We start from the raw sequence: 71,884 nt of genomic DNA, 5'->3' as shown, positions 1-71,884 counted from the left end.
TGGGAACTACGGTCTGGAGGCACTCAGTTTAACAGTGATATTAGTCATGTGTGATTTCATCCTGTATTTTAGAGCCCTGGTCAGAAATGTGCTTCAACACCTGCATTGCTTGCTGTTTGGGGGTTTTAGGCTGGGTTTCTGTACAGCACTTTGAGATATCAGCTGATGTACGAAGGGCTTTATAAATACATTTGATTGGATTGAAATGAAGATGACGCTGGAGAGTTTAATGAAACCGATTTAAAGCTTCACCATGCAGACATGGCTCAGTCTTCTCCTGGTTGTTAAAATTCTAATAGTTTACCTCATTTCAGTTTATGACAAAAAAACAAGCAAGTATAGTGTAGAGAATCATTGTACCATCTAAACCGTTGAGAAATACATTTTCCAGAACCAAAAAAATATTGCATTTTCAGCTGTTAGAAGCTGGTGTAAAAAAAAAAAAGATGATAAGACTCGAAAATTAAACTTAAGAACGGGAAGCATAGAATTAGAACACATAGAACAGATCTACCGCTTCTTAGACTGGCTTTCAATGAGAATGACAGATCTATAACACACATTTCTACGTGAATTTGGTCAGGGTCGCCCAAATATGGGCATATTGCAGATTTAAATAAAATAAAATAAAAAGTAAGAATGCAGGCATGTCACATTGTGTAAACACAGGGCCTCAACGTGATGCTGTTACCTCTGGGGCGGAGCTCCTCCTCCTCCTCCTCCTCCTCCGTCTCCATGCCCAGGTCTTCACAGCCACCAGTAGGGGGCAGTCTCAGAGAGGTGGAGCGGCCCAACACCCTGCTACCCTCCTGGGGGACAGAAGAACCCAATTAGAACCATAAGCGTCGAAACTCAGCAGCGTGAGGCGACAACAGTGGAACCACCTCATTTCACGTAAAGAAAGAAAACAACGTTAAAACAACTGAATGATTATGGACTTTAAACATGGTCTCAAAGGATATGAAATCATTAACAACCATGACTGAATCTGTACAGTGTTCATGTTATAGGTTGATTTGGTCGGGGACGTGGCTTTAGCTAGACAACGATCAACCAATCAAGGTATCAGTCAATCTATCAATCAATTCAGGTATCAATCAATCAGTTATCAGTCTAGGTATCGATCAATCTAGGTATCAATCAATCTAGGTATCAATCAATCTAGGAATCAATCAATCTAGGAATCAATCAATCTAGGTATCAATCAAGGAATCAATCAATCTAGGAATCAATCAATCTAGGAATCAATCTAGGAATCAATCAATCTAGGAATCAATCAATCTAGGTATCAATCAATCTAGGTATCAATCAATCACAATTAATTCAGGGATCGATCTATCAATTACTCAATGACTGCATCAATGAATGTATCAATCAATCAACCGACCGACCAATCAAACGACCAATAAATAAACCAACCAACCAACCAATCAACGTTGGTTTCAGAGCATAACATTACCTGTGTGTTGTTGGTGAGAGGTGATGTGAGGGTCTTGGTGCTGGGGGCAGGGCTGTGAGGGCCCAGTTTACGCTCCAGGAACACCTCTTTCCCACAGGCATAACACCACACCCTCAGAGTGGTCAGGTTCACTGTCAGGTTGTGCCCAGTCTCCTGTATTAGAGGGGTTATAAACATGGTTAATGTTTCTAGATATTTATAAGGTGTAATAGAATGTATAAAGATGGTATAAGCAAATAAACAAATACAGTATATTGTTGTTGTTGTTGTTGAGAGACAGACAGACAGACAGTCAGACAGCCAGGTCAGACACACAGGTCAGACAGCCAGGTCAGACAGCCAGGTCAGACACACAAGACAACCAGGTCAGACACACAAGACTGCCAGGTCAGACAACCAAGACAGCCAGGTCAGACAACCAGGTCAGACAGCCAGGTCAGAGAGCCAGGTCAGAGAGCCAGGTCAGAGAGCCAGGTCAGAGAGCCAGGTCAGAGAGCCAGGTCAGACAGACAGGTCAGACAGACAGGTCAGACAGACAGGCCAGACAGACAGGCCAGACAGACAGGCAGACAGACCAAACACATTATTCATGTGTCTGCATTACTGTTGGTAGAGAGGGGCAAGGATGACAACACCCACCCCTAAGGAGCAGAGCTTCAGTGTGTAGACAGAATCTGTCAGGACTGAACGGGATGAGTGAGTTAACTGCCTTGTTCTGGGGCAGAACGACAGATTTTTACCTTGTCAGCTCAGAGGATTCGATCTAGCAACCTTTCAGTTACTGGCCCAACGCTCTAACCACTAGGACACCTGCCATCCCTGGAGGTTTTGGGGGTTCTCTCACTGGCTATTTAGACCTATCAGGATTGTGAGAAGGCGGTGCTTAAACTTCTTCGCCAGGAGTGCCTAACGTGTGTGTGAACACATGGACCGGGGAGGGGCTTTGGCTTCTGCGGGGGTAGAGACTAGACCTGAAAATCCTTCTGTGAGGGTAAAGACTAGACAGAAATATCCTTCAGTGAGGGTAGAGACTAGACCTGAAAATCCTTCAGTGAGGGTAGAGACTAGACCTGAAAATCCTTCTGTGAGGGTAGAGACTAGACCTGAAAATCCTTCTGCGAGGGTAGAGACTAGACCCGAAAATCCTTCTGCGGGGGTAGAGACTAGACCTGAAAATCCTTCTGCGAGGGTAGAGGCTAGACCTGAAAGTCCTTCTGTGAGGGTAGAGACTAGACCTGAAAGTCCTTCTGCGAGGGTAGAGACTAGACCTGAGACTAAACAGGAAATCCTCATTTCTAATACTGTTGAGCGTAAAAACCCAGCAGAGTTGCAGTTCTTGACACAAACCGGTGCAACTGCCACGTACTACCATACCCCCTTCAAAAGGTTGAACATATTTGGTCTTGCCCATTCACCCTCTGAATGAAACAAATACACAATCCATGTCTCAAGGATTAAAAATCCTAATGTTTATAATGTTTTGTACACTCATGTGCTGCAATAGGAACTGGGACTCTCGTCTCCTCCAACCTCCCTAACACCTCTCTAGGAACTGGGACTCTCGGGCAGAAATGGAGGAAAACTCGTCTCCCTGCGGACCTGGCATCCTTTCACTCCCTCCTCTCTACATTTTCCTCTTCTGTCTCTGCTGCTAAAGCCACTTTCTACCACTCTAAATTCCAAGCATCTGCCTCTAACCCTAGGAAGCTCTTTGCCACCTTCTCCTCCCTCCTGAATCCTCCTCCCCCCCCCCCTCCTCCCTCTCTGCAGATGACTTCGTCAACCATTTTGAAAAGAAGGTCGACGACATCCGATCCTCGTTTGCTAAGTCAAACGACACCGCTGGTTCTGCTCACACTGCCCTACCCTGTGCTCTGACCTCTTTCTCCCCTCTCTCTCCAGAGAGAGGCCGCCCAACAACCTGCCCGCTTGACCCTATCCCCTCCTCTCTTCTCCAGACCATTTCCGGAGACCTTCTCCCTTACCTCACCTCGCTCATCAACTCATTCCTGACCGCTGGCTACGTCCCTTCCGTCTTCAAGAGAGCGAGAGTTGCACCCCTTCTGAAAAAACCTACACTCGATCCCTCCGATGTCAACAACTACAGACCAGTATCCCTTCTTTCTTTTCTCTCCAAAACTCTTGAACGTGCCGTCCTTGGCCAGCTCTCCCGCTATCTCTCTCAGAATGACCTTCTTGATCCAAATCAGTCAGGTTTCAAGACTAGTCATTCAACTGAGACTGCTCTTCTCTGTATCACGGAGGCGCTCCGCACTGCTAAAGCTAACTCTCTCTCCTCTGCTCTCATCCTTCTAGACCTATCGGCTGCCTTCGATACTGTGAACCATCAGATCCTCCTCTCCACCCTCTCCGAGTTGGGCATCTCCGGCGCGGCCCACGCTTGGATTGCGTCCTACCTGACAGGTCGCTCCTACCAGGTGGCGTGGCGAGAATCTGTCTCCTCACCACGTGCTCTCACCACTGGTGTCCCCAGGGCTCTGTTCTAGGCCCTCTCCTATTCTCGCTATACACCAAGTCACTTGGCTCTGTCATAACCTCACATGGTCTCTCCTATCATTGCTATGCAGACGACACACAATTAATCTTCTCCTTTCCCCCTTCTGATGACCAGGTGGCGAATCGCATCTCTGCATGTCTGGCAGACATATCAGTGTGGATGACGGATCACCACCTCAAGCTGAACCTCGGCAAGACGGAGCTGCTCTTCCTCCCGGGGAAGGACTGCCCGTTCCATGATCTCGCCATCACGGTTGACAACTCCATTGTGTCCTCCTCTCAGAGCGCTAAGAACCTTGGCGTGATCCTGGACAACACCCTGTCGTTCTCAAATAACATCAAGGCGGTGGCCCGTTCCTGTAGGTTCATGCTCTACAACATCCGCAGAGTACGACCCTGCCTCACACAGGAAGCGGCGCAGGTCCTAATCCAGGCACTTGTCATTTCCCGTCTGGATTACTGCAACTCGCTGTTGGCTGGGCTCCCTGCCTGTGCCATTAAACCCCTACAACTCATCCAGAACGCTGCAGCCCGTCTGGTGTTCAACCTTCCCAAGTTCTCTCACGTCACCCCGCTCCTCCGCTCTCTCCACTGGCTTCCAGTTGAAGCTCGCATCCGCTACAAGACCATGGTGCTTGCCTACGGAGCTGTGAGGGAACGGCACCTCAGTACCTCCAGGCTCTGATCAGGCCCTACACCCAAACAAGGGCACTGCGTTCATCCACCTCTGGCCTGCTCGCCTCCCTACCACTGAGGAAGTACAGTTCCCGCTCAGCCCAGTCAAAACTGTTCGCTGCTCTGGCCCCCCAATGGTGGAACATACTCCCTCACGACGCCAGGACAGCGGAGTCAATCACCACCTTCCGGAGACACCTGAAACCCCACCTCTTTAAGGAATACCTAGGATAGGATAAAGTAATCCTTCTCACCCCCCCCTTAAAAGATTTAGATGCACTATTGTAAAGTGGCTGTTCCACTGGATGTCATAAGGTGAATGCACCAATTTGTAAGTCGCTCTGGATAAGAGCGCTGCTAAATGACTTAAATGTAATGTAATGTAATGTCTCCTCCAACCTCCCTTTCACCTCTCTAGGAACTGGGACTCTCGTCTCCTCCAACCTCCCTAACACCTCTCTAGGAACTGGGACTCTCGTCTCCTCCAACATCCCTTTCACCTCTCTAGGAACTGGGACTCTCGTCTCCTCCAACCTCCCTTTCACCTCTCTAGGAACTGGGACTCTCGTCTCCTCCAACCTCCCTTTCACCTCTCTAGGAACTGGAACTCTCGTCTCCTCCAACCTCCCTTTCACCTCTCTAGGAACTGGGACTCTCGTCTCCTCCAAACTCCCTAACACCTCTCTAGGAACTGGGACTCTCGTCTCTTCCAACATCCCTAACAACTCTCTAGGAACTGGGACTCTCGTCTCCTCCAACTCTCTCTCCAACACTTCCCACTTTCGCCCCTTCACACTTCATTCTTTCTTCCCCCCTCCCCCATCACACCTCTTTTCTCATTATCTTCTGAACCATCCTGAATATTGATCTAGTTCTGTAGGTGTCTCCTGAACCATCCTGAATATTGATCTAGTCCTGTGGGTGTGTGTGAGAGGTGTAAAGGTCAGGGGTTACTCATCCCGTTGTACTGCTCTAATCCTGTAGCTATATGTGGGAGTTGTAGAGGTCAAGGGTCACTCACCTGTGAGTGGGTGGTGCTGTGGTCAGTGTGAGATTCTCCACAGCCCACATACACACAGCCGTTCTACAAACACAGAAAACAATGGATTTATACAACAGTCAATTTGCATGAGGCCAAAATGGTAAATCACAACTTTCTAAATAAAAGTCCCAACAAGTTACAAAACATGACAAATAAAAGTCCCAACGAGTTACAAAACATGACAAATAAAAGTCCCAATGAGTTACAAAACATGACAAATAAAAGTCCCAATGAGTTACAAAACATGACAAATAAAAGTCCCAATGAGTTACAAAACATGACAAATAAAAGTCCCAATGAGTTACAAAACATGACAAATAAAAGTCCCAATGAGTTACAAAACATGACAAATAAAAGTCCCAATGAGTTACAAAACATGACAAATAAAAGTCCCAACGAGTTACAACTTTTCACTCACCTCCAGACACGCCCACAGATTCGGTCCTCCAACTTTGCAGTCTTGGCACTGGCCCTTGAAACACAAACAAACATAACCAACTAGCTCCAGTGACCAGGCCAGACCGGTGAGACAACGTCCCAGACAGACAGCAGCTAAAAAACAGTAACATGATAGAGCAAGGCCTTCTCCAATGACAACATCCTCATTTCTTGGAAAACATCCAGGCCTTGGACATTTAATCATTGTTTCTATTTCAGCGAATGCTATTAGATAATGATAGTTTAGCTAACCTTGTTAAAGTCTATTAGATAAAGATAGTTTAGCTAACCTTGTTAAAGTCTATTAGATAATGATAGTTTAGCTAACCTTGTTAAAGTCTATTAGATAAAGATAGTTTAGCTAACCTTGTTAAAGTCTACTAGATAATGATAAAGATAGTTAGCTAGCCTAGTTAACGTCTACTAGATAATGATAAAGATAGTTTAGCTAGCCTAGTTAACGTCTATTAGATAATGATAAAGATAGTTTAGCTAGCCTAGTTAACGTCTACTAGATAATGATAAAGATAGTTTAGCTAGCCTAGTTAACGTCTATTAGATAATGATAAAGATAGTTTAGCTAGCCTAGTTAACGTCTATTAGATAATGATAAAGATAGTTTAGCTAGCCTAGATAACGTCTATTAGATAATGATAAAGATAGTTTAGCTAGCCTAGATAACGTCAGGACAGGTGGACTCACATGAGACTTGAGGATGAGCTCTTCCTTGGTGATCTCTCCAACACACTGTAGATGGGGACAGTCACTGCTAGAACACACAGGCATCACTCACCTGTCTGAGGGGGGAGAAAGAGAGAGGTAAACACACAGTCATGGGCATTCAAGCTACAGTGACATTAGTAAGATCAACAAGACAAAAAGTGCCGATGTGGACAACAATAGACAATTCACTATTGTTCATGTCCTCCTAAACCAGCTAAGACCACAACAGGAAACCTGAAATACTGTTAATGAACCAAGCAAACACCAAGCTGTCTGTCTGCCTGCCTGCCTGTCAAACACCAAGCTGTCTGTCTGCCTGCCTGCCTGTCAAACACCAAGCTGTCTGTCTGCCTGCCTGTCAAACACCAAGCTGTCTGTCTGCCTGCCTGTCAAACACCAAGCTGTCTGTCTGCCTGCCTGTCAAACACCAAGCTGTCTGCCTGCCTGCCTGTCAAACACCAAGCTGTCTGTCTGCCTGCCTGCCTGTCAAACACCAAGCTGTCTGTCTGCCTGCCTGCCTGTCAAACACCAAGCTGTCTGTCTGCCTGCCTGTCAAACACCAAGCTGTCTGTCTGCCTGCCTGTCAAACACCAAGCTGTCTGTCTGCCTGCCTTTCAAACACCAAGCTGTCTGTGTCTGCCTGTCAAACACCAAGCTGTCTGTCTGCCTGTCTGTCAAACACCAAGCTGTCTGCCTGCCTGCCTGTCAAACACCAAGCTGTCTGCCTGCCTGCCTGTCAAACACCAAGTTGTCTGTCTGTCTGCCTGCCTGTCAAACACCAAGCCGTCTGTCTGCCTGCCAGTCAAACACCAAGCTGTCTGCCTGCCTGCCAGTCAAACACCAAGCTGTCTGCCTGCCTGCCAGTCAAACACCAAGCTGTCTGCCTGCCTGCCAGTCAAACACCAAGCTGTCTGCCTGCCTGCCAGTCAAACACCAAGCTGTCTGCCTGCCTGCCAGTCAAACACAAAGTTGTCTGTCTGTCTGCCTGCCTGTCAAACACCAAGTTGTCTGTCTGTCTGCCTGCCTGTCAAACACCAACCTGTCTGTCTGCCTGCCAGCCAAACACCAAGTTGTCTGTCTGCCTGCCAGTCAAACACCAAGCTGTGTGTCTGCCTGTCTGTCAAACACCAAGCTGTCTGTCTGCCTGTCTGTCAAACACCAAGCTGTCTGTCTGCCTGTCTGTCAAACACCAAGCTGTCTGTCTGCCTGCCTGTCAAACACCAAGCTGTGTGTCTGCCTGCCTGTCAAACACCAAGCTGTCTGCCTGCCTGTCTGTCAAACACCAAGCTGTCTGCCTGCCTGTCTGTCAAACACCAAGCTGTCTGCCTGCCTGCCTGTCAAACACCAAGCTGTCTGTCTGTCTGCTTGTCACCTTTGGAACCAGACAGCATAACTGGTTTTTCCAGGTCTGCTCGGTGTACGTCGTACCGCATAGTAAGCAACCCAAAACAACTTCCTCTTCTCATCTCTCAGAGAGATATTATCCGTGGCCCTATGATCTCCCGTTAGTACTAATGGGGCTAGAGGCCTGACAACCTTCATCTCTGACTAGTTGTGAGGACTAAAGAGGCAGTCCAAAATACACATATCATCATATGGGCAAATTAGTTTTGATCAATCATGGAGAAAAAAATGTAAAGTGTTGAAAATATTTTGGCTCAACAGTTAAAAAAGAAGATTGAGGCCAAGGGATAGAAGAAGCAATACTCCAGTGAATCGATGTGCACCAATCCCTACGGTACAGCATACCCTTAGACGAGGGCTGATAGATGTGCACCAATCCCTACGGTACAGCATACCCTTAGACGAGGGCTGAATCGATGTGCACCAATCCCTACGGTACAGCATACCCTTAGCCGAGGGCTGAATCGATGTGCACCAATCCCTACAGTACAGCATACCCTTAGCCGAGGGCTGAATCGATGTGCACCAATCCCTACAGTACAGCATACCCTTAGACGAGGGCTGATCGATGTGCACCAATCCCTACAGTACAGCATACCCTTAGCCGAGGGCTGAATCGATGTGCACCAATCCCTACAGTACAGCATACCCTTAGACGAGGGCTGACTCGATGTGCACCAATCCCTACGGTACAGCATACCCTTAGACGAGGGCTGATCGATGTGCACCAATCCCTACCATACAGCATACCCTTAGCCGAGGGCTGAATCGATGTGCACCAATCCCTACGGTACAGCATACCCTTAGACGAGGGCTGATCGATGTGCACCAATCCCTACCATACAGCATACCCTTAGACGAGGGCTGATCGATGTGCACCAATCCCTACCATACAGCATACCCTTAGACGAGGGCTGATCGATGTGCACCAATCCCTACAGTACAGCATACCCTTAGACGAGGGCTGAATCGATGTGCACCAATCCCTACAGTACAGCATACCCTTAGACGAGGGCTGACTATATGTGCACCAATCCCTACGGTACAGCATATCCTTAGACGAGGGCTGAATCGATGTGCACCAATCCCTACCATACAGCATACCCTTAGACAAGGGCTGAATCGATGTGCACCAATCCCTACGGTACAGCATACCCTTAGACGAGGGCTGAATCGATGTGCACCAATCCCTACCATACAGCATACCCTTAGACGAGGGCTGATCGATGTGCACCAATCCCTACGGTACAGCATACCCTTAGACGAGGGCTGATCGATGTGCACCAATCCCTACGGTACAGCATACCCTTAGACGAGGGCTGACTCGATGTGCACCAATCCCTACGGTACAGCATACCCTTAGACGAGGGCTGACTATATGTGCACCAATCCCTACGGTACAGCATATCCTTAGACGAGGGCTGAATCGATGTGCACCAATCCCTACCATACAGCATACCCTTAGACGAGGGCTGAATCGATGTGCACCAATCCCTACGGTACACAGCATACCCTTAGACGAGGGCTGAATCGATGTGCACCAATCCCTACGGTACAGCATATCCTTAGACGAGGGGGTGTCTGTCATAACAAATCCACCTCTACAAGACAACAGTCCCCACCTTCGCCAGGACCCTGAAGGACGTCACCCTCAACCGTAGTCCCAACACCTCACACAGGAGCAACGGACCAGCGAGACGCCCGGCCCAGACCAGCGAGACGCCCTGCCCAGACCAGCGAGACGCCCGGCCCAGAGGACCTGCACCAAAAGGACCAGACCACATCCCCAACAACCTAGACCCCCTCAAACAAACCCTGGCCACACCCTTTATAGGTGATCTGACTTTGGCCTGAAAAGCAGGAACCCAGAAAATAGAAATACAGACATTGTTATTCTATAAGAAACATGGTATAGAGGAGATGCTGGTTGTCCTCTAGGTTATAGAGAGCTGGTAGTCCCATCCACCACACTACCAGGTGGGTGGTATAGAGGAGACGCTGGTTGTCCTCTAGGTTACAGAGAGCTGGTAGTCCCATCCACCACACTACTAGGTGGGTGGTATAGAGGAGATGGACCCACTGGTTGTCCTCTAGGTTACAGAGAGCTGGTAGTCCCATCCACCACACTACCAGGTGGGTGGTATAGAGGAGACGGACCCACTGGTTGCCCTCTAGGTTACAGAGAGCTGGTAGTCCCATCCACCACACTACCAGGTGGGTGGTATAGAGGAGATTAACCCACTGGTTGCCCTCTAGGTTACAGAGAGCTGGTAGTCCCATCCACCACACTACCAGGTGGGTGGTATAGAGGAGATTAACCCACTGGTTGCCTTCTAGGTTACAGAGAGCTGGTAGTCCCATCCACCACACTACTAGGTGGGTGGTATAGAGGAGACGCTGGTTGTCCTCTAGGTTACAGAGAGCTGGTAGTCCCATCCACCACACTACTAGGTGGGTGGTATAGAGGAGACGCTGGTTGTCCTCTAGGTTACAGAGAGCTGGTAGTCCCATCCACCACACTACCAGGTGGGTGGTATAGAGGAGACGCTGGTTGTCCTCTAGGTTACAGAGAGCTGGTAGTCCCATCCACCACACTACCAGGTGGGTGGTATAGAGGAGACGCTGGTTGTCCTCTAGGTTACAGAGAGCTGGTAGTCCCATCCACCACACTACTAGGTGGGTGGTATAGAGGAGACGCTGGTTGTCCTCTAGGTTACAGAGAGCTGGTAGTCCCATCCACCACACTACCAGGTGGGTGGTATAGAGGAGACGCTGGTTGTCCTCTAGGTTACAGAGAGCTGGTAGTCCCATCCACCACACTACTAGGTGGGTGGTATAGAGGAGACGCTGGTTGTCCTCTAGGTTACAGAGAGCTGGTAGTCCCATCCACCACACTACTAGGTGGGTGGTATAGAGGAGACGCTGGTTGTCCTCTAGGTTACAGAGAGCTGGTAGTCCCATCCACCACACTACTAGGTGGGTGGTATAGAGGAGACGCTGGTTGTCCTCTAGGTTACAGAGAGCTGGTAGTCCCATCCACCACACTACTAGGTGGGTGGTATAGAGGAGACGCTGGTTGTCCTCTAGGTTATAGAGAGCTGGTAGTCCCATCCACCACACTACCAGGTGGGTGGTATAGAGGAGACGCTGGTTGTCCTCTAGGTTACAGAGAGCTGGTAGTCCCATCCACCACACTACTAGGTGGGTGGTATAGAGGAGACGCTGGTTGTCCTCTAGGTTATAGAGAGCTGGTAGTCCCATCCACCACACTACCAGGTGGGTGGTATAGAGGAGACGCTGGTTGTCCTCTAGGTTGCAGAGAGCTGGTAGTCCCATCCACCACACTACTAGGTGGGTGGTATAGAGGAGACGCTGGTTGTCCTCTAGGTTATAGAGAGCTGGTAGTCCCATCCACCACACTACCAGGTGGGTGGTATAGAGGAGACGCTGGTTGTCCTCTAGGTTATAGAGAGCTGGTAGTCCCATCCACCACACTACCAGGTGGGTGGTATAGAGGAGACGCTGGTTGTCCTCTAGGTTACAGAGAGCTGGTAGTCCCATCCACCACACTACCAGGTGGGTGGTATAGAGGAGACGCTGGTTGTCCTCTAGGTTACAGAGAGCTGGTAGTCCCATCCACCACACTACCAGGTGGGTGGTATAGAGGAGACGCTGGTTGTCCTCTAGGTTACAGAGAGCTGGTAGTCCCCATCCACCACACTACCAGGTGGGTGGTATAGAGGAGACGCTGGTTGTCCTCTAGGTTACAGAGAGCTGGTAGTCCCATCCACCACACTACTAGGTGGGTGGTATAGAGGAGATGGACCCACTGGTTGTCCTCTAGGTTATAGAGAGCTGGTAGTCCCATCCACCACACTACTAGGTGGGTGGTATAGAGGAGATGGACCCACTGGTTGTCCTCTAGGTTATAGAGAGCTGGTAGTCCCATCCACCACACTACTAGGTGGGTGGTATAGAGGAGATGGACCCACTGGTTGTCCTCTAGGTTACAGAGAGCTGGTAGTCCCATCCACCACACTACCAGGTGGGTGGTATAGAGGAGATGGACCCACTGGTTGTCCTCTAGGTTACAGAGAGCTGGTAGTCCCATCCACCACACTACCAGGTGGGTGGTATAGAGGAGACGGACCCACTGGTTGTCCTCTAGGTTACAGAGAGATGGTAGTCCCATCCACCACACTACCAGGTGGGTGGTATAGAGGAGATGGACCCACTGGTTGTCCTCTAGGTTACAGAGAGCTGGTAGTCCCATCCACCACACTACCAGGTGGGTGGTATAGAGGAGATGGACCCACTGGTTGTCCTCTAGGTTACAGAGAGCTGGTAGTCCCATCCACCACACTACCAGGTGGGTGGTATAGAGGAGATGGACCCACTGGTTGTCCTCTAGGTTACAGAGAGCTGGTAGTCCCATCCACCACACTACCAGGTGGGTGGTATAGAGGAGACGCTGGTTGTCCTCTAGGTTACAGAGAGCTGGTAGTCCCATCCACCACACTACCAGGTGGGTGGTATAGAGGAGACGCTGGTTGTCCTCTAGGTTACAGAGAGCTGGTAGTCCCATCCACCACACTACTAGGTGGGTGGTATAGAGCTGGTTGTCCTCTAGGTTACAGAGAGCTGGTAGTCCCATCCACCACACTACTGGACCCACTGGTTGTCCTCTAGGTTATAGAGAGCTGGTAGTCCCATCCACCACACTACTAGGTGGGTGGTATAGAGGAGATGGACCCACTGGTTGTCCTCTAGGTTACAGAGAGCTGGTAGTCCCATCCACCACACTACCAGGTGGGTGGTATAGAGGAGACGGACCCACTGGTTGTCCTCTATGTTACAGAGAGATGGTAGTCCCATCCACCACACTACCAGGTGGGTGGTATAGAGGAGATGGACCCACTGGTTGTCCTCTAGGTTACAGAGAGCTGGTAGTCCCATCCACCACACTACCAGGTGGGTGGTATAGAGGAGACGCTGGTTGTCCTCTAGGTTACAGAGAGCTGGTAGTCCCATCCACCACACTACCAGGTGGGTGGTATAGAGGAGACGCTGGTTGTCCTCTAGGTTACAGAGAGCTGGTAGTCCCATCCACCACACTACCAGGTGGGTGGTATAGAGGAGACGCTGGTTGTCCTCTAGGTTACAGAGAGCTGGTAGTCCCATCCACCACACTACTAGGTGGGTGGTATAGAGGAGACGCTGGTTGTCCTCTAGGTTACAGAGAGCTGGTAGTCCCATCCACCACACTACTAGGTGGGTGGTATAGAGGAGACGCTGGTTGTCCTCTAGGTTATAGAGAGCTGGTAGTCCCATCCACCACACTACTAGGTGGGTGGTATAGAGGAGACGCTGGTTGTCCTCTAGGTTACAGAGAGCTGGTAGTCCCATCCACCACACTACTAGGTGGGTGGTATAGAGGAGACGCTGGTTGTCCTCTAGGTTACAGAGAGCTGGTAGTCCCATCCACCACACTACTAGGTGGGTGGTATAGAGGAGATGGACCCACTGGTTGTCCTCTAGGTTACAGAGAGCTGGTAGTCCCATCCACCACACTACCAGGTGGGTGGTATAGAGGAGATGGACCCACTGGTTGTCCTCTAGGTTACAGAGAGCTGGTAGTCCCATCCACCACACTACCAGGTGGGTGGTATAGAGGAGACGCTGGTTGTCCTCTAGGTTACAGAGAGCTGGTAGTCCCATCCACCACACTACCAGGTGGGTGGTATAGAGGAGACAGACCCACTGGTTACAGAGAGCTGGTAGTCCCATCCACCACACTACCAGGTGGGTGGTATAGAGGAGATGGACCCACTGGTTGTCCTCTAGGTTACAGAGAGCTGGTAGTCCCATCCACCACACTACCAGGTGGGTGGTATAGAGGAGATGGACCCACTGGTTGTCCTCTAGGTTACAGAGAGCTGGTAGTCCCATCCACCAAACTACCAGGTGGGTGGTATAGAGGAGACAGACCCACTGTTTGCCCTCTAGGTTACAGAGAGCTGGTAGTCCCATCCACCACACTACCAGGTGGGTGGTATAGAGGAGACAGACCCACTGGTTACAGAGAGCTGGTAGTCCCATCCACCACACTACCAGGTGGGTGGTATAGAGGAGACGGACCCACTGGTTGTCCTCTAGGTTACAGAGAGCTGGTAGTCCCATCCACCACACTACCAGGTGGGTGGTATAGAGGAGACAGACCCACTGGTTGTCCTCTAGGTTACAGATACTGTTGAAGTCGGAAGTTTACATACACTTAGGTTGGAGTCATTAAAACTCATTTTTCAACCACTCCACAAATTTCTTGTTCACAAACTATAGTTTTGGCAAGTCGGTCAGGACATCTACTTTGTGCATGACACAAGTAATTTTTCCAACAATTGTTTATAGACAGATTATTTCACTAAAAATTCACTGTATCACAAGTCCTGCGGGTCAGAAGTTTACATACACTAAGTTGACTGTGCCTTTAAACAGCTTGGAAAATTCAAGAAAATTTATGTCATGGCTTTAGAAGCTTCTGATAGGCTAATTGACATAATTTGAGTCAATTGGAGGTGGACCTGTGGATGTATTTCAAGGTCTACCTTCAAACTCAGTGCCTCTTCGCCTGACATCATGGGAAAATCAAAAGAAATCAGCCAGGATCTCCGAAAGAAATGTAGACCTCCACAAGTCTGGTTCATCCTTGGGAGCAATTTCCAAACGCCTGAAGGTACCACGTTCATCTGTACAAAAAAATAGTACGCAAGTATAAACACCATGGGACCACGCAGCCATCATACCGCTCAGGACGGAGACGCGTTCTGTCTCCTAGAGATGAACGTACTTTGGTGCGAAAAGTGCAAATCAATCCCAGAACAACAGCAAAGGACCTTGTGAAGATGCCGGGGAAAACCGGTACAAAAGTATCTATATCCACAGTAAAACGAGTCCTATATGAACACAACCTGAAAGGCCAGTCAGCAAGGAAGAAGCCACTACTCCAAAACTGCCATAAAAATGCCAGAATACGGTTTGCAACTGCACATGGGTACAAATATCGTACTTTTTGGAGAAATGTCCTCTGGTCTGATGAAACAAAAATAGAACTGTTTGGCCATAATGACCATTGTTGTGTTTGGAGGAAAAAGGGGGATGCTTGCAAGCCGAAGAACACCATCCCAACCGTGAAGCATGGGGGTGGCAGCATCATCTTGTGGGGGTGCTTTGCTGCAGGAGAGACTGGTGCACTTGACAAAATAGATGGCATCATGAGGACGGAAAATTATGTGGATATATTGAAGCAACATCTCAAGACATCAGTCAGGAAGTTAAAGCTTGGTCGCAAATGGGTATTCCAAATGGACAACGACCACAAGCATTCTTCCAAAGTTGTGGCAAAATGGCTTAAGGACAATAAAGTCAAGGTATTGGAGTGGCCATCACAAAACCCTGACCTCAAACCTTAGGTGTATGGTATTATTTGAATGTATGTCTAGTTAGAGCTTAATGTTAGCTAGCTAACATTGAACCTGGTTGGTTAGCTAGCTAACATTGAACCTGGTTGGTTAGCTAGCTAACATTGAACCTGGTTGGTTAGCTAGCTAACATTGAACCTGGTTGGTTAGCTAGCTAACATTGAACCTGGTTGGTTAGCTAGCTAACATTGAACCTGGTTGGTTAGCTAGCTAACATTGAACCTGGTTGGTTAGCTACCAACAGATTCACGCAGGATAGTAGGACATGATTTGGCATTATGTTCATTGTTGTTTAACTAGATCATGTTGGCTGGCTGGCTGGCGCGTTAGCTAACGCTACGTGCCGTGTATGATCATACATGTTGTTCACCTAGCTACGTTAATTGTTTTGCTAGCTAGCTACATGTCTTAAAAAGGCAAGTAACCATTTCGGGTGTGTTCGTAAATTCAGTCTGAGTATGCAAAAGTGCTGAATAACTGATAAATGTACAAACGGTGTCCCTACCTAGCCAAGTTCTGCAGCTATGCCACGGAGCGCTGTGAGCCACTGCGACAGCTAACACACAAGGACTCACTGTGGGAGCTGGCTATCAATAAAATCAGCTAACACACAAGGACTCACTGTGGGAGCTGGCTATCAATAAAATCAGCTAACACACAAGGACTCACTGTGGGAGCTGGCTATCAATCAAATCAGCTAACACACAAGGACTCACTGTGGGAGCTGGCTATCAATCAAATCAGCTAACACACAAGGACTCACTGTGGGAGCTGGCTATCAATCAAATCAGCTAACACACAAGGACTCACTGTGGGAGCTGGCTATCAATCAAATCAGCTAACACACAAGGACTCACTGTGGGAGCTGGCTATCAATCAAATCAGCTAACACACAAGGACTCACTGTGGGAGCTGGCTATCAATCAAATCAGCTAACACACAAGGACTCACTGTGGGAGCTGGCTATCAATCAAATCAGCTAACACACAAGGACTCACTGTGGAAGCTGGCTATCAATCAAATCAGCTCACACACAAGGACTCACTGTGGGAGCTGGCTATCAATCAAATCAGCTAACACACAAGGACTCACTGTGGGAGCTGGCTATCAATCAAATCAGCTCACACACAAGGACTCACTGTGGGAGCTGGCTATCAATAAAATCAGGGATACCATTGCAGACCCCTGTGCTGAAATACTACAATCCAACAGAGCAGCTGTACTACAGTGTGATGCTTCAGAGAGTGGGTTAGGAGCAGCCTTGATGCAGGGAGGACAACCAATAGCATACGCCGATAAAGGGTATGCACAGATAGAGAAGGAGCAGCTAGCAGAGCCCTGACAGAGATTGATAAAGGGTATGCACAGATAGAGAAGGAGCAGCTAGCAGAGCCCTGGCAGAGACTGATAAAGGGTATGCACAGATAGAGGAGCAGCTAGCAGAGCCCTGACAGAGACTGATAAAGGGTATGCACAGATAGAGGAGCAGCTAGCAGAGCCCTGACAGAGATTGATAAAGGGTATGCACAGATAGAGAAGGAGCAGCTAGCAGAGCCCTGAGAGATTGATAAAGGGTATGCACAGACAGAGAAGGAGCAGCTGATAAAGGGTATGCACAGAGCCTAGCAGAGCCCTGACAGAGATTGATAAAGGGTATGCACAGATGACAGAGACTGATAAAGGGTATGCACAGACAGAGAAGGAGCAGCTAGCAGAGCCCTGGCAGAGATTGATAAAGGGTATGCACAGATAGAGAAGGAGCAGCTAGCAGAGCCCTGACAGACTGATAAAGGGTATGCACAGATAGAGAAGGAGCAGCTAGCAGAGCCCTGACAGAGATTGATAAAGGGTATGCACAGATAGAGAAGGAGCAGCTAGCAGAGCCCTGGCAGAGACTGATAAAGGGTATGCACAGACAGAGAAGGAGCAGCTAGCAGAGCCCTGACAGAGATTGATAAAGGGTATGCACAGACAGAGAAGGAGCAGCTAGCAGAGCCCTGACAGAGATTGATAAAGGGTATGCACAGACAGAGAAGGAGCAGCTAGCAGAGCCCTGGCAGAGACTGATAAAGGGTATGCACAGACAGAGAAGGAGCAGCTAGCAGAGCTCTGACAGAGACTGATAAAGGGTATGCACAGATAGAGAAGGAGCAGCTAGCAGAGCCCTGACAGAGACTGATAAAGGGTATGCACAGATAGAGAAGGAGCAGCTAGCAGAGCCCTGACAGACTGATAAAGGGTATGCACAGATCGAGAAGGAGCAGCTAGCAGAGCCCTGACAGACTGATAAAGGGTATGCACAGATAGAGAAGGAGCAGCTAGCAGAGCCCTGACAGAGACTGATAAAGGGTATGCACAGATAGAGAAGGAGCAGCTAGCAGAGCCCTGACAGTCGAAAACGGTCATTCAAAAACTGAAGACATACTTTGCACGCTATGGGATACATGACATCCTGTACACAGACAATGGTCCTCAGTAATCGTCAGACGAGTTTCCAAGTTTCAGCAAGGTTCGGGACTTTAAAACATAGTCTCCAGGACAACCTGCAAAGTAATGGGAAAGTGGAATCGGCAGTGAAAACAGCCAAAAGACTGATGGCAAAAGCAAAGAGAGCAGGTTCTGACCCGTAACTGGCCCTGCTGGATCACAGGGATACCCTTCACAAGGAACAGACAGCAGCCCTGCCATGGCGCTCATGGGAAGACGTACACAGACACTACTGCTAATGAGTGAAAATCTGCTGAGACCGGTGATGACAAACTGTCAGCTGGAGAAGGTCACAGAAAGACCGCAGAGACGGGCAACGTACTACGACACCTCTGCTGAGGATCTCACAGAGCTGCCAATGAGATGACAGGGTGAGAGTCCAGCCACTCACAGGACAGACACAGTGGTGGAAGAGGGTCATAGCAGTCAGACCTGTGGAGCAAAGGTCCTACGAGGTGAAGACGGAGGAACAGGAGACCTTTTGAGGAAGAGCAGAGAAGTAGAGGAGCATTTCCGCACACAGAGCCAGTAAACAGAGCACCAGCTGACACCCAGCAGGGTGTGGAACACAACCTTATAGGTGGACGCTGCACCTCAACAAGAAGATCCAGACATCTAAGGTCAAGCCCCTCCTGATGAAATAAACCCTCCCCACACACGGTCTGGTAGGGCCATCCGCAGACCTCAACACCTGAACGACTGTGTGAATGTACATTTAAAATTTTAAAAACAAATTAATGTAATGGACAGTCAGATAACTGTATTGATGTTACACAGGAAACGGAAACCAAACGTTAATTACCGTCTTCATGTACTGGATGTGATGGTTGACAACATGCATTGTTTACTTAACTATTATCTTTGTCTGTCGTGACTACAACACAAAGCATATTGAAGCAAAATCTGTTTGGGCTTGTTGAAGTCTACAAAATGATTTGTAATAATGTTCTGTTAAGACACCCTCAAATCTAACCAAGACAACTCCCAACTCACATTTCTTTAATGAGCACTGATGAACAACGAGGCCAGATCAGGTAATTATCTTTCAACAAAACCTCAAGACGATACCTTCAACAGGCGCTAAGAACAGAGTTTCGACACCTCCTGTACTGTCTTTGATGATAGTTTATCTTATATTACATTTACATTTAAGTCATTTAGCAGACGCTCTTATCCAGAGCGACTTACAAATTGGTATATGAATGGGCTTGCTACCAACAAACCCCAGCATGTCAAAACAGTTACTAACAATGTGGATGTAATGTATTTAGTGAAGGAAGCTACTATTCAATCATCAAGAGGCTAACGGGCAGATGGCTAACTAGTTAATATCACAGGGGCCAAGAGGCTAACGGGCAGATGGCTAACTAGTTAATATCACAGGGGCCAAGAGGCTAACGGGCTGATGGCCCCTGTAATATTAACTAGTTGGCCAAGAGGCTAACGGACTGATGGCCCCTGTGATATTAACTAGTTGGCCAAGAGGCTAACGGACTGATGGCCCCTGTGATATTAACTAGTTGGCCAAGAGGCTAACGGACTGATGGCCCCTGTGATATTAACTAGTTGGCCAAGAGGCTAAACCGGTCGATATTAAATATATTTTCGGGTCCAATTCAATTCCGATGTGTGAGAATCAAGAAAAGTTCTCGGATCAAATCGTGCTAGCTAAACAATAGTTGTATTGATGGGAACAGAATAGATGGATTGAGCTGTCATGCTAACATTAGCTAGCTAGCTAGTCACTCTAATAAAACAGCTACTTCTTCTTCTTCTCTTTTGCAGCATGAAACAAACCCGGAAAATAACCTCTTGGCTCTTACCTGCACTTTATGAAGTTAAAGTTCAAAGGAACTGATCTTGAAAGTTAAACACGGCAATTAAATATGTATCTGTGACATTATTTCAAACGGTAATGCTTTGGAAAATGTCACAGTTCCCGTTTGACCGTAACGTTAAAAAAACTTGCAGGTTGAAGATCCGCCTTTTGACACAACAGCCGTTTTCCGGTGGCGTGTGAACCGGGTGTCGCTGCGCCACCTGGCGGTCAACGGTGGAATAACCTCAATCTAATTCTGCACAATCCCAGCCCAAAGCGTCCCCACTGACCAATAAACACATTTACTTGGATTTCAAATTAACATCTGCAGTTTATTTTATTTGATCTGTAACAATCATGTTTCGATTTATTTTTTGAATGCCAAAAACAACCAATAAGAAAAGGTGGATTTTATTTTCATCCTTGTATTTCAGCACCGTATTCCCCAGCGCTCCACCTGACTTTTATTTTGAAAGCCACCCCTTTGCACACTGGCATGACCTTACTGATTGAAGATTTACTGGTATAGACTCCAGCAGCAAACATCTCTCAGGCCCATCTCTGTATCGCTACCTACTGAAGACCTCAGGCCCCTAACCAACAGTAACTCAACCCGTTCGACCAAATCAACTTTCACATGTTCAGGACAGTATTGTTGTCGACTCACTAAACCTTGAGTCCGAGTCAAGTCCCCTGTGTTGGAGTCCGAGTCGAGTCATGAATCCCTATGGTTAAATCCGAGTCGAGTTCAAGTCACCAATGGTTGAGTCACTATGTCTGAATGGATTGCTAATACCAGTGCTTGATTTGGGTGGAAGCTGTCAGGAACGACATACCAGCACTTCTATTTTTGTGGGAATTGCTTACCGGCTCCTCTATAAAAACACAGTTGCCTATTGCTGGTCCAGATTCACACACCGAGGCAAAAATAATGAGGCAAAAAAAATGTTGATCAAAACGGAATGACGGGGGCATTCATTTCCTGATTTTTCTTTGTTCAGATGAATTTGCCGCTCGTCTGTGAATCTGTGAGTGACAGTAGGCTGTTCCAGATTGCTCAGGTTGAAAATGTGCCGGCCCGAAGCACGATGCGTTGTCTGTGGTTTTAGATTTCTGTATGATCACTTTGTATAAAGGGGGCTTTATAAATACATTTGATTTGTTCCAAGTTGTCAAATGAGGGTTTGTAAGGTCATAATAAAATCATGGAAATTAGTTTCATAATTGTTGTTAATGTAATTCATGGAAGCACACAAATTTTATCAATCGATTAAAAAAACGACATCTCAGCCGGTATGAGCCTTCAGTCTGTGGTGCTGTGCGTGTCTCTGTATGATGGGCCGTTGGAGAGAGTACGACATTTCACCAGCAGGTATGAGCCTGCTGTCAAGGCAGAAGCTACTCTTCCTGAGGTTTATTATGGATCCCCATTAGCTCCTGCCAAGGCAGCAGCTACTCTTCCTGGGGTTTATTATGGATCCCCATTAGTTCCTGCCAAGGCAGCAGCTACTCTTCCTGGGGTTTATTATGGATCCCCATTAGTTCCTGCCAAGGCAGCAGCTACTCTTCCTGGAGTTTATTATGGATCCCCATTAGTTGTGGAATAGAGTTCCGTGTAGTCATGGCTCTATGTAGTTCTGTGGAATAGAGTTCCATGTAGTCATGGCTCTATGTAGTACTGTGGAATAGAGTTCCATGTAGTCATGGCTCTATGTAGTACTGTGGAATAGAGTTCCATGTAGTCATGGCTCTATGTAGTACTGTGGAATAGAGTTCCATGTAGTCATGGCTCTATGTAGTACTGTGGAATAGAGTTCCATGTAGTCATGGCTCCATGTAGTACTGTGGAATAGAGTTCCATGTAGTCATGGCTCTATGTAGTACTGTGGAATAGAGTTCCATGTAGTCATGGCTCTATGTAGTACTGTGGAATAGAGTTCCATGTAGTCATGGCTCCATGTAGTACTGTGGAATATAGTTCCATGTAGTCATGGCTCTATGTAGTACTGTGGAATAGAGTTCCATGTAGTCATGGCTCTATGTAGTACTGTGGAATAGAGTTCCATGTAGTCATGGCTCTATGTAGTACTGTGGAATAGAGTTCCATGTAGTCATGGCTCCATGTAGTACTGTGGAATAGAGTTCCATGTCGTCATGGTTCTATATAGTACTGCCTGGTTCTGGGCCAGCTATACATTTCCTAAGCCCCTCTTTGTAGTACCTGACCACATAACTGGCCAGAGGTTCATCCACCTCTGGCCTGCTCGCCTCCCTACCACTGAGGAAGTACAGTTCCCGCTCAGCCCAGTCAAAACTGTTCGCTGCTCTGGCCCCCCAATGGTGGAACAAACTCCCTCACGACGCCAGGACAGCGGAGTCAATCACCACCTTCCGGAGACACCTGAAACCCCACCTCTTTAAGGAATACCTAGGATAGGATAAAGTAATCCCTCTCACCCCCCCCCCCCCCCTTAAAAGATTTAGATGCACTACTGTTCCACTGGATGTCTTAAGGTGAATGCACCAATTTGTAAGTCGCTCTGGATAAGAGCGTCTGCTAAATGACTTAAATGTAAATGTATAACTGAACAGTAGTCCAGGTGCAACAAAACTAGTTAGTTTAATTGCAGCATTTTAAATCAGTTTACTGCGTTATCATTTTCACATTTCTTTTGTCTGCTGAACAAAAATATTAATGCAACCATTTTTGACCTGCCTGAACCTGAATCTGTGTTGGTCCCATATTTCATGAGCTGAAATAAGAGAACCCAGAAATCTTCCATAAGAGGACAAATATTAAACTTTTGTTTCCATAGTGGTTAGCATTTCACCTTTTAGATTTTTTTTTTTAATTTCACCTTTATTTTACCAGGTAGGCCAGTTAAGAACAAGTTCTCATTTACAACTGCAACCAGACCTAGAAAAAGCAAATCAGTGAGACAAAAACAGAGTTACTAACAAACGTACAGTCAATAACACAATAGAAAAATCTATGTACAGTGTGAGCAAATGTAGATGAGTAGGGAGGTAGGCAATAAATAGACCCTAGAGGTGAAAATAATTACAATTTAGCATTAATACTGGAGTGATAGATGTGCAAGTAGAGATACTGTGGGGTGCAAAAGAACAAGAGGGTAAGTAACAATATGGGGATGAGGTAGTTGGGTGGGCTATTTACAGATGGGCTGTGTACAGGTGTAGTGATCGGTAAGCTGCTCTGACAACTGGTGCTTAAAGCTAGTGAGGGAGATGGGAGTCTCCAGCTTCAGTGATTTTTTTTTGCAATTCGTTCCAGTCGTTGGCAGCAGAGAACTGGAAGGAAAGGCAGCCAAAAGGAAGTGTTGGCTTTGGGGATGACCAGTGTGATATACCTGCTGGAGCGCGTGCTACGGGTGGGTGTTGCTATGGTGACCAGTGAGCTGAGATAAGGCCTCGCATCCACCTGACAGCTGTGGTATATCAAGAAGCTGATTTAATGATCATGCTGTTCAACAGGTGCACCTTGTGCTGGGGGCAATACAGTTCCACTAAAATACGCAGCTGTCACAAACACAAACAGACGTCTCAGGATGTGAAGGAGCAGCAATTGGCATATTGACTGCAAGAATGTCCACCAGAGCGGTTGCCAGAGAATTGAATGTTAATTTCTCTACCATAAGCCTCCATCGTTTTAGAGAACTTGGCAGCACGTCCAACCGGCCTGACAACATGTAACCATGCCAACCCAGGAACTCCACATCAGGCTTCTTCACCTGCGGGGATTGTCTTACACCAGCCTCTCGGACAGCTGATGAAACAGAGTTTGCAGAACCAAATTAATTCTCCACAAACTGTCGTGTTATGGCATAAGCTACAGACAACGAACACAATTGCTTTTTATTGATGGCAATTTAAAATGCACAGAGATGACATGGTGAAATCCAGAGGCCCGTTGTTGTGCAATTCATAGGCCACCATCACCTCATGTTTCAGCATAATGCCCCGTGTCATAAGGATCTGTACACACTTCCTGGAAGCTGAAAATGTCCCAGGTCTTTCATAGCCTGCACACTCACCAGACATGTCACCCAATGAGCATGTTTAGGATGCTCTGGAATCGACAGCATGTCCCAGTTCCTGAAAATATTCAGCAACTCCGCCTGATCAACTCTATTCAGGTGTCGAGCTGCATGAGGCAAATGGTTTTTAATCCAGGACCCTACTTTATGTGACCAACAGATGCATCACTATTCTCAGTCCTGTTTATTCCATAAACTAGGGCCTAATACATTTTTCAATTTACTGATTACCTTAAGTGTAAATCTAAAAATAAAGTATTTATATTTTGGTTCAGTGTAGTTTAACACGATCTGCTCACAACAGTCAATCCGGATATAAAAATAGATATGCAAATGCTGCCAAAATGTTTTTATTCATTTACAAGGTCCCTCAAAAATCACCCTGTTGTCACGCATTTGGGTATTACAAAATATTCCCATCCTACATTAGACTCTTCTCAATTGAATAATTTATTAATAGGTCAAATTAGTTTATGTTTATAATGGCCGATTTTTCGGATGGCCAGGTGAAAGAGATTACTTATTCGCACTCCAATAGCAGATGGAGGCCACTTACCTGCCGGTTCGTCTTTTATTCATGCAGGGTCTGCTAGATATTTCACTCCACACGTTAATCACCGTTTGATGAGCAGTCTTCTGCTGCGCGACAGGTGATATTACACCCAAACGCTCTCCAACGTTGTTCTTGCAGTTCTTACATTTGGGAAACAGAGTAAAATCTTTCCGGGAACATCGAGAGAAACATGTTTCTACAATTAAACATTTTATTTAACTGTTGCCAGCCCCTCTCTGCGCACTGGTGAAAGGAATTAAGGACAGAGGAGATTGAAACGCAGTGGTGACAGATTCTGTAGCTCAAAAGGTCATATTAGCCTATCCATTAAGAAAACATTTTAAATAAAACCTATCACGAGGCTATACAAAATCAGATAAATGGACTATAATTGTAGGCCAACTGAAGTTCTTTCATTTTGGAGTATAGGCTAGACGAATGATGTACCAGAGACAAGAAATACGTTTTTTTGTTTCATGTTTTTCTGCGTGCGTAATAAACCATAGCTGTATGAAAGCACAATCATTTTAAAAATCAGGCTTTTGTTTCCGGATTGAGCTCACATATATAGGTGTAAATCGGAAATGTACATACCCTTGGACTCGTTTTTCAACCACTTCACAAATTTCGTTAAACTATAGTTTTGGCAAATCAGTTAGGACATCTACTTTGAGCATGACAAGTCATTTATCCAACAATTGTTTACAGTTTATTTCACTTAATCACAATTCCAGTGAATCAAAGTTTACTACACTAAATTGACTGTGCCTTTAAACAGCTTGGAAAATTCCAGAAAATGATGTCATGGCTTTCGAGGCTTCTGATAGGCTAATTGACATAATTTGAGCCAATTGTAGGTATACCTGTGGATGTATTTCAAGGCCTATCTTCAAACTCACTGCCTCTTTGCTTGACATCATGGGAAAATCGAAAGAAATCAGCCAAGACCTCAGAATAAAAATTGTAGACCACCACACCATTGGGAGCAATTTCCAAATGCCTGAAGGTACCACTTTCATCTGCACAAACAATAGTATGCAAGTATAAACACCATGGGACCACGCAGCCATCATACCGCTCAGGAAGGAGACGGATTCTGTCTCCTAGAGATGAACGTACTTTGGTGCGAAAAGTGCAAATCACCCCAGAACAACAGCAAAGGACCTTGTGAAGATGCTGGAGGAAACAGGTACAAAAGTATCTATATCCACAGTAAAATAAGTCCTATATCGACAACCTAAAAGGCCACTCAGTAAGGAAGAAGCCACTGCTCCAAAACCACAACAAGAAAAAGCCAGACTACAGTTTGCAAATGCACATGGGGACAATGATTTTTGGAGAAATGTGCACTGGTCTGATGAAACTGTTTGGCCATAATGACCATTGTTATGTTTGGAGAACAGCGCAAACTGGCTCTAACCAGAATAGAAAGAGTGGGAGGCCCCCGGTGCACAACTGAGCAAGAGGACAAGTACAGTAGAGTGTCTAGTTTGAGAAACAGACACCTCACCAGTCCTCAACTGGCAGCTTCATTAAATATAGTACCCGCAAAACAACAGTCTCAACGTCAACAGTGAAGAGGTGACTCCGGAATGCTGGTCTTCTAGGCAGAGTTGCAAAGAAAAATCCATATCTCAGACTGGCCAATAAAAAGATTAAGATGGGCAAAAGAACAGACACTGGACAATTGGGGAAAAAAGTGTTATAACCAGAGGTTACCTTGACTCAACGGTCATGTGGAATTTTACTGTGGTCATGACAACAGCCCTAACCACAACACCGCCTTCCCCATAGCAACCATGTCAAAACTACTGATATCGTCTCTCTGAAACACATCCTGGTCCCCCGGGCTTGTCACATCCTTCTCAGGACAGGAGTGGCCAACCGCTCCTTAAAACGTTCTGTGGAGTGATATTGGTGAGACTCACCTCAAAATCGCCTCCTCGCGAGAGGAAAGATGAGTAAATATTAACTTGTCTCTCCAACAGAGTTTACAGGCTGTTCCTGTCTCACCCACTAAAATGAGAGAACTGGGGTTTTATGTAAAATAGACAAGTTGACTGTTGATAAGGACTTATGGATGTGTGTGATTGGCTAATGTTTTTTTTTAATGGAGGTGAGTGTTAAGTCGACTGAGCCCAAAAAGGTTTGAGGAAATTAGTCTACCTGGAACACTGGGGGGGGACACCGGGTTGGAGCTGACCACGAGAGGGGTGAGAAACATGTCACTTTCAACGTGTTTGTGCCAAGGGACTCACCATCTGACTGTTATACATTCCTCCCCCTGACTCCCTCAAACCACCCCCCACCCCAAGCAAGCAAAACATTGCAAGACAGTCAATGAGTATGTGGCTATAGAGTTGTTACCTGGAGGTATATTGTAGAGAAAGACTCAAAGGGAACAGATGAACACCACCGTCTTTATTACCATTACTGGACAAAGGGCAACAAAGATCCAGAACAGTCAGACAGAAAAACAAAAAAAAGTTTGCATTCGATAAAACATTAAACCTTTCATTTGTTTACCTTATAAAGGCCATGCTCCATATTTCTCCCTTCGGAGTCTTCCACACCACCCAAACGTGCCCCCTGACCTCAAACTGTATACGTGTGAGATACTGATCTCGGAGCAAAGATTTACTACACAGAATATGATTGGAGCAAAAATGACTAGCAAAGAGGACATAAGAATAATGAATAAAGAGGACAAACAGAACTAGAAGGAAACTCTCCAATTTACTGCCCAAAAAGGTTTGAAAAAGCCTGACATTTGAATGTTAAAAAAAACAAAAAAAAACAACAGCACTTCCTGGTTATTTCTCATCCAACTCTCTAAAGCATTGGTGGTTCAGCACAACTAAGCAACACGCCCTAGCTCATGACAACAGGCAGCATTGAGAATAGCACCCTATTGCCTACGTAAAAACGCACTACTGACCAGGGCACGCGTAGGGAATAGGGTGCCATTTGGGATGCAGGAAGGAAGTGGCATGAGATAAATGTGATCGATACGTCACCAGGTGCGGTCATCAGAAATGCTATGACACTCTTTTAGAGAGATAGCTGAACAAAGAAGATCAGACTAACAAACAGCATCACGGTCAATTTATCAAATCACAGAATCCCCCCCCCCATTTCATTACATTGCTTTGTTTTGGTTTAGTTTACCTTTATCTGGAGCTCGCTCTCAAAATGGTCACCTACACCTCGATCAGACGACAGACTCAAAAAAAGGTGTGACGCCTCTCTCAGTAGTCTCCTCTACAGGACAACTAGCCCAGCCTGGCTGGGGGCCTGTTCCTGAATCTAGAACATACTAGATGAAGAACCAGATCTAGAATGTGGAACCTCAGTCTTCCCGACAGCATCTGAGTGAGAGGTGGGAGGGAGGCAGGCAAGGCAGCAGGGGGTTTATATATATATATATATATATTTAAAAACAACACTGCATCATTGCATTGTGGGGCATTATATTATAGATAATGAAAGCTTTGCATCACACCAATGATCAGTCAGTTTAACAGCATGAGCATCATTAGATTACAGCATCATGTACTTGTATGCACATCAAGTCTGGCTTTCTGACAACAGTAGCAGTCTGTTATATTATAGGCATGTTATTAAAAAGTGGCCCGTTTTATGCTAACATTCTACTCCCAGCCACCCCTAGGTCATACCAAGGAGTGGCAACGAGTGGAACGACAGCTAAACAGAAAGGTACCCAGGCTAAATGTTAAAGTAGACCAGCTATGCTTCAGGCAAGCTGCAGGACTTACCGGGACAGTAACGCATTATAATAGGGCTTACCATGGGGGGGGGAGACTATGCTACACAACCTTCAATAAAACTAACTTATTAAAATCAGAGAATTACTAGAACTAAAGCAACATATAGGAAGAAATGTCAAAAAAATTGTACTAAAGATAAAGTCAGAGGTGGGACAAGCCATCATAAATCAAGTTGCATTTAGCTTCAGAGGAAGAAAAATAAATGTTGCTGCTCTAAAACAAAAAACCCACAACAACTCAAGTCGCTCTGGATAAGAGCGTCTGCTAAATGACTTAAATGTGAATGTAAAATGTAACATGTTCATTCATTCATGCTCAAGTCATTCATTACCATCACAACTTTATAAAAATGAACAAAACGACTGTTGATATCACTACAAATCCTACCTATCTGATTGAGATCCTCAGCATAGCCAGATTGAACATGGTATTTGCTGGGCCAGTTAAAAGGCTTTTAATCAGGTACGTTCAGGTCAGCAAATCTGGGTGTATACAAAATGTATGAGACAGGGTTTCGGGCGATTTCCTTACCTGTGTGACTCACTGTCAGCAGCAGAACCTATGGGGTCAAGGTCTGGGGTGACAGATGACATTGCAACTGTACGCACTCAACTCAGTTCAAAAAAAAAAAAAAAAACCAGCCTTTAGTTCAGTTACAGTGCTGAATATCAACAGAACAGCGTGTCACATCGGAGATAGAAAAATCAAATCAAATGGAATATCTGTGTCACTTGTAGAACATTGTACTGAACCAATTAACCCCACATGCTGATGATAGGAGACATCAATAAGCAGCATTGAAACAACGTCGACATGCTACTGAATGGGGAAAAACGAGAACAATTCAGAGAAAATATGCATTTCCGATAGAAAATTACATTTTTTTTGGGCCATTAAAATCGCTTCTTGCTTTTCTTCTCCTCTTGAAATAATGCATCAATAATAACCATCTCTATATTCTGACTAAGCAAAACCTCTTATATAACCAAGAAATGATTACATTCCTTACATGATGAATGCACAAAGCAGTCTGTCGATAGTACATGTACTAAAATCTGACAGGAAACGATGCTTACACTTTCAGAGTTCAGAGTTCAAACAGAACAGTCTGACTGGTATTGTGATAGAACAGGTTCCTACGTAGAGTCCCGATTGAACACAAGCTATAATTCAATATATACTCTAAATGCATCATGGGAGTTATTGCACGGGGAAACAAAACAGTCCAAGACATAATAATGCAAGTTTAGTTCAGGAAGGACAAAAATCCAAAGTACTTTACTTTCTGTACCAGAACTTGATACTTACCCGGTACTTAAGGAAAACATTTGCAATCTGACAAAAACACTACAGTTTTGTATGTTTTGCAATCAGTCAAATAAATACATTGACAGCAAGACAATAACTGGGTTTGTTATATAGTCACGGCAGTAGTGCTCAGTCACTGTTATATAGTAGTGCTCAGTCACTGGGGTTGTTATATAGTAGTGCTCAGTCACAGGGGTTGTTATATAGTCACTGCAGTAGTGCTCAGTCACTGTTATATAGTCACGGCAGTAGTGCTCAGTCACTGTTATATAGTCACGGCAGTAGTGCTCAGTCACAGGGGTTGTTATAGTCACGGCAGTAGTGCTCAGTCACTGTTATATAGTCACGGCAGTAGTGCTCAGTCACTGTTATATAGTAGTGCTCAGTCACTGTTATATAGTAGTGCTCAGTCACTGTTATATAGTAGTGCTCAGTCACTGTTATATAGTCACGGCAGTAGTGCTCAGTCACAGGGGTTGTTATATAGTCACAGCAGTAGTGCTCAGTCACAGGGTGCTTCACTGTTATATAGTCACTGTGCTCAGTCACAGGGGCTGTTATATAGTCACAGCAGTAGTGCTCAGTCACTGTTATATAGTCACAGTCAGGGGTTGTTAGTGCTCAGTCACAGGGGTTGTTATATAGTAGTGCTCAGTCACAGGGGTTGTTATATAGTAGTGCTCAGTCACAGGGGTTGTATATAGTCTCAGTCACAGGGTTGTTAGTGTGCTCAGTCACAGGGGCTGTTATATAGTCACGGCAGTAGTGCTCAGTCACAGGGGTTGTTATATAGTAGTGCTCAGTCACAGGGGTTGTTATATAGTAGTGCTCAGTCACAAGGGTTTGTTATATAGTAGTGTTCAGTCACAGGGGTTGTTATATAGTAGTGCTCAGTCACAGGGGTTGTTATATAGTAGTGCTCAGTCACAGGGGTTGTTATATAGTAGTGCTCAGTCACAGGGGCTGTTATATAGTAGTGCTCAGTCACAGGGGTTGTTATATAGTAGTGCTCAGTCACAGGGGTTGTTATATAGTAGTGCTCAGTCACAGGGGTTGTTATATAGTAGTGCTCAGTCACAGGGGTTGTTATATAGTAGTGCTCAGTCACAGGGGTTGTTATATAGTAGTGCTCAGTCACAGGGGTTGTTATATAGTAGTGCTCAGTCACAGGGGTTGTTATATAGTAGTGCTCAGTCACAGGGGTTGTTATATAGTAGTGCTCAGTCACAGGGGTTGTTATATAGTAGTGCTCAGTCACAGGGTTTGTTATATAGTAGTGCTCAGTCACAGGGTTTGTTATATAGTCACGGCAGTAGTGCTCAGTCACAGGGTTTGTTATATAGTCACGGCAGTAGTGCTCAGTCACAGGGGTTGTTATATAGTAGTGCTCAGTCACAGGGGTTGTTATATAGTAGTGCTCAGTCACAGGGGTTGTTATATAGTAGTGCTCAGTCACAGGGGTTGTTATATAGTAGTGCTCAGTCACAGGGGTTGTTATATAGTAGTGCTCAGTCACAGGGGTTGTTATATAGTAGTGCTCAGTCACAGGGGTTGTTATATAGTAGTGCTCAGTCACAGGGGTTGTTATATAGTAGTGCTCAGTCACAGGGGTTGTTATATAGTAGTGCTCAGTCACAGGGGTTGTTATATAGTAGTGCTCAGTCACTGTTATATAGTAGTGCTCAGTCACTGTTATATAGTCACGGCAGTAGTGCTCAGTCACAGGGGTTGTTATATAGTAGTGCTCAGTCACAGGGGTTGTTATATAGTCACAGCAGTAGTGCTCAGTCACTGTTATATAGTCACAGCAGTAGTGCTCAGTCACAGGGGTTGTTATATAGTCACTGCAGTAGTGCTCAGTCACAGGGGTTGTTATATAGTAGTGCTCAGTCACAGGGGTTGTTATATAGTAGTGCTCAGTCACAGGGGTTGTTATATAGTAGTGCTCAGTCACAGGGGTTGTTATATAGTAGTGCTCAGTCACAGGGGTTGTTATATAGTAGTGCTCAGTCACAAGGGTTTGTTATATAGTAGTGTTCAGTCACAGGGGTTGTTATATAGTAGTGCTCAGTCACAGGGGTTGTTATATAGTAGTGCTCAGTCACAGGGGTTGTTATATAGTAGTGCTCAGTCACAGGGTTTGTTATATAGTCACGGCAGTAGTGCTCAGTCACAGGGGTTGTTATATAGTAGTGCTCAGTCACAGGGGTTTGTTATATGGTCACAGCAGTAGTGCTCAGTCACAGGGGTTGTTATATAGTAGTGCTCAGTCACAGGGTTTGTTATATAGTAGTGCTCAGTCACAGGGGTTATTATCATAGTAGTGCTCAGTCACAGGGGTTGTTATATAGTAGTGCTCAGTCACAGGGGTTGTTATATAGTAGTGCTCAGTCACAGGGGCTGTTATATAGTCACGGCAGTAGTGCTCAGTCACTGTTATATAGTCACGGCAGTAGTGCTCAGTCACAGGGGTTGTTATATAGTAGTGCTCAGTCACAGGGGTTGTTATATAGTAGTGCTCAGTCACAGGGGTTGTTATATAGTAGTGCTCAGTCACAGGGGTTGTTATATAGTCACTATAGTAGTGCTCAGTCACAGGGTTTGTTATATAGTCACTACAGTAGTGCTCAGTCACAGGGGTTGTTATATAGTAGTGCTCAGTCACAGGGGTTGTTATATAGTAGTGCTCAGTCACAGGGGTTGTTATATAGTAGTGCTCAGTCACAGGGGTTGTTATATAGTAGTGCTCAGTCACAGGGGTTGTTATATAGTAGTGCTCAGTCACAGGGGTTGTTATATAGTAGTGCTCAGTCACAGGGGTTGTTATATAGTAGTGCTCAGTCACAGGGGTTGTTATATAGTCAGTCACAGGGGTTGTTATATAGTAGTGCTCAGTCACAGGGGTTGTTATATAGTAGTGCTCAGCAGGGTTGTTATATAGTAGTGCTCAGTCACAGGGGTTGTTATATAGTAGTGCTCAGTCACAGGGTTGTTATATAGTAGTGCAGTCACAGGGGTTGTTAGTAGTGCTCAGTCACAGGGTTTGTTATATAGTCACGGCAGTAGTGCTCAGTCACAGGGGTTGTTATATAGTAGTGCTCAGTCACAGAGGCTGTTATATAGTCACAGCAGTAGTGCTCAGTCACAGGGGTTGTTATATAGTAGTGCTCAGTCACAGAGGCTGTTATATAGTTACAGCAGTAGTGCTCAGTCACTGGGGGTTGTTATATAGTAGTGCTCAGTCACAGGGGTTGTTATATAGTCACGGCAGTAGTGCTCAGTCACTTGTTATATAGTCACAGCAGTAGTGCTCAGTCACAGGGGTTGTTATATAGTCACGGCAGTAGTGCTCAGTCACTGTTATATAGTCACAGCAGTAGTGCTCAGTCACAGGGTTTGTTATATAGTCACGGCAGTAGTGCTCAGTCACAGGGGCTGTTATATAGTCACAGCAGTAGTGCTCAGTCACATGGTTTGTTATATAGTAGTGCTCAGTCACAGGGGTTGTTATATAGTAGTGCTCAGTCACAGGGGTTGTTATATAGTAGTGCTCAGTCACAGGGGTTGTTATATAGTAGTGCTTAGTCACTGTTATATAGCCACGGCAGTAGTGCTCAGTCACAGGGGTTGTTATATAGCCACGGCAGTAGTGCTCAGTCACTGTTATATAGTCACGGCAGTAGTGCTCAGTCACTGTTATATAGTCACGGCAGTAGTGCTCAGTCACATGGTTTGTTATATAGTAGTGCTCAGTCACAGGGGTTGTTATATAGTAGTGCTCAGTCACATGGTTTGTTATATAGTAGTGCTCAGTCACAGGGGTTGTTATATAGTCACAGCAGTAGTGCTCAGTCACATGGTTTGTTATATAGTAGTGCTCAGTCACAGGGGTTGTTATATAGTAGTGCTCAGTCACAGGGGTTGTTATATAGTAGTGCTCAGTCACAGGGGTTGTTATATAGTAGTGCTCAGTCACAGGGGTTGTTATATAGTAGTGCTCAGTCACAGGGGTTGTTATATAGTAGTGCTCAGTCACAGGGGTTGTTATATAGTAGTGTTCAGTCACAGGGTTTGTTATATAGTCACAGCAGTAGTGCTCAGTCACATGGTTTGTTATATAGTAGTGCTCAGTCAGTTATATAGTCACAGTATTGTACTTACAGAGTAAGAGGTCAACTGTTGGCACCGCTCAGACCAGCCAAACCCTCGGCCCTACAAACAACCTAGGTTCTTACGTTGACTAAACAGAACAATGCATTTTGGGTAAATTTATACACCTCTTCTGCATTTTTTTTTATAGCATCAAAAAGAGTTTAGAAAATGTACACATTTTAGTGGGAGGGGTGGGGGAGAGAACAAAATGTCAGGGCTCAATACAGAATAACAGACCAGTTACCTGTCCTGGAAGACAGAGGGAGCAGAACAGAAATACACTAACGCAACATTTTTGCAGTGAGACATTTTTTCTGAGGAACATTTTTGGATTGTTTTTTAAAATTATAATATATATATATACTTGCTTTGCTTACCGCTTGTCTAAGCTTGAGTGTGAGGGAGGAAGTTACTCTCATTATATAAACAGTAAAGCACACGAAGGCCGTGTTGACACAGGCAGCCCAAATCCAATATTTTGTCCACTAATTGGCGTTTGGACCAATCACATCAGATCTTGATTCAATGCTGATCCAAAATTGGTCAAAATACCAGTTAGTGAGAAGAAACGATAATGTGAAAAAATGGGCTGCATGTGTAAAACACAGCCTTATAGTTACCTTAGTTCAGGTTGAGTCCCTCCCCAAATGGCACCCTATTCACAGTATAGTGCACTACTTTAGACCAGAGGCATAGGGAGCCCAGTGCACTATAACTGGAATAGGGTAACACATTTGGGCCGCAGACAGTCAGATTACATCAGTTGAGTTTGACAGAGATGCCAGAACACTGCAGGTAATGAGACACGTAGATCAGAACGTTAAGCCACCAACTCTACCAGTACTACAATATGGGATAAGGAGACATCTGCCTGGTCATACAGAACAGGCAGAGCAGTAGAGGCAGAAAAACAAAGACTAATAATATAAACAAGAGTCGAGACTGGGTAATATTTCAAAATTGGTCCTAGAACAGAACCTTGGGGAACACCGAAACCAGACCCCAGTCAAAGACAGGCAGAACAATGAACTCACATCTAAATAAACCACCGTACTGTTACCAGGAGATGTGTAGACCGTTGGAGAGAGAGACAGGACAACAACTTTCAGGCAGTCAGAAAAAATCATTTTGACAGTCAAAGGAGAGCGAGAGTTGAGAGAGAAGTGAATTTAGTTTAAAAAAAAAGTTTTTCCAAGTTTCCATTACGGTCAAAACAAAGAATATAGACATAATATAGGTACATGATTTTTTTAAAGTTGAGTTCATATTTAGTCACATCTATTACCGACCCAACTTACCAACACAGTAGGTTTCACTTTAGTTTATTGCAAAACACAGGCATATTATTTTAAAAATGGAGCTGATATCACATGGTAGACGACTAGAGATAATAACAAGAGCTCTAACCACATAGCATGACAGAAGAATAGAAATCACCATATTACCTCACTAAAAACAAAAACCGTTAATTTACAAGAAAATCAACAAACAAAAGAGATAAATTAGGACGGTGGCTTGTGTCGTGTCTCCGGAGTGACATCTATTGTGAAACATTTTTTTTTTTTTTTTTTTAAACCAACCAACCAACCAACCAAGAGGGGGGGGGGGGTATTAAGATCTTCATCAAGACGTCATCTGCACCATCCAACACATTTAACAAAAAAAGGGCTTTTTTTGTTTGTTTTTTTTTTTCGACAATGTAGCATGAACTTTTTTTTGTCCACTTCACATTACTGGCCCTGTGCAGAATACATAGAACATACAGGCCATGTTAACAGCAGAACACAGAGCTTCTCTCTCCAGATACCTATGTATACACACACATATTTGTATAGACAGTATCGGTCACACGTTTGGACACACCTACTCATTATATTTCTACTATTTTCTACATTGTAGAATAATAGTGAAGACATCACAACTATGAAACAACACATGGAATCATGTCGTGTTAAAAATCAAAATATAGTTTATATTTCAGATTCTTCAAAGTAGCCACCTTTTACCTTTACAACATTGCACTCCTGGCATTCTCTCAACCAGCTTCATAAGGTAGTCACCTGGAATGCATTTCAATTAACAGGTGTGTTCCTTGTTTTGTTGTGTTGATACAAATTAGTTATACATTTTTAACCAAATAGTGGAATGTCTTTATGTGAAGATTTGTTAAGGGGTGTTGAAGATGGTATTTTACCAAATAGGGCTAAATAAGGGGTGGTATACAGAAGATGGTCTTTTAACCAAATAGGGCTAAATAAGGGGTGGTATACAGAAGATGGTCTTTAACCAAATAGGGCTAAGTTATGGCAAAAAACAGCTCAACTAAAAAAAAAAGAGAACCGAAAGTCCATTACTAGTGCAGTCGCAAATAAGGGGTGAGTATACAGAAGATGGTATTTTTACCAAATAGTAAATAAGGGGTGGTATACAAAAGATGGTATTTTACTAGGGCTAAAAAAGAGAACCGAAAGTCCATTACTAGTGCAGTCGCAAAAACATCAAGCTCTAGGATGAAACTGACTCTCATGAGGACCGCCACAGGAAAGGAAGACCCAGAGTTACCTCTGCTGCAGAGGATCAGTTCATTAGAGTTACCAGCCTCAGAATGCATCCCAAATAAATGCTTCAGAGTTCAAGTAACAGACACATCTCAACATCAACTGTTCAGAGGAGACTGTGTGAATCAGGCCTTCATGGTCAAATTGCTACAAAGAAACCACTACTAAAAGGACACCAATAAGAAGAGACTTGCTTGGGCCAAGAAACACGAGCAATGGACATTAGACCGGTGGAAATCTGTCCTTTTGATCTGATGAGTCCACATTTTTGGTTCCCACCGTGAAGCATGGAGGAGGTGGTGTGATGGTGCTTTGCTGGTGACACTGTCTGTAATTTATTTAGAATTCAAGGCACACTTAACCAGCATGGCTACCACAGCATTCTGCAGCAATACGCCATCCCATCTGGTTTGCGCTTAATGGGACTATCATTTGTTTTTCAACAGGACATTGACCCAACACACCTTCAGACTATTTAAGGGCTATTTGACCAAGAAGGAGAGTGATGGAGTGCTGCATCAGATGACCTGGCCTCCACAATCACCTGACCTCAATCCAATTGAGATGGTTTGGGATGAGCTGGACCGCAGAGTGAAGGAAAAGCAGCCCAAAAAAATGCTCAGCATATGTGGGTACTCCTTCAAGACTGTTGGAAAAGCATTCCAGGTGAAGCTGGTTGAGAGAATGCCAAGAATGTGCAAAGCTGTCGTAAAGGCAATGGGTGACTAATTTAAAGAATCTCAAATATATTTTATGGTTATTATTATGTATTTGTTTAACACTTTTTTGGTTACTACATGATTCCATATGTGTTATTTCATAGTTGAATTCTTCACTATTATTCTACAATGTAGAAAATGGACAACCCTGAGTGAATGAGTAGGTGCATCAAATCATTTGACTGGACTGTGTATATGTATATGTATATATAATATTAACCCTGTCTAAAGGAGGTAAGAGTAGCATTAGTTTCTTCTGGGCAACACCGACGACTCCTGTCCCCTATAACACCTAGGAGGAAGGAAGCGGGTCACAGACAGAGATGGACACTTTATAAAAACACAGTAGGAGAAATCAGTCACAGTACAAGCATCGAAAAGTACAACACAGTAAAACAGAAACCGATAGTTGAGACGTCGAACGAGGGGGGTGAGAGGGGAGGGAACAGGTGGACGGTATTGGTCTTATTGGTGGTGTACCTGAGGTGCTTGCGGCTGGGCCCCCATGGCCTGTGGGCTGCCCTGTCCGTAGTAAGCAGCCTGCTGACGGTAGTACTCTGCCCAGGCAGCACTGTAGTCTGGCTGACCGGCTGGCTGCCCGGCTGGCTGACCGCCTGGCTGACCGCCTGCTGCTGATGCCTGGGGGGCAGCTTGACCTGGGGGAGGTGATAACAGCATTAACACTAATTTCAATATGATTTAAAGCGACTCCTGTAGCGGGCCGGGTGCAGTGTGCGCTAACCAAGGTTGCCAGGTGCACGGTGTTTCCTCCAACACATTGGTGCGGCTGGCTTCCGGGTTGGATGCGCCCTGTGTTAAGAAGCAGTGCGGCTTGGTTGGGTTGTGTATCGGAGGACGCATGGCTTTCAACCTTCGTCTCTCCCGAGCCCGTACGGGAGTTGTAGCAATGAGACAAGATAGTAACTACTAACAATTGGATACCATGAAATCGGGGAGAAAAAGGGGTAAAATAAATCAATAAAAATAAACAGCACAATCATTACACAGGTGCACCTTGTGCTGGGGGACAAGAAAAGGTCACTAAAATGTGCAGTTTTCAAACGCAATGGCTCTTAGTGCAATTGGCATGCTGACTGTCCACCAGGGCTGTTGCCAGAGAATCAAGACTCCCACAAGAGGACAACAACATTTCCACAGGCCTGATCAACTCTAGGAGATGTGTCGCGCTGCATGAGGTGGTCACACCAGATACTGACTGGTTTTCTGATACGAGACCCTACCGTATTTAATGTCTGAACTCAGTCATGTGAAATCCATAGATTAGTGAATCATTTATTTTTTTAATTTAACGCTTTCCCTACGTGACTCTATAATTGTTGCGCTTATATTTTCTTGCGGGTGTGAGAAGGGGAACGAACCCTAGACATGGGATGGGTGTGAGAAGGAGATTGAGACCTAGACATGGGATGGGTGTGAGAAGGAGATTGAGACCTAGACATGGGATGGGTGTGAGAAGGAGATCGAGACCTAGACGTGGGATGGGTGTGAGAAGGGGAACGAGACCTAGACACTGGATGGGTGTGAGAAGGAGATTGAGACCTAGACATGGGATGGGTGTGAGAAGGAGATCGAGACCTAGACATGGGATGGGTGTGAGAAGGAGATCGAGACCTAGACATGGGATGGGTGTGAGAAGGAGATCGAGACCTAGACATGGGATGGGTGTGAGAAGGAGATTGAGACCTAGACATGGGATGGGTGTGAGAAGGAGATCGAGACCTAGACGTGGGATGGGTGTGAGAAGGGGATCGAACCCTAGACATGGGATGGGTGTGAGAAGGAGATTGAGACCTAGACATGGGATGGGTGTGAGAAGGGGAACGAACCCTCCACTGGTTCTCTGGGTGGTGGGACAGAAACCCTCTGCTTTGCTCTGGGGCAGCTGTGGAGGCAGACCCTCTACTACAGAGAGAGCTGGGAGGGGGCACAGCTGCCCACAACATGACCAATGACAATGCCTTACTAACTAATATAAACATAAGTTTCAACTGATATTTTGTTGTTTCTCACCTTGTTTCTTATAGTACTCTTCCCAGGCCTTAGTGTAGTCCTGTGGTTGCTGCCCTGAAATTACAACAAAAACACTGGTTCATTGACCCACAGAAATCGGTATAACGAATCCATGCGGCTGGTTGTCTCCTCTTGAAATAAAGCTCTTCTGCATTCCCAGTATAACCCGGACCTGTCTGTGGACAGCAAGACTGCTGGGTAGACGAAACAGTTGTCTAAACAGCTATAAACATAACAGTGAGTGGACCACAACCATAGCTGATCACCACGGCTCTCATCACGCCAGGTGGAAAACGGACTGACGACTTTCAAAGCACGGCAGCTGTACACACGGATCCCTGGTTAGTCCTGCTAGAAAGATCAAACTCAAGCTGCAAAACATTGATTTATGTTAATGCTACAGGTGACAAATGGCTAAATACTTATCGTTTTAATTCACCAGGTTTTCCATTAAAGCGACAAGGAAAAAAAGAAAAAAAACATACAACTCCACAACGCAGATGGACTACAGATGGAAGACATCGGGCTTCCTTGACGAGAGACAGAAATGTCATCATTTATGCCGCTGCTGGTCTTGCGTTTACACGAGTACGTGGAGCCTTGTTCTCGGGCCTCATCAAACCGGCACGAGACAAGATATATTAGGAGTCAATGGAAGGCGGCATTAAAATGACAGAACTACAAGTTAAACGAGAAGCACAGGCGACACCACCAAGAGCCAACAGGTAATTATTAACTGTCGTCTCGATAAGCTGGCTCTCTCGGTTTGATGGGTTAGGGTTAGTCAAGATGGATGCTACGTTGTCAGATGACAACTAACTTCCAACACGTGTGTGCGACAACATTTGAATAGGGGACAACCTCAACAACAACAAATAATGAATGAATGAATGTCTGGGAACAAGTGCGATTGCGTATTCAGTGACGCCTTCTCAGTATGAACGAGTGGTTCATATGGGGGCGGCAGGGTAAGCCTAGTGGTTAGAGCGTTGGACTAGTAACCAAAAGGTTGCGAGTTCAAATCCCCGAGCTGACAAGGTACAAATCTGTCGTTCTGCCCCTGAAGAGGCTGTTAACCCCCTGTTCCTAGGCCAGTTAACCCACTGTTCCTAGGCCAGTTAACTCACTGTTCCTAGACCAGTTAACCCACTGTTCCTAGACCAGTTAACCCACTGTTCCTAGACCAGTTAACCCACTGTTCCTAGACCAGTTAACCCACTGTTCCTAGACCAGTTAACTCACTGTTCCTAGACCAGTTAACCCACTGTTCCTAGGCCGTCATTGAAAATGAGAATTTGTTCTTAACTGACTTGCCTCGTTAAATAAAAGGTACAAATTAATTGAACGATGTTGATGTTGCTTACTGCGTATCTTTCAACTCAACAGTACGTTTCTATATAGCACGTAGTATGATTCGTACACAGTACATCGTTTTAGTAAGTTGAAAAGGAGACAAATTGGAGGTCGGTCCCTCCCCATTTGGTTCCTAGTGAACACAGTCCAGCAGAAAACCGCAGGCTGAGGTAGAGATTGGAGGAGGTGGTAGCTACCTTGCCCATTGGCCTGTGGGTTGCCGGGGGCTCCGCCGGTGGGCGTCATGGGGGCCTGGGGTTGCTGCTGGTACTGGGAGTAATACGCTGCCCAGGCCGCCGCGTTGGCATCAGCTGCAGCTTTACCTACAAACAAAAACAAACATTAGATACATCCCGGGTTGCTTTACCTACAAACAAAACAAACATTAGATACATCCCGGGTTGCTTTACCTACAAACAAAACAAACATTAGATACATCCCGGGTTGCTTTACCTACAAACAAAACAAACAGATACATCCCGGGTTGCTTTACCTACAAACAAAACAAACAGATACATCCCGGGTTGCTTTACCTACAAACAAAACAAACAGATACATCCCGGGTTGCTTTACCTACAAACAAAACAAACAGATACATCCCGGGTTGATTTACCTACAAACGGGTTAGACCCACTTTGTCTTATGGTCTTGCAACACAGAAAAAGGGGCAAATCAACAGGAGCTAAGGGCTAACACACACTAGCAACTGTCTTTTCTAGGCAAAAAGGACCATTTGTTTAACATCTATTTTGACCAGTACATGTATTCGCACAGCAGAACTGCTCAAAACCAGCACCATCAAAACCAGCACCATCATAACAGATGGTGGCTACACAATCTCACCGGGGTCTGGCTGTCCTTGCTGCCAATGGGGGAAGCCGTTGCCCCAACCCTGAGGCTGGTAGGGAGCCGGAGGACCACTAAGAGAAGAAGAAGAGAACCATTACAAGCCTGTGTCAGACTTTAACTCACTCATTTAGGATTTTTATATATTTTTTTAAATATTGCTTTCCCTCTGATTTTATCATTAATGAATCATGTGCAAATGATCTCAAATGAACTTCAGATCAACCGAGATATGTAGGGAGAAAGGCAAGCCGCCGGCAGAAGTGCTCTTACTGTGGTCCAGGGGGTCCCTGGTTGTAGGGGCCGGGATTGTAGGGGCCCATCTGAGCAGGTGGTCCAGGTGGGCCGGGGGGCCCGTGGGGAGAGGGACCTCCGTGGGGGCCTGGTGGGCCGTGAGGACCACCCATTGGACTGACTGGACCCTGGAGAGGCGGACAGGACAGGCGTGTCAACGAACTAGACAGATACCAGTTAGAACCTCGAGAACGAGACCGTTAGAGGCTCAGTGCCCACTGACCAGCCACTTCTACTAGTTAAACTAGGCTTAGTGCCCACTGACCAGCCACTTCTACTAGTTAAACTAGGCTTAGTGCCCACTGACCAGCCACTTCTACTAGTTAAACTAGGCTTAGTGCTCACTGACCAGCCACCTCTACTAGTTAAACTAGGCTTAGTGCTCACTGACCAGCCACTTCTACTAGTTAAACTAGGCTTAGTGCTCACTGACCAGCCACCTCTACTAGTTAAACTAGGCTTAGTGCTCACTGACCAGCCACCTCTACTAGTTAAACTAGGCTTAGTGCTCACTGACCAGCCACCTCTACTAGTTAAACTAGGCTTAGTGCTCACTGACCAGCCACTTCTACTAGTTAAACTAGGCTTCTCACTGACCAGCCACTTCTACTAGTTAAACTGGCTTAGTGATCACTGACCAGCCACTTCTAGTTAAACTAGGCTTAGTGCTCACTGACCAGCCACCTCTACTAGTTAAACTAGGCTTAGTGCTCACTGACCAGCCACCTCTACTAGTTAAACTAGGCTTAGTGCTCACTGACCAGCCACTTCTACTAGTTAAACTAGGCTCTGCTCACTGACCAGCCACTTCTACTAGTTAAACTAGGCTTAGTGCTCACTGACCAGCCCCTCTACTAGTTAAACTAGGCTTAGGCTCACTGACCAGCCACTTCTACTAGTTAAACTAGGCTTAGTGCTCACTGACCAGCCACTTCTACTAGTTAAACTAGGCTTAGTGCTCACTGACCAGCCACTGTCTACTAGTTAAACTAGGCTTAGTGCTCACTGACCAGCCACCTCCTAGTTAAACTAGGCTTAATGCTCACTGACCAGCCACCTCTACTAGTTAAACTAGGCTTAGTGCTCACTGACCAGCCACTTCCTACTAGTTAAACTATTATGCTCACTGACCAGCCACTTCTACTAGTTAAACTAGGCTTAGTGCTCACTGACCAGCCACTTCTACTAGTTAAACTAGGCTTAGTGCTCACTGACCAGCCACTTCTACTAGTTAAACTAGGCTTAGTGCTCACTGACCAGCCACTTCTACTAGTTAAACTAGGCTTAGTGCTCACTGACCAGCCACCTCTACTAGTTAAACTAGGCTTAGTGCTCACTGACCAGCCACTTCTACTAGTTAAACTAGGCTTAGTGCTCACTGACCAGCCACTTCTACTAGTTAAACTAGGCTTAGTGCTCACTGACCAGCCACTTCTACTAGTTAAACTAGGCTTAGTGCTCACTGACCAGCCACCTCTACTAGTTAAACTAGTCTTCTACACCAGCGTCCGGTGACTGAGCTTCACATTGATATGTAGGATATCTACTAGAGACACTGAAAACCCACTCACCCCGATCTTCTCCTCGACCAGCTGCCGTGCGTAGTCTATCTGTTGATGAGATCCTCGGACGGTGAACATCTTAATGTTGGGGTCGGAGTTGGGGGGAGGATTTCTCTGGAGCTCAATACGCGCTCCAGACTGCTGACTGATGCCCTTGATGGTCTCTCCTCCTGGAGCGGGACAGAGAACGGAAGAGGTTTGGACTCTACTATAAAACACGGTCCTAGTACAGAGACATAATGAGGACAAACCCTGTCCTACTACAGAGACATAATCAGGACAAACCCTGTCCTACTACAGAGACATAATCAGGACAAACCCTGTCCTACTACAGAGACATAATCAGGACAAACCCTGTCCTACTACAGAGACATAATCAGGACAAACCCTGTCCTACTACAGAGACATAATCAGGACAAACCCTGTCCTACTACAGAGACATAATCAGGACAAACCCTGTCCTACTACAGAGACATAATCAGGACAAACCCTGTCCTACTAGAGACATAATCAGGACAAACCCTGTCCTACTACAGAGACATAATGAGGACAAACCCTGTCCTACTACAGAGACATAATCAGGACAAACCCTGTCCTACTACAGAGACATAATCAGGACAAACCCTGTCCTACTACAGAGACATAATGAGGACAAACACCCTGTCCTACTACAGAGACATAATCAGGACAAACCCTGTCCTACTACAGAGACATAATCAGGACAAACACTGTCCTACTACATGGAAACGTAATAAAAACCTGAATGTTTTCTAGGGGGACGTAGTTTCAGATCTATTATTATTTATTTATTTTAATCTGGGGAAAATCCCATTCCAGAAGGAGATCGAGACCTAGACACTGGATGGGTGTGAGAAGGGGAACGAGACCTAGACGTGGGATGGGTGTGAGAAGGGGAACGAGACCTAGACACTGGATGGGTGTGAGAAGGGGAATGAGACCTAGACACTGGATGGGTGTGAGAAGGGGAACGAGACCTAGACGTGGGATGGGTGTGAGAAGGGGATCGAGACCTAGACGTGGGATGGGTGTGAGAAGGGGATCGAGACCTAGACGTGGGATGGGTGTGAGAAGGGGATCGAGACCTAGACGTGGGATGGGTGTGAGAAGGGGAACGAGACCTAGACACTGGATGGGTGTGAGAAGGGGAACGAACCCTCCACTGGTTCTTTGGGTGGTGGGACAGAAACCCTCTGCTTTGCTCTGGGGCAGCTGTGGAGGCAGACCCTCTACTACAGAGAGAGCCTGGAGGGGGCACAGCTGCCCACAATTAACTATATTAGTCACAATATTCTCACTGAAGCAGGCATGAGGAAGAAATTAAACTACCAAACCATCTTTCCTCTTAAGTTGGTCAAATTTACTGTGACACGTGTATTGCCGGTCCTCACAAGCATCTAACGGACTAGGCCGCATCAGCTTTTGGCGATGTTGTACTACTCGGTTAGTGACAACCCTGGTACGAGGCCTGTGTAGTAGTGTTTTAGCTGTGTGTGTGTGTGTGTGTGTGTGTGTGTGTGTGTGTGTGTGTTCTACCTTGTGTATGAAAGTATCAGATATGTTTTGTTAAGTCTTCCAACCTGTAAAAACAGGAAGGAGGTATAACGGGAAGGAGGTATAACGGGAAGGTGGTATAACGGGAAGGTGGTATAACGGGAAGGTGGTATAACGGGAAGGTGGTATAACGGGAAGGTGGTATAACGGGAAGGTGGTATAACGGGAAGGTGGTATAACGGGAAGGTGGTATAAAAGGAAGGTGGTATAACAGGAAGAAGGTATAACAGGAAGAAGGTAAAACAGGAAGGTAAAACAGGAAGGTAAAACAGGAAGGTAGAACAGGAAGGTAGAACAGGAAGGTAGAACAGGAAGGTAGAAGAGGACGGTAAAACAGGGTCCTATAAAGCCCATAGGTGTCTCTAGCTCAATCTAAGTTCATCTACCTTTGCCGATGATGAGTCCAGTCTTCATGGTAGGGACGGTGAAGGTGAACTCCTGCAATCCTCCCGGAGGACCCATGTTCCAGTTACCACCCCCGTTACCCCCCCTGCCTCTCCCCCTGCCCCCTCCGTTAGGACCGCCCGGCCCCCCCTGCTGGACACTCCTCAGAAGGTCAGTGATGATTTCTGCTGCATGCTGGGACTGGTCTGGAGGACCTATGATCTGGGCTATCCTCTCCGGAGTAGTGCCGTCATCTGGAGAAGGGGAGGAAGGGAGAGAAGAGAGAAAAAGGAGATTAAGAGATGTCAGCATTTCCCTTAGCACCAGCAGCAGCCCCAGGCGTAAAGGGTTTAGTTCCTGGTGCTTTCCATTGACTAAGGACAGGCTCTCTCTCCTGGTAAGCTGCACTGTCAGTAAAGTCTCCCTCTAGTGAGACACTTGACTGTACATTGAAACTGGGTCAGGACAGTAGATCTCCAGGAACAGGGTTGGACTGGACCTACAGGACAGTAGATCTCCAGGAACAGGGTTGGACTGGACCTACAGGACAGTAGATCTCCAGGAACAGGGTTGGACTGAACCTACAGGACAGTAGATCTCCAGGAACAGGGTTGGACTGGACCTACAGGACAGTAGATCTCCAGGAACAGGGTTGGACTGGACCTACAGGACAGTAGATCTCCAGGAACAGGGTTGGACTGGACCTACAGGACAGTAGATCTCCAGGAACAGGGTTGGACTGAACCTACAGGACAGTAGATCTCCAGGAACAGGGTTGGACTGGACCTACAGGACAGTAGATCTCCAGGAACAGGGTTGGACTGGACCTACAGGACAGTAGATCTCCAGGAACAGGGTTGGACTGAACCTACAGGACAGTAGATCTCCAGGAACAGGGTTGGAGACCCGCGACTGAACCAACTTTACAAGCACAGACTGTCAGTCAGTGAGGTCTCACCTGGTTTGAACTGGATCCTGACTCCTGTGTCGCTCTGGATCTTCTTGATCATCTCTCCGTTTCTCCCGATCACGATTCCTACCGCAAACCTGGGGACAGGAACCTAAGGGAGGGAGGACACGGGCCAGGTTAGAGGTCAACTCAAACCTGAGGAGGGAGGACACAGGCCAGGTCAGAGGTCAACTCAAACATGGGGACAGGAACCTAAGGGAGGGAGGACACGGGCCAGGTTAGAGGTCAACTCAAACCTGAGGAGGGAGGACACAGGCCAGGTCAGAGGTCAACTCAAACATGGGGACAGGAACCTAAGGGAGGGAGGACACAGGCCAGGTCAGAGGTCAACTCAAACATGGGGACAGGAACCTAAGGGAGGGAGGACACAGGCCAGGTCAGAGGTCAACTCAAACCTGGGGACAGGAACCTAAGGGAGGGAGGACACGGGCTCGGTTAGAGGTCAACTCAAACCTGAGGAGGGAGGACACAGGCCAGGTTAGAGGTCAACAAAATAAAAATATATTCCTATTTCAAATCATATTGAAATACATTTCATGTCCATTCAATAGAGTTCTATTTTGCTACTTGTCGGCTACCGCCTGTAATTAGTCTCAATATATCTCATGATGTGTATCCTAACATGAACACAATGATGTGCCCAATCAGGGATTTAGTGTATTCTTATTGGCTAAGCATTAGGGGGAAAAAAACACCTCATTACTTGCAGCCACAGCTGGTAATCTCTCTCTAGGAGCTGATCCCTTGTCAGTTTGGTGAAATAATTCTAATGTTAAAGGTCAGATTTGAATGAGAGCTCCCCCTTTGTTTCCATCCTATCAGTATCAACACTACGCCTCAACAACCTTAGTGAACCTTCTCTCAGTGTGGTGTTCTGGGAAAACACACGTTACATCTTCGGCCGTTGAAGGAAAGAGGCATCGTTAAATAAACAAAAAAACACTCAGAAGTCTAATTGTCATCGCTGTCGGGAAACCGGGCCCTGGTTAGAAGTCAACTCCAATGCCTTCAGATAAACCCACACATTCAAAATGAAGCCGTTACAGTCTCCTCCCATCCCAGACGGCAGGTCCAATCTTCACCAACTGACCTTCATACGGAAAAATGTAGAGAAGCTGCAAACTCAACATCTGCTGGTTGAGTCGCAGAGTCAACTGAACCCATTATGTGGCAGTGAAGACAAGCGTAGTGTGGGAGTTACTGTACACTTACATCTAGGCCCTCTCCTCCTCCTCCTCCTCCACCACCTCCTCCTCCTCCTCCGCCGCCGCCGCCTCCCATCCTGGAGCCGTACTCTCCTCTCTGCTCCCTGAAGCCCTGCTCTCTGATTAGCTCCATCACCATGTCCTTGGCTTGCTGAGGACCAGAGACGAGACCAGTCAGCATGACAGTACACGGGTACCTTGTTCAGGGGACTTGCAGCCCAACACACCTTCTCCTAATTAGTGGGAAAAGATTAGAATTGAGCTTCTTGTGTAAACTCAGCCAATCAAGCACATGCCAGGCTCCTAACCAACCGGTACAGAGGCACATGCCAGGCTCCTAACCAACCGGTACAGAGGCACATGCCAGGCTCCTAACCAACCGGTACAGAGGCACATGCCAGGCTCCTAACCAACCGGTACAGAGGCACATGCCAGGCTCCTAACCAACTGGTCCCCTCTGCACCACCAGGCCCCCCCCCTCTGCACCACCAGGCCCCCCCCTGCACCACCAGGCCCCCCTCTGCACCACCAGGCCCCCCTCTGCACCACCAGGCCCCCCTCTGCACCACCAGGCCCCCTCTGCACCACCAGGCCCCCCTGCACCACTAACCTGGACTTTAAAAGGTTCCCCAGAGATGCGTAGAGGTTTGTCCGCTCCTGTGTTCTGAGGCCCTTCCTGAATCATGACCATCTTGACCCCGGCCCTCTCCTGCAGCTGTTTGATGGTCTCTCCTCCCTTCCCGATGACCAGGCCAGCCTTGGAGGCAGGGACCAGCATCTCCTGGACAGACATACCGGGGCCACCGGCGTCGTTGTGGTGGAAGGCTGGAGAAGGACGACCCTTATCAACGATCTCCGTCAGCAGCCTCTTGGCAGCTCTGGTTGGAGACAAAAACATCTGCATGGACAGTGGGACTATGGGCCCGACTACAAAAGACACATCAGGGGCAAAGACCGTCAGCTACGGTGTCTGACGAGGGACACAACGTTGGCAGCGGAAATATCAACAAATGTAGTGTCACCACAGAGAACAGGGGAACAGGGGCGGGGCGAACAGGGGAACAGGGGTGGGGCAACAGGGGCGGGAGGAACAGGGCAACAGGGCGAACAGGGGAACGGGGGCGAGGAACACTTTGCCAGCGGAAATATCAACAAATGTAGTGTCACCACAGAGAACAGGGGCAACAGGGGCGGGGCAACAGGGGGGCGGGGCAACAGGGCGAACAGGGGGAACAGGGGCGGGCAACAGGGGCGGGCAACAGGGGCGGGGCGGGCAACAGGGGGGCGGGGGGAGGAACGGGCGCGGGCAACAGGGGGCGGGCAACAGGGGGCGGGAGGAACAGGGGGCGGGGAACAGGGGGCGGGGGAACAGGGGCGGGAGGAACAGGGGAACAGGGGGCGGGGCAACAGGGAACAGGGGAACTATACGTACAGTATGGAGTCTGGGGATCCAGTCAGTGTCACCGACCTATCAGGCATTCCTCCACTGTCTACAACACAGAGAGATCAAGAGGACAGCTAAATGAACCCATTATGACAAGGGGGTCACGAGTCTCATGACCCGGAAACACTCTGGGCCTTAGTTACAGGTCTGTGCAACAAACAAGACAAGGTTATATGGTGAAAAGTGCCCGTTAATCGGGATCCATTATTACAGGACATTTAGATCAGTATGTCTGGAGGAAACCTTACCGGGGGCGATCTGGATTTTGCAGCCCGCTTCCTGTTGCATGCGGGATATCTGTTCTCCTCCTCTTCCAATAACTGGGGTCAGAGAAGATGTGTCAATCAACCCCCCCAATGTCCATCTGCACGGTGTGTGTGTGTGTGCTCTCACCACTGGTGTCCCCCAGGGCTCTGTTCTAGGCCCTCTCCTATTCTCGCTATACACCAAGTCACTTGGCTCTGTCATAACCTCACATGGTCTCTCCTATCATTGCTATGCAGACGACACACAATTAATCTTCTCCTTTCCCCCTTCTGATGACCAGGTGGCGAATCGCATCTCTGCATGTCTGGCAGACATATCCGTGTGGATGACGGATCACCACCTCAAGCTGAACCTCGGCAAGACGGAGCTGCTCTTCCTCCCGGGGAAGGACTGCTCGTTCCATGATCTCGCCATCACGGTTGACAACTCCATTGTGTCCTCCTCCCAGAGCGCTAAGAACCTTGGCGTGATCCTGGACAACACCCTGTCGTTCTCAACTAACATCAAGGCGGTGGCCCGTTCCTGTAGGTTCATGCTCTACAACATCCGCAGAGTACGACCCTGCCTCACACAGGAAGCGGCGCAGGTCCTAATCCAGGCACTTGTCATCTCCCATCGTCTGGATTACTGCAACTCGCTGTTGGCTGGGCTCCCTGCCTGTGCCATTAAACCCCTACAACTCATCCAGAACGCCGCAGCCCGTCTGGTGTTCAACCTTCCCAAGTTCTCTCACGTCACCCCGCTCCTCCGCTCCCTCCACTGGCTTCCAGTTGAAGCTCGCATCCGCTACAAGACCATGGTGCTTGCCTACGGAGCTGTGAGGGGAACGGCACCTCAGTACCTCCAGGCTCTGATCAGGCCCTACACCCAAACAAGGGCACTGCGTTCATCCACCTCTGGCCTGCTCGCCTCCCTACCACTGAGGAAGTACAGTTCCCGCTCAGCCCAGTCAAAACTGTTCGCTGCTCTGGCCCCCCAATGGTGGAACAAACTCCCTCACGACGCCAGGACAGCGGAGTCAATCACCACCTTCCGGAGACACCTGAAACCCCACCTCTTTAAGGAATACCTAGGATAGGATAAAGTAATCCCTCTCACCCCCCCCCCTGAAAAGATTTAGATGCACTACTGTTCCACTGGAGGTCATAAGGTGAATGCACCAATTTGTAAGTCGCTCTGGATAAGAGCGTCTGCTAAATGACTTAAATGTAATGTAAATGTGTGTGTGTGTGGGGTAAAGCTCCGCTAGCCAGCAGGCCCCTGATAGTAAATTACATTAGGGGGCAGGTAGGTCAAAACAGAAAAACAAGTTTATTTCACAGGAAACAAACACAAACAAACAATAAATGTTCCTCGAGTTGTCGTGAGTTCTGAGGAAACAGGGGAAAAGTAGCTAAGAGCCAACCGCTCTCGAGTCGTGTCATTGAGCAGAGCAGGCCCAACCGGAACCGTTGCTATGGATACTCAGACCCAGAGTCGAGCTGGGAGCAAATGACAGAGAAGAGCAGCTAATAGAAGGAAATTCCAGTATTTCAGGTTTCGGGACTAACATTCGGCAGAAACAAACCGGGCCACGGTATGGGGCCTAAACATAAAGAGCATGGGTAGGGATTGGACATAAAAACTCATGCGAGAGTTGGTACTTACTGAATCCAACCATCCCGTCAGGAACCTTGAACTCCTCTGACAACGATCGTGGTCCTCCACCTCCCATTCCTCCACCTCCCATTCCTCCCATTCCCATCGCTGTTGAGAACGCTGCAACGAGGAAACCAAAGACAAATATCAGGAGGGGGAGCACCGACGAAGAAAGACCCTGGTGATGTCGGTCAAAATAACCAGAACTGAAGTAGAACAGGAAGCTAAGCTGAAAACAGGACCCTGTCCAGGTGTACCAACAGGAACCCTAGTCGCTATATAGTAGGGCTGGGAATGACCCTAGTCGCTATATAGTAGGGCTGGGAATGACCCTAGTCGCTATATAGTAGGGCTGGGAATGACCCTAGTCGCTATATAGTAGGGCTGGGAATGACCATAGTCGCTATATAGTAGGGCTGGGAATGACCCTAGTCGCTATATAGTAGGGCTGGGAATGACTATAGTCACTATATAGTAGGGCTGGGAATGACCCTAGTCGCTATATAGTAGGGCTGGGAATGACTATAGTCACTATATAGTAGGGCTGGGAATGACCCTAGTCGCTATATAGTAGGGCTGGGAATGACCCTAGTCGCTATATAGTAGGGCTGGGAATGACCCTAGTCGCTATATAGTAGGGCTGGGAATGACCCTAGTCGCTATATAGTAGGGCTGGGAATGACCCTAGTCGCTATATAGTAGGGCCGGGAATGACCCTAGTCGCTATATAGTAGTGCCGGGAATGACCCTAGTCGCTATATAGTAGGGCTGGGAATGACCAGGTACCTCACAACAAGATATTAGCGTGATACTTAGGTGCCGATACGTTATGTAATGCAATTTGATGTTCCGAACATATTGCCTAGCAACGCTCCTCCTCCAACCAGACAGAGCTGGAGAGGATCTGTAGAGAAGAATGGGACAAACTCCCCAAATACAGGCGTACCAACCTTGTAATCGTCATACCCAAGACGACTCTATGAAAAATGCAGGCCTTTTTGGCGCAGGTACAGGAGACTAGCACTAGCTGACGCTACCTACCAAATTTTTTTCTTCTATATTGATACTTCGAGTCAAAGAACCAATGACTACATTGGTAATAACAAAATAACATTGTGATATTTAACTATCAAATATTTCCTCCCACATCACAACTATACATACAGTGCACTACTTTTAGACTAAAGCCTTTCACCTTAAGGCCCAACGTTGACAAGTTACTCTCTGAAAGACCCAAAGGCCCACCCAACGTTAATTGCTGCCATGCAACACATTGAGAAGAATAGGAGACTTGTGGTGGAATATTCTATTCAAATAAGAGAGACGGTCATTTCTTCAATCCATCATCATTATTATTGCAATAATGAAACAAATGAAAACAAGTTGGCACGACCCTTCACAGACCTGTTCCATATATACCCGATACCAAAATGTCTCAGCTGATTCAACCGCGACCCCAAATACATTAAGGGGCACCATAAGCCACTTGGGGTTCATCCTCAGGTCATCTGCCTCTGGTGTTGTCTCCTAGATGCTAGGATAATGAGGAATACTGGGGCCTTTGTTCTGTTGCTCCAGGCTCTCTCTCTCTCTGTGACACCCACCACATCTGATCTATGGAATGCCAGCTGTTGGTTTTTAATCACTAATCATCCCTTAAAAATCATTTGCTAGCCCAAGCTCCATTAAAAAAAGACCCCTCAGCTAACTCAGAGAGGGAGGGAGGTCCTAACTCAGAGAGGGAGGTCCTAACTCAGAGAGGGAGGTCCTAACTCAGAGAGGGAGGTCCTAACTCAGAGAGGGAGGTCCTAACTCAGAGAGGGAGGTCCCAACTCAGAGAGGAGGTCCTAACTCAGAGAGGGAGGTCCTAACTCAGAGAGGGAGGTCCTAACTCAGAGAGGGAGGTCCTAACTCAGAGGAGGTCCTAACTCAGAGAGGAGGTCCTAACTCAGAGAGGGGAGGTCCTAACTCAGAGAGGGAGGTCCTAACTCAGAGAGGAGGTCCTAACTCAGAGAGGGAGGTCCTAACTCAGAGAGGGAGGTCCTAACTCAGAGAGGAGGTCTAACTCAGAGAGGGAGGTCCTAACTCAGAGAGGGAGGTCCTAACTCAGAGAGGGAGGTCCTAACTCAGAGAGGGAGGTCCTAACTCAGAGAGGGAGGTCCTAACTCAGAGAGGGAGGTCCTAACTCAGAGAGGGAGGTCCTAACTCAGAGAGGGAGGTCCTAACTCAGAGAGGGAGGTCCTAACTCAGAGAGGGAGGTCCTAACTCAGAGAGGGAGGTCCTAACTCAGAGAGGGAGGTCCTAAGAACCTCACTCTATTAACTAAAAACAACCATTTGGTGCATAAATATAACAGAATCTTGTAATCCTGCTACCACAGGATGAATCACGAAAAACACTTAAATGGTTAGTCCTTTAACAGGACAACCTACACCTGTCCTTTAACAGGACAACCTACACCTGCCCTTTAACAGCGAGCTAGAGATGAGCGACAACAACCGATAGTCACTCAACAGGATATTATTGACGATATATTCTAGCATTTTGTCGCCAGTTTGCTGCACCAGAAATCTTTTGTATTTTTCCTTGATTTATACAAATAGGAAGCCAATTTGTTTTCAGACATTTTAGTTCTGAGGTCAAAGCTCGTTTTCTCCCGCGTCCCCCTGCAGCAGACACATGGTGAACAAGACCGTCTGGAACATCAAATCGCAATACCTATAGAATTGTGAGAATCGGGAATAAAATGTCATATCGCGCACCTAAGACTATATCACCCTGATAATATTGTACTGCGAGGTCCCTGGCCTAGCAGATACTCACAGTCATTAGGTGCCACCTTCTTGGTCTCTGGTTGGTCTGTAAGGAGAAGAAGAGACTGTCGTTATTGAGATGAAGACAAAGAGTTAAAGCCCTGTCAACGGTGTGCAGAGTTGGGGGGGGGGGGGGGGCTCATACTTCTGGAAAGAAAAATGGACTTTTGACATCACTTCCTGTGCGACATGGTACAGACATAGTATTTTCTAGAAAGACAACTTCGTAACTACTGAATATATATATATATTTTTTTTAAGGACAAAGGCAAGGGTTCCCGGTTTATGACCTAGGTGACAATCCCCATGCGAAATGCAAAGCTTTCAAGCCATAGAATTAAAACAGAATTTCTGTAGAAACAAACGGGGGCATCTCTGAACACACGACCAGGGATTTTCCCTAACCAGACTATATCACCCTGTTGATCGTCACTAACCAGACTATATCACCCTGTTGATCGTCACTAACCAGACTATATCACTAACCAGACTATATCACCAACCAGACTATATCACCACCAACCAGACTATATCACCAACCAGACTATATCACCAACCAGACTATATCACCAACCAGACTATATCACCAACCAGACTATATCACCAACCAGACTATATCACCCTGTTGATCGTCCCTAACCAGACTATATCACTAACCAGACTATATCACCCTGTTGATCATCACTAACCAGACTATATCACCCTGTTGATCGTCACTAACCAGACTATATCACTAACCAGACTATATCACCCTGTTGATCGTCACTAACCAGACTATATCACCCTGTTGATCATCACTAACCAGACTATATCACCCTGTTGATCGTCACTAACCAGACTATATCACCCTGTTGATCATCACTAACCAGACTATATACTATTTCACTAACCAGACTATATCACCCTGTTGATCGTCACTAACCAGACTATTTCACTAACCAGACTATATCACCCTGTTGATCGTCACTAACCAGACTATTTCACTAACCAGACTATATCACCCTGTTGATCGTCACTAACCAGACTATTTCACTAACCAGACTATATCACCCTGTTGATCGTCACTAACCAGACTATTTCACTAACCAGACTATATCACCCTGTTGATCGTCACTAACCAGACTATTTCACTAACCAGACTATATCACCCTGTTGATCATCACTAACCAGACTATATCACCCTGTTGATCTTCACTAACCAGACTATATCACCCTGTTGATCGTCACTAACCAGACTATATCACCCTGTTGATCGTCACTAACCAGACTATATCACTAACCAGACTATATCACCCTGTTGATCATCACCAACCAGACTATATCACCCTGTTGATCGTCACTAACCAGACTATATCACCCTGTTGATCGTCACTAACCAGACTATATCACTAACCAGCCTATATCACCAACCAGACTATATCACCCTGTTGATCGTCACTAACCAGACTATATCACCCTGTTGATCGTCACTAACCAGACTATATCACCCTGTTGATCGTCACTAACCAGACTATATCACCCTGTTGATCGTCACTAACCAGACTATATCACTAACCAGACTATATCACCCTGTTGATCATCACTAACCAGACTATATCACCCTGTTGATCGTCACTAACCAGACTATATCACTAACCAGCCTATATCACTAACCAGACTATATCACCCTGTTGATCATCACTAACCAGACTATATCACCCTGTTGATCGTCACTAACCAGACTATATCACCCTGTTGATCGTCCCTAACCAGACTATATCACCCTGTTGATCATCACCAACCAGACTATATCACCAACCAGACTATATCACCCTGTTGATCGTCACTAACCAGACTATTTCACTAACCAGACTATATCACCCTGTTGATCGTCACTAACCAGACTATATCACCCTGTGTATCAGTATATATCCCACGTCCTACTATACACAACCCCTATTCTATATAAAAACAGAACCATGAGGTTGATGCGGTCTGGCCAACACTTCACCGGAGGGCCAAAAAGATCATCAAGGACAACAACCACCCGAGCCACTGCCTGTTCACCCCGCTACCATCCAGAAGTTGAGGTCAGTACAGGTGCATCAAAGCTGGGAGAGAGTGAAAAACACTTTCTATCTCAAGGCCATCAGACTGTTAAGTGGCCATCACCCAGTTACTCAACTCTGCACCTTATAGGCTGCTGCCCACCATACACAGACAAGGATTTGTGTATTGGTGTGAATTGTTGGATATTACCGCACAGTTTAAGCTAGGAAGACAAGCATTTCACTTCACCCACAATAACTGCTAAATATGGGAATGTGACCAATAGAATGATTTGATTTCTCCTTTAAAAGATGAACTGTGCATATTTCTGAGACAATCCATGTCTACCAGTATATTAGTGGTTTGGTTACTGGTCGCGTTTCATGATCCTGTCATGTTCGCGGAGACCCTTGTGCGTGTGACCCCTTGTGCGCGTGACCCCTTGTGCGTGTGTGAAGACATTCATACATTGTTTATGTCTTTCAGGAATAGTGTTCTCATCAAGCATATACTCATATATGGAAAAAGGTTTAACTAACATTTTTCTTAAACAAAATATTCCCTCTGTAGCGAAATACCTCAAAACAGCAATAGGTACTGAACCATGTGTTGGGTTTAATTTTAACACACGTACTGTCTTGATAATAGAGTAGGCAAAAGCACAGTCAGACAGGCAAAATAATGAATCAATAAAGAAATGGAGGTATGAAATGGGGGGTAGCCTACCGTACTCACCGGCATCTTCAAGGGGTCGCTTCTGGCCTCCATAGCCAAACTCACTGCCTGAGGGCGCCGCGGGGGGTACGCCGTCCCCCCCAATCTTTGCCGCAATCTGAAACACACAAAACACCCAGTTCCAGCGGAATCATAACGTTGAACTAGGCTCCTCGACAAAACACCACAACTTCTTTCGTTAACTATTTTTCTCAATTTCGTTTCCAATTTGGTTAGCTAAAACTTACATATATACTGCATAAACTAACTCCGCAGAGTTAAGAGGGCATGTGGGGTGGGTGGGGGTGCGTTTTCTGATTCATTTCACACAATCACACTCCACAGAATTCAACAGCATTTTCAATAACAATACAATTAGGGAACTTTGATAAGGGCATATGGTTATCGTAGATAGCGAACTTAGTTTAGAGTTTTGTTAGATTTTACAGCCCCCTTATAGAAAATGATATCAACATTGTACAGTAGGTGGATCAATTCACAGACGAACGTCATCACATTGAAACAAGATAGCTAAATTAGCGTAGCAATACCTGGTTAATTAGCTAGACTAAATAGACTTAACTACATTTATTCAGCTTTATTCAACAGGCATCTTCCCGAAGGCCGCAAAATCGTCTCGTTGGCAAGTTGGAGGTTTAAGGCCTAAAGTTGATTTGCTTTTGACGAGTTTTCAATTTCGACGTGCTTCAACAAAACCATATTAAAGTATTTATCTTTACCTGTCTAGCTCGCTGAAGTGCGTCTTTAAAAGCGTCGTTCATTCCTGCGCCATTTCCCGACGGCGGAGCCACGTTTGAATAGTCGGCCATATCTGTTGCAAATGAACAAATCCGGAGAGAGAGAGAAAATGGCCGTTCTCATCGGAAATGATCCTGACGACACAGATAGAACAAGGATACAGATTTTTCACCGGATGTATAAAACTGAAGCATCCGCTATGGCGTTTCCACACCCAAATATGGTAGTGAGAGGAAGCCCACTGGCCGGCTGTGGCAGAAGATTGAACGAGATTGATTTTGTCCGATATTCTGCACATTTTCTCATCGATAAAACATTTGATTTCAATACAGCACTCTGTTCTCAAAACTACAATATGTTATGAACAGAATGTATTACATTTTGTAGACTTTACCCTTTGCAAAGGTTTTTAAAAATCTCGTTGTTCAGAAGGAGTGTAAAGGCGTATTGAGTTAATGCACATGCGCACTGCACAGAGGAGGTGTTACCTAACGGAAATATGCAGATCAATGCTAGAACGCGCCAATAGGATCTCGCTAACATATGCTTGGCTCTGCCCACCCACTTGCTTGTTCTGCCCACTCTGACTTATTTGTTCCTGGTTGGAAACGACTGTGGCTGTGGTCTTGGTTGAGTAATATTTGCTGTCGCTGTGCGTGCTGCGACACAGCAGAAAAGGCCACACAAATCTCGCGAAATGGCTCTGTCATGCGTCCATCAAAGAAGAAGGCGGAATTATTCTGCTTGCTGCTACTATGATATCACAGTAGAACATCTTTGATGATATCATGGCGGTCCGCAAACAAACGTTTAAAGTGCATGCCGCCACCTACTGTGTTGGAATGTACGATTAATCATGATCCACACATTTCGAAAAAACAATATGAATAAAATAAATCCCTGCTAACTTATACCACACCCTCTTCCCCCAATAGCTTTTGTTGTCTCCACAATAACCTTCAACCTGACATTTCTGCTTTCCACAACCCGAGTCATATTGATAACCTTACCAATAAATGCTATGAAGTCAACTTATCAACTTCATGATCAAAGTTTCCTTTGACACTTCACGTTTCTTGAGCTTGAAGATTTCTGAACAGGCCTCGAAAACCATACCAGGACCAGAAAAAACACCAGCCCGACAGTAGGTCCACTTAGTACAGGACCATCTGTGTAAAGCTCCCATCATTCCTACACTGTAGCGCCAACAACCGGTCTTACCGCCTCTGCATATGATACATCATGACTGATTTCATATCTGTGAACCTCTCTGAGCCTCTCTCTGCACCTGGCACACACCAAATGCTGCGCTGTCATCCAACAATCTAACAATACACACAAATCTAAAGTAAAGGAATGGAATGAAGTATATATAAATATATGGATGAGCGATGTCAGAGAGGCACAGACTAAGATACAGTAGAATAGAATACAGTATCTACACTACCGTTCAAAAGTTTGGGGTCACTTAGAAATGTCCTTGTTTTTGAAAGAAAAGCTACTTTTTTGTCCATTAAAATAACATCAAATTGATCAGAAATACAGTGTAGACATTGTTAATGTTGTAAATGACTATTGTAGCTGGAAATTACTGATTTTTTTTATGGAATATTTACATAGGTGTACAGAGGCCCATTATCAGCAACCATCACTCCTGTGTTCCAATGGCACGTTGTGTTAGCTAATCCAAGTGTATCATTTTAAGGACAGTCTGTGAGTCAGTGTGGGTTAGGGTTTAGGGTTAGTGGGCCTATGGGCCAGAGGTTAGTGTCTGTCTCAAGTGTTGTCTATAAGTCTGGACACGAGGCCTACGTGTCAGAGGTTAGTGTCTGTCTCAGGAGGTACAGGTCAGAGGTTAGTGTCTGTCTCAGTAGGTACGGGTCAGAGGTTAGTGTCTGTCTCAGGAGGTACAGGTCAGAGGTTAGTGTCTGTCTCAGGAGGTACAGGTCAGAGGTTAGTGTCTGTCTCAGGAGGTATGGGACAGAGGTTAGTGTCTGTCTCAGGAGGTACAGGTCAGAGGTTAGTGTCTGTCTCAGTAGGTACGGGTCAGAGGTTAGTGTCTGTCTCAGGAGGTACAGGTCAGAGGTTAGTGTCTGTCTCAGTAGGTACGGGTCAGAGGTTAGTGTCTGTCTCAGTAGGTACGGGTCAGAGGTTAGTGTCTATCTCAGTAGGTACGGGTCAGAGGTTAGTGTCTGTCTCAGTAGGTACGGGTCAGAGGTTAGTGTCTATCTCAGTAGGTACGGGTCAGAGGTTAGTGTCTGTCTCAGTAGGTACAGGTCAGAGGTTAGTGTCTGTCTCAGGAGGTACAGGTCAGAGGTTAGTGTCTGTCTCAGTAGGTACGGGTCAGAGGTTAGTGTCTGTCTCAGGAGGTACAGGTCAGAGGTTAGTGTCTGTCTCAGTAGGTACAGGTCAGAGGTTAGTGTCTATCTCAGTAGGTACGGGTCAGAGGTTAGTGTCTGTCTCAGTAGGTATGGGTCAGAGGTTAGTGTCTGTCTCAGTAGGTATGGGTCAGAGGGTAGGTACAGGTCAGAGGTTAGTGTCTGTCTCAGTAGGTACAGGTCAGAGGTTAGTGTCTATCTCAGTAGGTATGGGTCAGAGGTTAGTGTCTGTCTCAGTAGGTACGGGTCAGAGGTTAGTGTCTGTCTCAGTAGGTACGGGTCAGAGGTTAGTGTCTGTCTCAGAAGGTACAGGTCAGAGGTTAGTGTCTGTCTCAGTAGGTACAGGTCAGAGGTTAGTGTCTGTCTCAGTAGGTACAGGTCAGAGGTTAGTGTCTATCTCAGTAGGTACGGGTCAGAGGTTAGTGTCTGTCTCAGTAGGTACGGGTCAGAGGTTAGTGTCTGTCTCAGAAGGTACAGGTCAGAGGTTAGTGTCTGTCTCAGTAGGTACAGGTCAGAGGTTAGTGTCTGTCTCAGTAGGTACAGGTCAGAGGTTAGTGTCTGTCTCAGGAGGTACGGGTCAGAGGTTAGTGTCTGTCTCAGGAGGTACGGGTCAGAGGTTAGTGTCTGTCTCAGGAGGTATGGGTCAGAGGTTAGTGTCTGTCTCAGTAGGTACGGGTCAGAGGTCTATAAGCCTTGACAGGAGGCCTGTCCTCTGGTTATGGACCCCCTTCTCGCCATAGCTGATCATTTGAACAGGAAGGCACCAAATTTAGGCTATTTCTCAATTAAAATCGTCCTCCTCTTACCAAACACCAGCCCTTTATCACAGGACCTATAATAACCTGTCAAGACTGTTACAGTGTAATTATTGTTTTATGTAGGCTACCGTGTTCTTTTCACTCAAGTTGAGATGTCAATTCCATGTGGATGGGTGTTTAAACAGAAATAATAAAATAAAAACCGGAATCTTTGCGGAATATGGGAAATGACGTGTTTCAGCAGCATTTAGCATATATGAAGAGCCCCTGGATGACAGCGAGGAACGCCGCCGGTTGGTCGGACGCAGGAGAGCGCGGGTGGGTCGGACGCAGGAGAGCGCCGGTGGGTCGGACGCAGGAGAGCGCAGGTGGGTCGGACGCAGGAGAGCGCTGGTGGGTCGGACGCAGGGGAGGGAGCCACAGCTATTTAAAGGGAGTCTAACGGGGGAGGGTGATGGGTAAATAACCCAGGATCCACAGCGCTGAGTAACCACTCTAAACATCGCTACATCACATCCCGTTCTCTAGCTTCTCACGATTCAACCTCCGTGTCTATCTACTAGGTATTGTTGTTTAAAGAGGCAGAGAGAAGCGGTTCAGGGGTTTTCTTTCGCTTGTCGCCATATCAACTTCCTCAGAGGGGTTTGTCTCTTGTCTCTCCTCTCCTGGATATATTTCCCCATCAAACTAACAGGCAGCTTCCGTAGAACAGCGGCAGCTTCTCTTTGGCTACTGCGAGGGGCCGCTTCGGGGGAACTATGGGGAAAGACTATTATAACATCCTTGGGACAGTGAAAGGAGCGGCTGACGAGGACATTAAAAAGGCGTACAGAAAACAGGCTCTGAAATGGCACCCGGACAAAAACAAAGCGGCCAACGCCGAGGAGAAATTTAAGGAGATCGCCGAGGCATATGAAGTCCTCAGTGATCCGAAGAAAAGGGAGATCTATGATCAGTATGGAGAAGAAGGTAAGAAAATAGGACACATTCGGATGTTTATTAATTCCTGGGTTTCTTGTCATTTCATCCAGTCCATTATTTAGTAAACAACAGAACACGTTGTAATAGAATTGGCCATTATACAAGTCATACAGACCGATATTTTAACCACACTGGTTAGAAGAGACCACACAGCATTTCACTCATTATTTATTCATACCATTTATGATAATAAGAAAGCCAATAAGCAGACATTTCTCTGTTGTCAGGGTGGCATATCGGTCTGCGCATAATATGTAGACATGGCTGTTGATTGGTCAGAAATACAGGAAATATCAGATTGTATTATTTTTAGGCTACTGTCAATTACATGAATTGATATTGAACATGTCAATATGGATAATGTTACTAGCTGAAGGCATCGTGACCCTTTTAAAGAGCAGATGTGCCATGGGTGGGAGGAATCCACTGACCTGCCCCATATGACAGATGTCTTGACATTGGGGGCTATTGTACTCATTCGCTTACTGTTTATATTAGAGCAGCATCAATGTAGGATTGCAACCCTTTCCCTGTATGGTACAGAGTCTACATGGTTATTCTGTGAACAACCCTTTCCCTGTATGGTACAGAGTCTACATGGTTATTCTGTGAACAACCCTTTCCCTGTATGGTACAGAGTCTACATGGTTATTCTGTGAACAACCCTTTCCCTGTATGGTACAGAGTCTACATGGTTATTCTGTGAACAACCCTTTCCCTGTATGGTACAGAGTCTACATGGTTATTCTGTGAACAACCCTTTCCCTGTATGGTACAGAGTCTACATGGTTATTCTGTGAACAACCCTTTCCCTGTATGGTACAGAGTCTACATGGTTATTCTGTGAACAACCCTTTCCTGTATGGTACAGAGTCTACATGGTTATTCTGTGAACAACCCTTTCCCTGTATGGTACAGAGTCTACATGGTTATTCTGTGAACAACCCTTTCCCTGTATGGTACAGAGTCTACATGGTTATTCTGTGAACAACCCTTTCCCTGTATGGTACAGAGTCTACATGGTTATTCTGTGAACAACCCTTTCCCTGTATGGTACAGAGTCTACATGGTTATTCTGTGAACAACCCTTTCCCTGTATGGTACAGAATCTACATGGTTATTCTGAACAACCCTTTCCCTGTATGGTACAGAGTCTACATGGTTATTCTGTGAACAACCCTTTCCCTGTATGGTACAGAGTCTACATGGTTATTCTGTGAACAACCCTTTCCCTGTATGGTACAGAGTCTACATGGTTATTCTGTGAACAACCCTTTCCCTGTATGGTACAGAGTCTACATGGTTATTCTGTGAACAACCCTTTCCCTGTATGGTACAGAGTCTACATGGTTATTCTGTGAACAACCCTTTCCCTGTATGGTACAGAGTCTACATGGTTATTCTGTGAACAACCCTTTCCCTGTATGGTACAGAGTCTACATGGTTATTCTGTGAACAACCCTTTCCCTGTATGGTACAGAGTCTACATGGTTATTCTGTGAACAACCCTTTCCCTGTATGGTACAGAGTCTACATGGTTATTCTGTGAACAACCCTTTCCCTGTATGGTACAGAGTCTACATGGTTATTCTGTGAACAACCCTTTCCCTGTATGGTACAGAGTCTACATGGTTATTCTGTGAACAACCCTTTCCCTGTATGGTACAGAGTCTACATGGTTATTCTGTGAACAACCCTTTCCCTGTATGGTACAGAGTCTACATGGTTATTCTGTGAACAACCCTTTCCCTGTATGGTACAGAGTCTACATGGTTATTCTGTGAACAACCCTTTCCCTGTATGGTACAGAGTCTACATGGTTATTCTGTGAACAACCCTTTCCCTGTATGGTACAGAGTCTACATGGTTATTCTGTGACTGTACAGATCACATACACAATACTTTCAGAGCACTTGATTTAGGAGGTTGTGCTTTTGGGAGCATTCAATTGATTTTATTATACCGGGCAAACTCAGGTACAGCTTAAGGATATTTGACCTATCTCTGGTGCAGTATACATCTATATTACCTGGACTGTTGATGACGTCGGTGTCCTTCCCTTTTTATCAAAACAAAGGTTATTATCATGACCTGGACTGTTGATGACGTCGGTGTCCTTCCCCTTTTTAGCAAAACAAAGGTTATTATCATGACCTGGACTGTTGATGACTTCAGTGTCCTTGTTCCCCTTTTTATCCCTCAGGTCTCAAAGGAGGTGGCGGACCCGGCAACGGTCCAGACGGACAGGGCAGCAACTTCACCTCTTACACGTTCCACGGCGACCCCCATGCTACCTTCGCCACCTTCTTCGGCGGCGCCAACCCGTTCGAGATGTTCTTCGGCCGTAAGGGCAACGGACGCGGTCCGGGCGGCGGGGACGACGAGGACATGGAGGTGGACGGTTCGTTCCCCTCGTTTAATCTCAACGGGTTCCCTCGGGACCGTAACGTGGGGATTGGTGGGCAGCAGAGGAGGAAGCAGGACCCGGCCGTTCATCACGAGCTGCGGGTATCCCTGGAGGAAGTGTTTCATGGTTGCACCAAGAGGATGAAGATCAGCAGGAAGAGGATGAACCCTGACGGACGGACCATGAGGACGGAGGATAAGATTCTCACCATAGAGATTAAGAGAGGGTGGAAGGAGGGGACCAAGATCACGTTCCCCAGAGAAGGAGACGAGTCGCCCAATACCATCCCTGCTGATATCGTGTTCGTCATCAAGGACAAGCCCCACATGCACTTTAGAAGGGAGGGGTCGGACATCGTGTACCCGGTGAAAGTTAGTCTACGACAGGTGAGATGGGTTTTGCTTGGGGCGGATCTTGGTGGCCCGCCTCAAAGTGAGAGTAAGGGGAAACACTTCCAGTAGAAGGTGGTTCAGTGTGGAATAATCTAGCTCGGTCTGGCTAGTGTAGATGCTATAGAAATAGGCATTCAGAATGGATCGTGTTCAGTTGGTCTGGCTAGTGTAGATGCTATAGAAATAGGCATTCAGAATGGATCGTGTTCAGTTGGTCTGGCTAGTGTAGATGCTATAGAAATAGGCATTCAGAATGGATCGTGTTCAGTTGGTCTGGCTAGTGTAGATGCTATAGAAATAGGCATTCAGAATGGATCGTGTTCAGTTGGTCTGGCTAGTGTAGATGCTATAGAAATAGGCATTCAGAATGGATCGTGTTCAGTTGGTCTGGCTAGTGTAGATGCTATAGAAATAGGCATTCAGAATGGATCGTGTTCAGTTGGTCTGGCTAGTGTAGATGCTATAGAAATAGGCATTCAGAGAAATAGGCATTCAGAATGGATCGTGTTCAGTTGGTCTGGCTAGTGTAGATGCTATAGAAATAGGCATTCAGAATGGATCGTGTTCAGTTGGTCTGGCTAGTGTAGATGCTATAGAAATAGGCATTCAGAATGGATCGTGTTCAGTTGGTCTGGCTAGTGTAGATGCTATAGAAATAGGCATTCAGAATGGATCGTGTTCAGTTGGTCTGGCTAGTGTAGATGCTATAGAAATAGGCATTCAGAATGGATCGTGTTCAGTTGGTCTGGCTAGTGTAGATGCTATAGAAATAGGCATTCAGAATGGATCGTGTTCAGTTGGCACATCGTAGCAGAACATTTTGCAACAGAAAATGTAAATCTGTGATCTTGTTGGTCAAGTTCAAGTGATTACCTCCCTGTTTCACTTTATTTCACAATCTCCTGTTTGGGGTCGACTGAACACAAGCCTGGTCATTGTTCAGCAGACTGGAGGGAGAACAGGGTTTAGACCAGTGCAGATAGAGAACATTATGATATAAGGAGTATGTTATGTAATTCCCACTGTAAAGGAGAGAAACAGGAGAGGAGGCAGTAACACTTCAGGAGTGTGAAGAGACAGCAGGCTGGTAGCCCACGCATACTGACTGAGTTAGGACTACTAATATGGCCTGCTCTCTACTCTCTCTCCTCTCTCTCCTCTCCTCTTGCCCTCTTCTCTCTCCTCTCTCTTCTCTCTCTCTCCTCTCTCTCTCTCTCTCTCTCTCTCTCTCTCTCCTCTTGCCCTCTTCTCTCTCTCTCTCTCTCTCTCTCTCTCTCTCTTTCTCCTCTTGCTCTCTCTCTCTCTCTCTCTCTCTCCTCTCTCCTCTTGCCCTCTCCTCCTCTTCTCTCTTATCGTGACTTGAGCTCAGTCGTGTTTTTGATTAAAACAACAAAGTGCCTGTAATGCTGTATAATGTCATGGTGTTTGCATCCCAAATTACACCCTATTCCCTATTTAGTGCACTACTTTTGACCAGGGCACAATACGGAGTAGGGTGCCATTTGGGACGCCCTCGTGCGAATGTTCTGGAAATGTTGTCGGAATTCATACAATGAAAACAGCTTTACTTTAAATCACTACCTGAGCCTTGCTTATCAGTAATGAAGCATATTTTCTACTTAGAAGCAAAGTCCTGTTTTAGCAAACCACTAAACCAGAAGAACACAAGTTCAATCTGTTAAAGAAACCTAACCACAAACCTAAATGCCCATTCTGTTAATGACTAGCAGGTTACTGTGTGATGTAGGTGTGCCCTGTGTTTTACACTCTGTGTGACTCTCTCCTATCTCTCTCCTCCCTCCCTCTCTCTCCTCCCTCCCTCTCTCTCCTCCCTCTCTCCTCCTCTCTCTCCTCCCTCTCTCCTCTCTCTCTCTCTCTCTCTCTCTCTCTCTCCTCTCTCTCTCATCTCTACTCTCTCATCTCTCTCTCTCCTCTCTCTCTCTCTCTCTCTCTCTCTCTCTCTCTCTCTCTTCTCTCTCTCTCTCTCTCTCTCTCTCTCTCTCTTCTCTCTCTCTCTCTCTCTCTCTCTCTCTCTCCTCTCTTCTCTCTCCTCTCTTCTCTCTCTCTCTCTCTCTCATCTCTCTCTCTCCTCTCTTCTCTCTTCTCTCTCTCCTCTCCCTCTCCTCTCCCTCTCTCTCTACTCTCTCTCCCCTCGCTCTCTACTCTCTCCCTCTCCTCTCCCCTCTCTCTACTCTCTCCTCTCTTCTCTCTTCTCTCTCTCTACTCTCTCTCTCCTCTCTCTCTCTCATCTCTACTCTCTCATCTCTCTCCCCTCTCTCTACTCTCTCCTCTCTTCTCTCTTCTCTCTCCCTCTCTCTCCTCTCTCTCCTCTCCTCTCTCTCTCTCCTCTCTCTCTCTCATCTCTACTCTCTCATCTCTCTACTCTCCTCTCTCTCCCTCATCTCTCTACTCTCCTCTCTCTCTCTCCTCTCTCCTCTTCCAGTCGTTGTGCGGTTGCTCTGTGACGGTGTCTACGATAGACGGGAAGACATGTAACATGAAGATCACGGATGTGATAAAGCCAGGCATGAAACAGACTGTAGCAGGACAGGGCCTCCCCTTACCCAAGAACCCCGAGCAGAGAGGTGACCTGGTGGTGGAGTTTGACGTCAACTTTCCAGAGAACCTCCCCAGCAACGCCAAGGATGTCCTGAAGAGGCATTTACCTGTATCCTAGAAGAACAGACATGGATACAGACACAGACATAGACACACGGACACACCTGAACAACAGAAAGAAAGGGGTGACATCAGCATGCCAGCTCTCACACTCTCCTCCTCTTCTCTCCTCTCTCATTCTCCTCTCTCTCTCTCATCCTCCTCTCTCTCTCTCTTCTCTCTCTCTCAGCCTCCTCTCCTCTCTCTCTCTCTCTCATCCTCCTCTCTCTCTCTCTCTCTCTCTCCTCCTCTCTCTCATCCTCTCCTCTCATTCTCCTCTTTCTCTCCCATCCTCTCATCCTCTTCTCTCTCTCTCTCTCATCCTCCTCTCTCTCTCTCTCTCTCTCTCTCTCTCATCCTCCTCTCTCTCATCCTCTCTCTCATCCTCTGTCTCATCCTCTTCTCTCTCTCTCTCTCTCTCTCTCATCCTCCTCTCTCCTCACACATAAGGACAATGATGAATGTTCACAGATGAAACCCCTTTCTAAATGAATGTTAATATAATCGATATAGGTTGTTTTTTCTATATGCCATGCATGCAGTCCGAATGAGTGTGTTGATATCTGAACATGACTTAACTGTGTGGATCCTTTCTACATTCACCTCTCCTATGTTTTCTATGATATGGTGAAAACCTATAGTCCCAAAATGCATTTTGTCCTAAATAGCACCCTATTCCCTATTCCCTATTTAGTCCCAAATAGCACCCTATTCCCTGTTTAGTCCCAAATAGCACACTATTCCCTGTTTAGTCCCAAATAGCACCCTATTCCCTGTTTAGTCCCAAATAGCACCCTATTCCCTGTTTAGTCCCAAATAGCACCCTATTCCCTATTTAGTCCCAAATAGCACCCTATTCCCTATTTAGTCCCAAATAGCACCCTATTCCCTGTTTAGTCCCAAATAGCACCCTATTCCCTGTTTAGTCCCAAATAGCACCCTATTCCCTGTTTAGTCCCAAATAGCACCCTATTCCCTGTTTAGTCCCAAATAGCACCCTATTCCCTGTTTAGTCCCAAATAGCACCCTATTCCCTGTTTAGTCCCAAATAGCACCCTATTCCCTATTTAGTCTCAAATAGCACCCTATTCCGTATTTAGTCCCAAATAGCACCCTATTCCCTATTTAGTCCCAAATAGCACCCTATTCCCTGTTTAGTCCCAAATAGCACCCTATTCCCTATTTAGTGTGCTACTTATGACCAGGGCCTATAGGGCGGAATAGGGGGCCATTTGGAAAGTCACATTATATAGTGTATTAGAGGTTGACCTCTATACTGTATAATGTAACACAACATGTGGAGATGTTTGTTTTGGCCCTTTTCAAACCTGCACATTTCTGTCCTTTTAATGTATATAATGTATATAATGTATATCATTTATAATGGCCTCATTGTTCTGGGAAACATTCACATTACATTTCCTGACCCATTAAGTCAGCTAGCTACATCGTGGAAACAAAGTACTTGTACATATTTTCATAATAAACGTTTGTAACCCGACGTACTAGACAACGGGGAGGAAACGAGATTTGGATATGTTGTTTACGCCATGGAAAAAGGCCCAACAGTTTCAACACAAAACGGCCCAGTGTAGAGAGGTGATGAGTGAGCAAATATAGCCCGTGTGTGTGTGTGCAGAGTGGTGGAAAAAGTACCCAATTGTGTGCGTGTGTGTGTGCGCGTGCGTGTGTGTGTGTGTGTGCGTGCGTGCGTGTGTGTGTGCAGAGTGGTGGAAAAAGTACCCAATTGTGTGTGTGTACGTGTGCGCGTGTGCGTGCCTTCATAGAAAATGACATACTGAAGCAGAGCATGATCCCCTCCCTTCGGAGACTGGGCCGCAGGGCAGTATTTCAACATGATAACGACCCCAAACACACCTCCAAGACGACCACTGCCTTGCTAAAGAAGCTGAGGGTAAAGGTGGTGGACTGGCCAAGCACGTCTCCAGACCTAAACCCTGTTGAGCATCTGTGGGGCATCCTCAAACGGAAGGTGGAGGAGTGCAAGGTCTCTAACATCCACCAGCTCCGTGATGTCGTCATGGAGGAGTGGAAGGTCTCTAACATCCACCAGCTCTGTGATGTCGTCATGGAGGAGTGGAAGGTCTCTAACATCCACCATCTCCGTGATGTCGTCATGGAGGAGTGCAAGGTCTCTAACATCCACCATCTCCGTGATGTCGTCATGGAGGAGTGGAAGGTCTCTAACATCCACCATCTCCGTGATGTCGTCATGGAGGAGTGGAAGAGGACTCCAGTGGCAACCTGTGACACTCTGGTGAACTCCATGCCCAAGAGGGTTAAGGCAGTGCTGGAAAATGATGGTGGCCACAAAATCTTGACACTTTGGGGACCAATTTGTACACTTTCACTTAGGGGTGTACTCACTTTTGTTGCCAGCGGTTTAGACATTTAATGGCTGTGTTGAGTTATTTTGAGGAGACAGCAAATGTACAGCAAATGTACACTGTGTACATGTACATGTACATCTCCACAGGACCTATCTTCCCTAAGGGCAGACATTAAAATACAACCACTGTATGTTTCAATATCAACATCTCCACAGGACCTATCTTCCCTATAGACCTACATTAAAATACAACCACTGTATGTTTCAATATGAACATCTCCACAGGACCTATCTTCCCTAAGGGCAGACATTAAAATACAACCACTGTATGTTTCAATATCAACATCTCCACAGGACCTATCTTCCCTATAGACCTACATTAAAATACAACCACTGTATGTTTCAATATGAACATCTCCACAGGACCTATCTTCCCTATAGATCTACATTAAAATACAACCACTGTATGTTTCAATATCAACATCTCCACAGGACCTATCTTCCCTATAGACCTACATTAAAATACAACCACTGTATGTTTCAATATGAACATCTCCACAGGACCTATCTTCCCTAAGGGCAGACATTAAAATACCACCACTGTATGTTTCAATATCAACATCTCCACAGGACCTATCTTCCCTATAGACCTACATTAAAATACAACCACTGTATGTTTCAATATGAACATCTCCACAGGACCTATCTTCCCTATAGACCTACATTAAAATACAACCACTGTATGTTTCAATATCAACATCTCCACAGGACCTATCTTCCCTATAGACCTACATTAAAATACAACCACTGTATGTTTCAATATCAACGTCTCCACAGGACCTATCTTCCCTATAGACCTACATTAAAATACAACCACTGTATGTTTCAATAGGAACATCTCCACAGGACCTATCTTCCCTAAGGGCAGACATTAAAATACCACCACTGTATGTTTCAATATGAACATCTCCACAGGACCTATCTTCCCTAAGGGCAGACATTAAAATACCACCACTTTCAATATGAACATCAGAACCTATTCAAATATTATCAGAAAGCAAACAATACAGTTCTAAAAATGAAATACAAACGTGTTTCTAGATCTCCTGAGGTGAATGAATCTACAGCAGCCGAGGTGATAATGGCTGGGTGAATGAATCCACAGCAGCCGAGGTGATAATGGCTGGGTGAATGAATCTACAGCAGCCGAGGTGATAATGGCTGGGTGAATGAATCTACAGCAGCCGAGGTGATAATGGCTGGGTGAATGAATCTACAGCAGCCGAGGTGATAATGGCTGGGTGAATGAATCTACAGCAGCCGAGGTGATAATGGCTGGGTGAATGAATCTACAGCAGCTGAGGTGATAATGGCTGGGTGAATGAATCTACAGCAGCCGAGGTGATAATGGCTGGGTGAATGAATCCACAGCAGCCGAGGTGATAATGGCTGGGTGAATGAATCCACAGCAGCCGAGGTGATAATGGCTGGGTGAATGAATCTACAGCAGCCGAGGTGATAATGGCTGGGTGAATGAATCTACAGCAGCCGAGGTGATAATGGCTGGGTGAATGAATCTACAGCAGCCGAGGTGATAATGGCTGGGTGAATGAATCTACAGCAGCCGAGGTGATAATGGCTGGGGAATGAATCTACAGCAGCCGAGGTGATAATGGCTGGGTGAATGAATCTACAGCAGCCGAGGTGATAATGGCTGGGTGAATGAATCTACAGCAGCCGAGGTGATAATGGCTGGGTGAATGAATCCACAGCAGCCGAGGTGATAATGGCTGGGTGAATGAATCCACAGCAGCCGAGGTGATAATGGCTGGGTGAATGAATCTACAGCAGCCGAGGTGATAATGGCTGGGTGAATGAATCTACAGCAGCCGAGGTGATAATGGCTGGGTGAATGAATCTACAGCAGCCGAGGTGATAATGGCTGGGTGAATGAATCTACAGCAGCCGAGGTGATAATGGCTGGGTGAATGAATCCACAGCAGCCGAGGTGATAATGGCTGGGTGAATGAATCCACAGCAGCCGATGTGATAATGGCTGGGTGAATGAATCCACAGCAGCCGAGGTGATAATGGCTGGGTGAATGAATCCACAGCAGCCGAGGTGATAATGGCTGGGTGAATGAATCTACAGCAGCCGAGGTGATAATGGCTGGGTGAATGAATCCACAGCAGCCGAGGTGATAATGGCTGGGTGAATGAATCTACAGCAGCCGAGGTGATAATGGCTGGGTGAATGAATCTACAGCAGCCGAGGTGATAATGGCTGGGTGAATGAATCTACAGCAGCCGAGGTGATAATGGCTGGGTGAATGAATCTACAGCAGCCGAGGTGATAATGGCTGGGTGAATGAATCTACAGCAGCCGAGGTGATAATGGCTGGGTGAATGAATCTACAGCAGCCGAGGTGATAATGGCTGGGTGAATGAATCTACAGCAGCCGAGGTGATAATGGCTGGGTGAATGAATCTACAGCAGCCGAGGTGATAATGGCTGGGTGAATGAATCTACAGCAGCCGAGGTGATAATGGCTGGGTGAATGAATCCACAGCAGCCGAGGTGATAATGGCTGGGTGAATGAATCCACAGCAGCCGAGGTGATAATGGCTGGGTGAATGAATCCACAGCAGCCGAGGTGATAATGGCTGGGTGAATGAATCTACAGCAGCCGAGGTGATAATGGCTGGGTGAATGAATCTACAGCAGCCGAGGTGATAATGGCTGGGTGAATGAATCTACAGCAGCCGAGGTGATAATGGCTGGGTGAATGAATCTACAGCAGCCGAGGTGATAATGGCTGGGTGAATGAATCTACAGCAGCCGAGGTGATAATGGCTGGGTGAATGAATCTACAGCAGCCGAGGTGATAATGGCTGGGTGAAT

General features: G+C 46.2%; 3 protein-coding genes across 5 annotated transcripts in view; 1 reads left to right on the top strand and 2 right to left on the bottom strand.

Annotated features, from left to right (window-relative positions):
• The window catches only part of LOC115124008 (ubiquitin carboxyl-terminal hydrolase 33-like), a 75,829-nt gene extending 55,608 nt beyond the window's left edge, over positions 1-20,221 (bottom strand). Inside the window, exons 1-6 of the mRNA XM_065005999.1 lie at positions 20,047-20,221; positions 6,834-6,928; positions 6,112-6,165; positions 5,673-5,735; positions 1,460-1,612; positions 692-809 (exon numbers count right to left, since the gene is read on the bottom strand). Of these exons, the coding sequence (XP_064862071.1) occupies positions 692-809; positions 1,460-1,612; positions 5,673-5,735; positions 6,112-6,165; positions 6,834-6,917 (472 nt within the window). The 5' untranslated portion in view covers positions 6,918-6,928; positions 20,047-20,221. The remainder of the gene's footprint in view (positions 1-691; positions 810-1,459; positions 1,613-5,672; positions 5,736-6,111; positions 6,166-6,833; positions 6,929-20,046) is intronic.
• Positions 20,222-35,207: 14,986 nt separating this feature from the next.
• Positions 35,208-57,195, bottom strand: LOC115124980 (far upstream element-binding protein 1-like). Of its 3 annotated transcripts, none has more exons than XM_065005996.1 (17): positions 57,040-57,195; positions 56,312-56,417; positions 53,568-53,603; positions 50,754-50,864; positions 49,088-49,159; positions 48,828-48,885; positions 48,006-48,273; positions 47,403-47,546; positions 46,179-46,281; positions 45,223-45,474; positions 43,274-43,434; positions 41,682-41,830; positions 41,406-41,482; positions 40,760-40,885; positions 39,210-39,263; positions 37,659-37,834; positions 35,208-35,640 (listed from the first exon to the last, which is right to left on the bottom strand). In XM_065005996.1, exons 1-17 carry the CDS (start codon positions 57,127-57,129, stop codon positions 35,632-35,634), a joined length of 1,992 nt encoding a protein of 663 aa, XP_064862068.1. In that variant the 5' UTR covers positions 57,130-57,195; the 3' UTR covers positions 35,208-35,631. The 3 variants fall into 3 exon arrangements, with proteins under 3 accessions (XP_064862068.1, XP_064862070.1, XP_064862069.1); XM_065005998.1 differs by having other exon boundaries at positions 56,321-56,417; XM_065005997.1 differs by lacking the exon at positions 35,208-35,640 and adding an exon at positions 36,361-37,470.
• A 3,286-nt stretch (positions 57,196-60,481) lies between these two features.
• On the top strand, positions 60,482-66,856 carry LOC115124979 (dnaJ homolog subfamily B member 4-like). Its single transcript, XM_065005995.1, has 3 exons — positions 60,482-61,163; positions 63,379-63,968; positions 66,418-66,856. The coding sequence occupies exons 1-3, from the start codon at positions 60,953-60,955 to the stop codon at positions 66,649-66,651; spliced, it is 1,035 nt and encodes a 344-aa protein (XP_064862067.1). The 5' UTR covers positions 60,482-60,952; the 3' UTR covers positions 66,652-66,856.
• Positions 66,857-71,884: the final 5,028 nt, after the last annotated feature.

This window comes from Oncorhynchus nerka, linkage group LG20 (assembly GCF_034236695.1).
Source record: "Oncorhynchus nerka isolate Pitt River linkage group LG20, Oner_Uvic_2.0, whole genome shotgun sequence".
Classification (NCBI taxonomy): Eukaryota; Metazoa; Chordata; class Actinopteri; order Salmoniformes; family Salmonidae; genus Oncorhynchus; species Oncorhynchus nerka.
This window is presented reverse-complemented; position numbering and strand designations above follow the sequence as displayed.

Excerpts from the sequence above, each read along its gene's own strand:
- LOC115124980 (XM_065005996.1), bottom strand. The coding sequence starts at position 57,129 with ATGGCCGACTATTCAAACGTGGCTCCGCCGTCGGGAAATGGCGCAGGA. Across the intron at positions 48,274-48,827 it reads GGATCCCCAGACTCCATACT|AGCTGCCAAGAGGCTGCTGA; the intron begins GTACGTATAGTT and ends GTCTCCAACCAG. Across the intron at positions 41,483-41,681 it reads CAGGGACCCCCTGGACCACA|TGGTCCTCCGGCTCCCTACC; the intron begins GTAAGAGCACTT and ends TTCTTCTCTTAG.
- LOC115124979 (XM_065005995.1), top strand. The coding sequence starts at position 60,953 with ATGGGGAAAGACTATTATAACATCCTTGGGACAGTGAAAGGAGCGGCT. Across the intron at positions 61,164-63,378 it reads TGATCAGTATGGAGAAGAAG|GTCTCAAAGGAGGTGGCGGA; the intron begins GTAAGAAAATAG and ends TTTATCCCTCAG. Across the intron at positions 63,969-66,417 it reads TGAAAGTTAGTCTACGACAG|TCGTTGTGCGGTTGCTCTGT; the intron begins GTGAGATGGGTT and ends CTCCTCTTCCAG.